The sequence below is a fragment of the Dama dama genome, chromosome 32 (genome assembly GCF_033118175.1).
Source record: "Dama dama isolate Ldn47 chromosome 32, ASM3311817v1, whole genome shotgun sequence".
In the NCBI taxonomy this organism is placed as follows: domain Eukaryota; kingdom Metazoa; phylum Chordata; class Mammalia; order Artiodactyla; family Cervidae; genus Dama; species Dama dama.
Window position 1 is genome coordinate 15,816,827 of NC_083712.1, and position 72,089 is coordinate 15,888,915.

A 72,089-nucleotide genomic window follows, 5' to 3' on the forward strand; every position below is an offset into this window, starting at 1 on the left:
AACTGTTCAGAAGGATGGCCTACTGACCTTAGCTGCTCTAATTTCCCATTTTGTAACCCAGGTGTTAATTCATTATCTTGCAAAATTCTCATAGTCTTGGCCTTTTTATTACCCTCAGTGATAGGCTGTACTTCTATGGCATTTTCATTAAACTGCTTGTCATTTTGGGGATCCTTCGCTTGGACTGTCTTCTGTCATAGGCTATGGATACCCTCCTGCTGCATATTACTCCCTGCAAGACCCTGGTGTTTCAGGGCTTTCCTCCATGGAAAACTCTTTGCTTGAGTTTCATTATAACCCAGACAATGCTCTTGAGCACAAGTCACACAGACTCCAGGCTGCCTCTGCTCCTCCCACGTGACAGATGTCTGGTTCTCTTGTTTACCTTGACCGAAATGACTCACCTATCATTTACCTTGACCAGTTCTCCAGTGAAGGCTCAGTTCACTACCAAAGAATTTCAGCATCACATTTCTCTTGCTTTTCAACTTCCTTTCCAGGAATCAGGACAAGAGTCTGCTCCCCCTTCCAAACTCTATGGACACAGACAACTTCAGGGGTGTCCAGGAGTGTTACCTCTCTCTAGGGCTCAGGAGAAGCACGCACTTCCCAAACTGTCCATTGGACAGTTCCCGTACAGTGCTGGGACTCACAGCACGCAGCAACTCTGTCCTCAGGCATCTCTCTCAGCCTCCTTTCTAAGTTGCTGATAAGCTTAGCTACTTCAAAAACCTGCCCCTTGTTAGGATCTACATTTACTTAGCTGATGGATATTTATTGTCAGTTGGAAACTGAGTCAAAACTTCCAAGTTACTAATTCTGATTACTGGAAGCATTAAAATAATACTTGCTCATGACCCCAAATTTCATAATATTTGGGAAAATAAGTAAAACTCTGTTGATACCACTTTACTTCTGAGTGTTCCTAGTAACTAAAGATGTAAACAGTGTACAAGTAACTCTGAGATGGTTAGAAGCTTATTCATGTCTTCAATGATGTTTTGCCCAAATAATGGCAATGTGAGACCTTAATTAAAACAATGAGGAGGACACAAATCTATATTTTTTAACATTATGCTGCAGATGAAACAAAGGAGGGGTTGTTTTATGATTTCTAATGATTATTTATACATCTTGATATATGTATATAAAAATACATAGAGTGTCATTGTTAACTTGGTTTTTGTGGTGATTTTCAATTTTGACATAGAATATAAAGTAACTGGTGATGACAAAGAAATCCACCAAGGCTATTTTGAACAGAAATTTTTTGGCAGTATTGAGCTATCTAGCAATATTGCTCAGACAATACCCAGCTTGTTCTGTTCATATTTATCCTGCTGATCTGGAAGATAAAGCTGATACTTCACTGCAGGGGCTGCACCGGCGGGAATGAGACATTGTGTTTGTAGGACCTCTGATCTTCTTTGCTGAGAAAAGTAATTCATAAAGATGGAAAAGGGCATCACAAGAAAACATCCACCCCAGAGTCTGCAGGGAGAGTGAGGATTGCTAGGAGGATGGGACATAAGCCTTGAATAACTTGAGTAACTGAACCAAAAGGAAAAATCTCTTCTTCCTACATTATTCTTGAGAATGTGAAACTGCAAAAATATGTCTGATAAATCTTCACATGGCTTAAGGGACAGTTATATTAGTTTATTTTTTTTTAAATAGGCTTTTTTTTTTCTTACTGCATGCATCTTATAATGACCATTGTTTTTACTTGGAAGCATTTTACTGCTGACAATTTTGCATTAAGCACTTGGAGACAATGCTTGAGAGTGGGCTCTTGTGATCTTATATTTCAGTTTGTTTTTTTCTTAATTCCATAAAATATGATTATGATACAGGGACAATATTTTGGATTTTCCTGTAGATTCAACAGTTTTTTTGTTTACCTTTCTTTCTTGCATCTCAGCCCCTTTTTCAAATTGATTTCCTTCTCTCTGAGGGTAGGATTTTAGGGGCTCCTTCAGTACAACTATGTTTGTGGTGATAAAAAAAAAATCAATTTTGTACATTTGAAAGCACATTTGTTTGTTTTTTCAGCCTTGAATAATTGCTTTGCTGGATAAAAAATCCTCCTGGATTTTAATTTGCATGAACCAAGGTTTAATTGGAGATACTGTCTCATAGAGAGGATTTGTTTTTTGTTTTACTGGAAGATGAAATTTTATCAACCCCAAGACACTCTGACCTCCTCTGAGAGAACTGGTCTTTGTGGGACCTCAGGGTTGACTCCTCCATGGATCTGAATGTCAGTATAATTGATCTCTTCTACTTGAGGGAGAGAATTGCTATGGTTTTCCCAAAGAGTAGTTCTTAAAGGAGTATTTTCAAATTCTGTTTGATCTGGTTTTTGAGATACATTTAGAAGTATTTATGGTATCTTGTGAAAGATTTTCTAAATGGCAAAACATTCAAACATGACCAGCTTACTAAAAGTCATTCATAATTTCAATATTTGAAGACTGTCAAAACTTTTTTTTCTCTCTGACTCCTTTGTGTTGATACAGCATTTAGATGGAAAGCTTATTAAATGTAGACTGAGATATATTCATTTTGTCCTCAAAGCTTAATGAATTCGTGAATCAAAATATATAACTAATATTACTCTCCTGATTGTTGCTTGCTATTATCTTGACTGCATTTCCCTGGTGACTCAGTGGTAAAGAATCTGCCTACAGTGCAGAAGCCATGCGGTCAATTCCTGGGTCAGGAAGATAGCCTGGAGGATGAAATGGAAACCCACTCCAGTGTTCTAGCCTGGGAAATTCCATGGATAGAGGAGTGTGGCAGGCTATGGTCCATGGGATCGTGAAAGAGTCAGATACGACTGCATGACTAAACAACAACAATATCTTGAATGACTAAGCTGATGTAATAATGCATAACTTTCTGATTGTCTGTGGGGGAAGCAAAGGTAAAATTGATATCTAACACAGAAATGAGAGGTTTATTATTTGCCAATAGAATTTATCAGTTTCCCACTCAATGTTTAATTCTTAAATCACAAATGCATAATCACTATTTTGTTCTGACTTAAATATTTCCCTTCAGTTGTTTATATGCAAATGCACTCTGACAGGTGGTTACATAATGCACCTTTCATTATATTTGGTTTGTCTAAAGTCAAGTCAGCTTATAGTTAGGATATACAGCGTCACCCTGTGGCTCAGATAGTAAAGAATCCTCCTGCAATGTGGGAGACCTGGGTTCAATCCCTGGGTTGGAAAGATTCCCTGGAGAAGGGAAGGGCTACCCACTCACAGTATTCTAGCCTGGAGAATCCCATGGACAGAGGAGCCTGGCAGGCTACAGTCCTTGGGGTCATAAAGAGCTGGACACGACTGAGTGATTTTCATTTTCATATAGCATCACAACATTGGATTTCATGGGTGGCCTGTCTGGGCCTGATCTTCTGTACGGAGCTCCAGGCTGTCTGCCTTGGGTGTTGGCCTTGCTGGAGACAGTATTTGTGAGATATCTATGGAGCATCTTCTGTAAACAGTTCTTGCTTAGATGACATGAAATTATGAAGCAGCAAGCCAAATTTGATAAGAGGTGATTCTTTTGGCAAGATTTCCATTGATGCTGGTAGCTTTGTAAAGAGATATTCACATTTGTCCAAGAAAAGTATCATAATATGTGTAAAACTATGAATATTTAAAGCTAATATTTCTAAGAGTGTTTTAAAAATCTGATTCAGAAAGTAAACTTATAAATAATGCATATTAATAGTCATATCTATATATCTAGGCACCTATATCTTTTATATGTCTTTATGAAGTTTATTATGGCTGTCTAGGTCAGAAATTTAAAAAATATAAATATCATAAAAGACTTAGCACCATCTTACATCTTAGAAAGGGAAATAACTTCTCTCACAGAAAATCCTATCAAAATGATTCAGTTCTGTTCTGCAGCATTTTTCAAAAACATATTATTGAAAAACAGTATTAAAACATATCATACAAAATCATTAAATGCAAACAACACAGTCTCTTTAAAATGTTAAAATATTAGTAACCTACTTGATATAGGTAAGGGAGCTAAATATTAGATTTCAAGCTGACATGGTTATTTGGAAAATGCTGAAATAATTTTGTCTTGAGAAATGTATATTTACAGGATCACCAGCATAGAGAATTTCTTCAGTTTTCAGTCATTTGTAATAATTTTCAGTGTTTTGCAATAATTAATTGACATGAAACATCACTTTATAAATCATTGTCTATAGTCAAGTAGGACATTTCAAAGTCTTTTGAAGAAGTATTTGCCAGCCACATTCTGGCTTTTTATTTTTTCTCACTTTTAAATCTATCCCTTAAAAATTCATCAGCTATCAGTAATGATTATTGAGAATTTAAAGTACTGTGAATTGGGTGGAAAACAAAAACTTTAGTTTTTCTACATATCCCACACACTGAGAATTTATGAAACAATTATACTCTAATTAAAAAAAAAGACAACAAAAAAAGGCAAGCTAGTGATGGTTAAGCCATGCCTTCTCAGTAATTAACTTTTTTTCCCAAGACTTTTCAGCATCCTTGAGAAAATGCAATGTAAGGATTCTATAGTCAACACTGTTTGGTTTCTCTTTATGTAGAGGGGTAGGAAGAGAGATGATATAAAAATATGAAAAGTTAAATCCTGGTATTCAGCCTTTGGGATATTAGGATAGGTATTAAAGCTTTCATTTGGTGGCTTAAAAATCTGCTTCTGCTTGGTATTCTCAATATACGTATACACACACACGCACACACATCCATTAATTCTTTAATGACCTGAGTCACATTTTTAAATAGTTTGCATTTTCAAATAAAACCAAACCCTAGAGGTCATCACAGCACACCTTGCTAATCTCCCTCGGTTATACAGCAGCTAGCTATTTTACACATGGTAGTGTATATATATTAATGTTACCCTCCCAATTCATCCCACCCTCCCCTTCCCCTCCTCTGTACACATGTCCATTCTCTATGTCTGTGTCTCTATTTATGCTTTGCACATAGGTTCATCTGTACCTTTTTTCTGGATTCCACATATACATGTTAATATACCACATTTGCTTTTTTCTTTCTGATTTCACTTTGTATGACATTCTCTAGGCCCATCCACATTTCTAAAAATGGCCTAATTTCATTCTTTCTCATGGCTGAGTAATAATTCCTTGTGTGTATGTACCACATCTTTATCCATTCATCTGTCAGCGGACATTTAGGCTGCTTCCATGTCCTGGCTATTGTAAATAGTGCTTCTGTGAACATTGGGGTGCACGTGTCTTTTTGTGGGGAAGTTTAGGAAGTTATCTGATGCATGATAGGATCTGATGCCAATCTGGGAAGGTGATAGCAAAGTTCCTACTAAATGATGTCCAGGATTGTCTTCATCCTCTTTCATTTTTGGTTTCATTATAATTGGCAGTTGCAAGAAGTTTGGGATTCTACAGATTTACCAAATCAGTTTAAGTGTTTTCCTAACCTCTGTAAATTAGGAATTCCCTGGTGGCTCAGACAATAAAATGTCTGCCTACAATGTGGGAGACCTGGGTTTGACCCCTGGGTTGGGAAGATCCCCTAGAGAAAGAAATGGCAACCCACTTCAGTATTCTTATCTGGAAAATCTAATGGACGGAGGAGCCCAATAGGCTACACTCCATGGGGTTGCTAAGAGTAAGACACGACTGAGTGACTTCACTAACTCCTGCAAATAGCCCATTTTAAGCTAGTTTTCAGAACTCTGAAAATATCAACCATGAAGTTTTACTAAGACAAGCCATCATATTGAATAATGTACAAATGTGACTTTTGATATATATATAGATATATATATGCATATAAGCATGGGGCTAAATGCAGTCTTGCATTTAAAAATGATGCAGAATTCTCTAACACAAGTGGAACTACACAGAGTCTGCCTATAGCTATAGTGGGAGGCGTGGTTCGATTGCATATGAGTAGGAAACCCGGTTTTCTCATGCTTTATTATTCATCAAGGCAGGCAGGAAAAGCCTTTTGGGATATTATGTATTTCTAGTGGAGAAAATATAACACAGTGCTGAATTTTGTCTTGCAGGAGAGGAAGCAGTGAGGTTAGTTCGAATGATTTATTGGGAGCGCCAGAAGTGAGGTGGGCAAAGCAGTGTATATATTACAAAGTCTAGACAAGTTTTTCAATTCTCTAAGGTTTTTTAAAATAAATACCAGATGATCATACAATATACGTGTGAGATACTGATTATTATCATTAGCATTATTATATAACATGTTTGGACTCCTCCTCTATGCTAGACATTATAGTATTTAATAAATGCTTTAAAATATTACATGATTTAATCCTCACTTCAAATCTGTAGATTTGGTGTGAATGTCAGTAGCTGACATTCGAAGAGAATGAAGTGGAAGTAGATAAAATAACTTATGATTCCATGGAATCTATTTCATATGAAAGGAGACAAATTCTTTTAAAAAGAAATGAATAATAAAGGGAACTTTGAATTGAAAGGAGTAAAAACAAAAGTCATCAAGACTTAAGATAGATTAAAAATGTATTAACTGTGTATGAAAATTTAAATGTTATCTATTTTTTCTTCCTGAGTCTGTTAAGGTGTGCCAGGACAGGAGTGACCTAATATGTGTGTCTGTATGTATAATGTGTGTGTGTGCTTCTAAATATATCCTGCTTCACTATTTGCCCATCACTGTCCTGTGTGCTTAGTCGTTCAGTTGTGTCCGACTTGGCGACCCCATGGTCTGTAGCCCACCAGGCCCCTCTGTCCATGGGGATTCTCCAGCAAGAATACTGGAGTGGGTTGTCATGCCCTCCTCCAGGAGATCTTCCCAACCCAGGGATTGAACTCAGGTCTCCCGCCTTGTAGGAGGATTCTTTTACTGTCGGAGCCACCAGCGAAGCCCATCACTCAGCATACTTAGAAATGGTGCAGAAACACACCCTGCCATATTTTATTACAGAATAGCAAAGGTTTAAACTGCATCTCCAAAGCTGACACGCCACTGCATCATTAAGGGAGCCGCCAAGATCATTTAAAGTATACAGTATGTGCATTTATAGTGGAGGGCATATCAAATGTAAAGCCTTCAGAGTTTAATATATTTAATTTGGCACAGTTGGTCCTATTCTTTGTGAACCGTTAATCTTTTCAACCAATACAGCAAAATGTCAGTGTCTTCATTTGCTGAGTATAATAGGCTTATATCCTGAAACAATCAAGTCATAATAGCTTGTCTGTTGCTTGGTGGAGCTATACAAATTCAGCCTGAACCCATGGTTGCATTCCCTGCTCTTTCTCAAGGTTTTCTTACACATGCCCTTCCTGTCTCGTTGGGAAAATTAGCCACATTCATAATTGGTTTTTTTTATAAAATCAACTATATAACTTAGACTAATTTTCCATTGCAGTATAATTCACTTTAATTTTTTTCAGTATTGATATAATTAACAACTAAAGACATTTGTATTAATAATATAGAGAAAACATTATCCTTGTTTTAAATACTACTTTAATTTTTTTTTTTTTTGTAGAAAAAACTAAGATCTGGAAAAGTCTCATATTTGCAGTGTAAAGAAACGTGAACAAAGTCATATTTAATAGAGATTCCTACTTTCTACCAATGGTCATATTCAACTTCATTCTTGCCTGGCAAGGGAAAATTCATTCTATTCAACTCCTTTCTCTTCGGATTGATTTCACTGCTAAAATGTAGAAGTCATCATATTATTAAAAAATAAAACCCCAAACATTAACAGTTCAGTGAATAGATGGTTTCATTTCCCCAGATTCTATAATTGGGTAATCAATTTCATGATGTCATATATTCTATTTAGAACTCTTGGTGTTTTAGTTTGTTTTATTAAAACGTTTGAGTTACAATGATTCAGATAGGGAAGTGCCACTCAAAATCATTTTGCAAGTGTTGTTCACTCTTGTTGAAAAACTTCAGGGATTATGCTGCTTTATCGCATTTTACTTGTAACATTCCTGGTCTTTTATGCACAAGATTGAAAGGATTAGATCCAATTTGTGGCAGTTACCACTTGTTATCTCCAAATGAATATTTGTATACTAAATAAAGCATGATTTTACAGGTAAGTTATCAAGTCCATTTTAGGAAGAATTTCATAAAATTAACACATCTGAAGTTGAACCTGTTTTACAGGAAATATAATCTCTAGTTCATGTATTTCTAAACTAAGAGTGCATTTACAGTATACCTCCCTCCCTATGGGCCCAGTTTATCGCTTGAAAGTTTTTCTAATCAAGAGTATTGGCACCGCACATTGAACTGACCTCCTCAAGATTTTCTAGTTGTTATTTATTATCTGAAACACTAATGCTGGCATATCTACTATTTTTTAGATAATGTGTTCAGATTTTATTTCAGTTTTGTTGATTGTTTAGGGTTTTGTTTTCCCACTTGCAAGTTAATATAGCATTGGGGATCACACTTATTTTAACCAGAGGCACCGGTAGGTCATACGCTCACACTGCGTTTACACTGCCTATTAACCCTGGAAGGCAGGACCACTGTGGTTCACCCCCGCCTCTGGGAACCCTCAGTGTAAGAGCTTAATCCATTAGACTATACAGTTAACAACCCAGGCCCTGGTGGTTCAGACGGGGACAAATCTGCCTGTAATGCTGGAGATCTGGCTTCAGTCCCTGGGTTGGGAAATTCCCCTGGAGAAGGGAATGGCCGCCAACTCCAGTAATCTTGCCTAGAGAATACCAAGGACAGAGGAGCCTGGCTGGCTACAGCTCATGGGGTCGCAAAGAGTCAGACGTGACAGACTGACAAGCGCACACATTAACTACACATAACTCAATGACGTTTTTAGTTCTGGCCGTGATAAAGTGATTTGGCCTTACCAATTCAAATCATCAAGCCTAATTAAAATCGTAGTAAACTTCCATTTTATCTGTGATACAGTTTCAGAGACTTTTTGGGAGAAAAATAATGCATTTAGTATACCCTATAAAGGAGATAGAGATTTTTTTCTGAGTAGCATAAAACTAGCCTAGAATATTCTATATATTAATTTCTAAGCACATACTGTTTTGTATACTTTGTATTTCATACTAAGTAGGAGGTGACACAAATCAACGATTTTGTGGTGGAGAAAAAGCTGTTTAAATCTGCCAGCTACTTATTCTGTGAACTTTTTTCTAAGCCAAAATACTTTCAGTGAAATTGGTGCTATACATCCATAAAAGGAATGCTTTAAAAAAAAAAAAAAGGAATGCTTTATAACTGAACAGTTCTGTGTGTGTGTGTGTGTGTGTGTGTGTGCACGCTCCAATTGTGTCCAACTCTCTGTGACCTCATGGACTGTAGCCTGCCAGGATCCTCTGTCCATGGAATTCACCAGGGAAGAACACTGGAGTGGTTAGCCATCCCCTTCCCAGGGCATCTTCTTGACCCAGGGATTGAACTCGGGTTCCCTGCATCCTAGGCAGGTTTTTTACTGTGTGAGCAACCAGGGAAACCTGAACAATTCCATACATATGTATGTATCTGTATATATACATAGAGAGAGAGACAGACAGATATAAGTTCTTTGATGCTTTTGAACACCCCTAAGTTTCTAAGGGATTCATATGGCACGTCCATAAAACAGAGCATCTTGGGACAAAAATGGTGGATGGTGTAACTTGGTAAGGATTTTGCCTATTTGAGGTTCATGTTTCCAGCTAGAAGCATTGGAATAGTATTATTTATGATATTATTCATCCTTATTTCCTCTATGGTGGCTCTAAATTTTACATTTGAAACATGAGTGACTTTCACATTGCATATAACATAATAGATGCTCAATAAATATCTTTCTTTGTTATTACTAATAAGGACGTAACTGGTAATGATTTGGCAGTCAAATTATTCCTCTACTACTTATTAGCTATTTATCCTTTTCAAGTCAGTTAATTTCTCTGAGTCTCAGGTTCTTATTCTGTAAAGTTGAGATAAAATTTTCTTCACAGTTATTAGGACAATGTGTGTGCTTAGTCACTCAGTTGTGTCCGACTCTTTGCCACCCCAGGGACTACAGCCCACCAGGCTCCTCTGCCCATGGGGCTTTCCAGGCAATAATATTGGAATGCATTGCCATTTCCTCCTCCAGGGGATCTTCCCCAGCCAGGGATTGAACCTGCGTCTCCTGCATTGCAGGCAGATTCTTGACACAGTTGAACCACCTGGGAAGCCCATATAAAGACAATATTTGTAGGGTAAAACATCTCAAGTAAAAGTCACTCAGGTGTGTCTGACTCTTTGCAACACCATGGGGAAAGTTAAAAAAAAAAAAAAAATGTTGCTCTTGTTTTCTTACCAACAGAGGATGCAGTCTTCAGTGAGTAGAGGTTAATCGGGTAATCAGGAGGGTTGTTCAGAAAGAGAAATAAGAAATGAGTTAAAAAGTCATCAAAATTTTGTTATACAAATGTTATGAATTTATGCTAGGAGGTAATAATATATTTTAGAACTGATGGAGCTATAGGATTTATTCAACATGTAAGAAGAGGAGCTGGAGGGTATATGAAAGGAATGGGGTTCTGAGGGTGCTGGGTTGAGATGGGCAGACATCTCAGATTGTATGTGAAACAGGTTAGTGGTAGGGAATCACTCACCTCTTATGAATCACCATCTAGGATGGCTCTCATAGTGTTGGGAAAAGCCACCAGTGAGTGAAGGAGCAATGCCCCTGTTAGGGCAGAGGGTTAAGTCAGGGACCCAATGTGCAGATGGTAATGGGTGGTGTGGTTTGTTGGCCAAATCCCTCCTAAAGGCCTGAGGCACCCCCCTCAGCTGCCAGGAGTGCTGGTGGTGGATGATGAGCACTTAAGTCCATGCACTGGAATCTTGAAGGATGGAGTAGCCACAGTAGACATACTTCATCTTCTGGATACAGCCTCAACCCACGTCTCTTAGGTGTAGTTGGTATAAAGCTCCCTACCTTGTCCTCAAGACGAGTCAGTTCTGGAGGGACATCCCAGGCCCAGCACTCACTGTGGAGGTGCTGGGTCTTCCTTCTGTCCTCCCTGCAGTCAGCAGCCCTCTGCTCATCCTCCTCCTTCTACTCCACAGCACATTCTTTTTTCCTCTTTTAGATTTTTTTCTTTGATGGTAAATGATACATAACATAATATTTTCCATCTTAACCTTTTTACACATTCAGTCCAGTAGAATCAAACACATTCACATTATGACGCAAACATCTCCATCTCCAAGATTTTTTCATCATCCTGAACTGAAACTCTGCCCGTTAAACACTACCCACCCAACTCCCTCTCACTCCAACCCTAGTAAGCATGAATCTATTTTCTGTCTCATGGCCACCCTAAGTAACTCATATGTGCAGAATCATGTGGCATTTGTGTTTTGATATTGGGTTTCTTTCACTTAGCATAATGTTTTCATGGTTCATCATGTTGCAGTAAAATCAAGAATTCCCTTCCTTCCTTTTTAAGACTAAATAATACTCCATTGTATGTATATGCAACTTTTTATAAACATACATCTGTTGATGGACACTTGAGTTGTTTTTGACCATTGTGAATAATGCTGTTATAAACATTGGTATACAAAGGTATCTCCCTATTTCTAAATCTTTGGGGTATATACCTGGAAGTGGAATTGTTAGATCATATGATAATTAAACATATGATATGTTTAATATTTTGAGAAACTTCCACAAAATTTTCAGAAATGGCTGTACCAGTTTATATTCCTAATGGTTTAAACCATAATGGTTCTAATGGTTCCCTCATTAACACTTACTTTCCTAATGGGTGTGAAGGGATATCTCATTGTCATTTTGATCTGCATTTCCCTAACAATTGGTGACACTTGGTATCATCCCATGTCCTTATTGGCTGTCTGTATATCTTTTTTTGGAGAAATGTCTATTAAAACCTTTTTTCATTTTTAAATTGAATTGTTGGGTATTTTGTTGTTGATTTGTAGTGGTGGTTTGCATATCCTAGATAAAAAATCCTTATTAAATATGATTTACAAATAATTTATTTTTGGGGTTGCCCACAGACATTCTCTTCATAGTATCCTTCAGACAAAAGTTTTGAATTTTGATGTAGTTTGGTTTGCTAATTTTTCTTTTATTTTACTGTCATGTTCAATATATCATTGCCAAAATCTATGTCATGAAACTGTTATTTTAGTTTCTACATTGAGATTTTTGATACAGTTTGAGTATGTAGTGTTTGTATACAGTATAAGATAAAGTCCAGCTTCATTCTTTTGTATGTGGATATCTGGTTTTCCCACTATTTTTTTTTTTCCCCCACTATTTATTGAAATAATTGTCCTTTCCCCAATTGAATTGTTTTGGCACTCTTGTCAAAAATCATTTGACTGTACATGCAAAAGTTGATATTGGGGCTCATTATTTCTGTTTCATTGGTCTATGTGTCTGTCAATGCATCAGACCACACTGTTTTGGTTATTGTAACTTTGGAGTGAGTTTTGAAATCAAGAGATGTGAGTCCTTCAAATTTGTTTTTCTTTTGGATTGTTTTGGCTCTTCAGAACCCCTTGAAATTCTGTATGAATTTCCAATAGACTTATCCTGAGGTCACAACTTAGTGAACTTTCTGCATACCAATGTTCTTCTTTTAATATCATTATTTAATGACCAACTAAAATACATTAAATTCCATTTTTTTTTTCATCAAATATCTTTCAACACTAAGAGCTAATGTTTTCCTGGGACTACAAAAGTATACGAATTTTTATGACTGAGCGACTGAACTGAACTGAACTGTAAGGACTACAGTCCTTATATTAGGTCAAAAACATCCAGATATCTCACAATATCTTTTCTTTGCTGAACTTTTCTAGTAACACAAATAACCTTTCACTTGATGTCTGACAATGATAGTTTTGATTTTATCTCTTCATATACCTAAACAATTTGATAGTTCCCTAATAATAAGAGTTATTGGGATGCTTATTAAATTTAACTAATTAAGTAATGTAGTCTATGCTTTTCTTTTATATATAAATTTTTGTCTAAAGAATTTATAGGGAAGAATGTAGAAATTATAGTCTTGGCTGATATATACAAAAAGTGATTGGAAATCTTTTGAATCATCTCATATGTCTGAATAGACTGGCAGCAAGAAGTTTACAGCACTAGAGAAAGTAGATAGTATAATTGTTAATAAAGCTCTGTGATATCATGTCTATTAGCTTTTCAGCAAATAAGTAGGAATTAGTAGTCTTTTTTGGGTTCAGAAGCCTATTTAAAAATTTCGATTTTTAATGTGCTATGAGCTTTACACCTTCTCAGATCTCTAGCAGAGCAGCTTTGCAGATATTAATTAATCTGAACTTATTCTTGTAATTTATATTTTTACATGTGCTGTATCCTTCTGATTTATTGCTTTGATCTTATTTTTGGTTCAGCAATCAATTTGGTTGAGGTCCTGATCATTCCAGTTAATTTAGTGAACTACAAGATATAAAATTATTCTAAGTAAAATCTCCTCACATTTTCACAGTGGTAGGGGTCAGGGAGAGTTCTCACATGAAATATTTAAGAAACATCTGACTATAACCTAACCAGCATGTGGGGAAATTACATTATTTCTTAGACTATTTTAACATCAAAGTAGCTCTGAAGTGAAGGCTAGTCATTAACAGCTGAATGACTTAAAATATATCTGGATAGTACACTTAAACACATTTCAGCAGGCTAAAATAATTTAAAATCTGAAGTGTGATCCAGAATCACATATGTCAATTACTATGTTGTCTGTGGTATTAAAAATGCATGCAGCTGGAGGCTTTAATTATATGAGATTTCTCTGATTCAGAAAGGCTTTGCATTTTATTTTTTTGAAAAAGTCACCTTTTCAGCATTCCAAGGGAAAACGTCTATAAAATGCATCATGCCTTTTCCAATTACCTATTACTGAAAGACAGAGCAACACTAGAGAGTCATAGAAGTGAACTGAAAACATGGTTTTATATTAAATCTGATTATTGTTTGCTGACAGCAATTGCCTGGGAAAGAATAAATTTTTGAGTCAGACTTTTCTTCCCCCAATGCCCATGTCATTAAACCAAATGTGATCCAGTATGTGTTGTCTTGCCCCACTATAATAAATCAAGAGTTTTACAACTGAAATTTTCAAGTAACTTTTGGACTTATCTTTCACTGATAAGTAATTTTTATTTTTCTTTCCCATTAATAAAGTCCAACAAAATAAAAATAACAATTGACGTGATATACTTATATATATATACACACACACATGGACAGGGAGGCCTGGCATGCTGCGATTCACGGGGTCGCATGGGGTCGCAGAGTCAGACACGACTGAGCGAATGAACTGAGCTGATACACACACATACATATATAGATCCTGCAAATTTTTCATCATACATTTGTATTTATTACAAGATGTTTTTATTAGAAAATTATTAGCTTATATAAAGCTACACTTGCTCAGTCACTCAGTTGTGTCCAACTCTTTGCGACCCCATGGACTGTAGCCTGCCAGGCTCCTCATTCCATAGAATTTTCCAGGCAATGATATTGGAGTGGGTTGCCATTTCCTATTCCAGGGTAAAGTTATATGAATTGCCTATAAATGTATTTCTAATAGATACAACATCCTGGGAACATCACTAAAATATGAACCTTGACAAATCATTAAATCTCTTAAGACAAAAATATGTCTCAAGAACACAAATTGTTTATATTCCTTAGAGGACAAATGCAATTTAAAAATATTTATCTTATCCTCTAGCCAGGTTAGGTCTCATATGCAGATAAGGAACATGAAATTTGCAAAATGTGTATTTTTGGTAAAATCTTCCATGGAAAATATCTGGTTGCCTTCTAGATAGCAAATTTCTATTTGCTGGGATTTCCTTATTTTTTCCCTTCTAGAATTCCCATGCACAATACAGCTCTTCACACTCCCAAAGAAACAAGCAGCCCAGTGACCCACACCATGCCCATGTGGGTTGGATAGTTCACTAATGTGATGGCTTACTCTTTTACAATGACTTTTTGTATCCCTAAAATGAGCCTGGGTTGACTTTTGTTCAGATTCAAAGAGAGTATTGGAATAAATCTCTTTAAGTGGCAAGAGGAAATCAAATGTATCGCTCATTAAGTAAAAAGTCAGTGTGAGTTTTGGAACTCTTCCTATTATCTACAAAACATGTCTTGTGGGGCCCAGAATAAGGATGTGAAAAAAAATGACCTAATTTTCTAAAGGGTTTTTCAAATAATCATTGTTCGGTACAGCGATACTGAAAAAGATCTACCAAGTAGACGGGGTATTGATATTCTTTAGGTACTAAGGAGAAAAAGGCAAGCTTAAACATTGATGAATTCGGTCTTCGACCAACATTCTTTTTGTTCACTTCAGGTCTTGCTTTTTCTTATAAAAATGCGAAAACATGTAGAGGTTTTTAATTGGATATTTATCTTATTAAGCATTTAATTAGCACCTTCCCCATGTAACGGTATGTGGTTGCTATTCCTTGGGTGACAGATATTCATAGATTGTTTTGGAGTCTGGGGTGCATGACTCCGCTTATTAGGGAACATTGTGATTCTGAGGTCTCCCACACCCTTCACTACCATGCCCTCCTTCAGAAAAGATCCTTCTTTCTCATGGAAAATTTTTTGTTCTCCAGAGAATTTTAAACCAACGTCCTAAGAGCCAAAACTGTGTGATTTTACTCTATTTCTGCACTTTGACTGAAATTGTGACATTAAAGTCACAAGTGGTTCCGCACCGTTTCCTCAGTCAGATGCTGGTACCCAGGAAGGGTGGGGTGTAGCCTTTGACGGAGGTGCCTGCGAAGTTCGCTCTAGCCAGGGCACTCCCATCACTGTGCTACCAGAGGCTGAGAGTGGGCTTCTCATCCACATGTGTGTCATGGATGTATTTCTGTAAAGCACCATGTTCAGACTTTGCAGCATCCTTCAGAATACCAGAGACTGGGATGATGGAATCATTCTGAATTTAAAAAAAAAAAAAAAGTGATGGCACTTGTGCTAATGTTTTGGGTTTGTATTTTTAGGTGATTTATACAAGGAAGTGATTGCTCTCTATTTGAATAGCACCAGCTAATAGCTAATGTTTTTTTCTGTCTACATAGCTGAAGCTAAATAGAGAAATGTCTCAAGGATATTTATGATGTTATTGGTTTGGTTAGAGTCGTGTTCAGATCTATTCTAATATTATTTCTGCTGTACTAGGTTATACCTTTCAAAAATAAAAGTGAAAGTAAAAGGGAGATTATACCTAGGAAAATACTTAAAATGTCAATAATAAAGGAAAAAGTCTGACTTTCCTTCTCTCGTAGTTAATGTTGGGCTGGCCAAAATGTTTGCTCAAGTTTTCCATCACATCTTGTAGAAAACCCAGAACATTTTTAGCCAACCCACTATATAGTTTGATTAAATCACAGATGTGTTGTTTGATTTGGGTATAGTGTCTGGGGTAGAGAATGCCCCAGCTCTGCCCTCCCTCTTGTAACAAGGCAGTGTGTGGTGTGATACTGACAGGCCTGGTAAGACATGAGCATCCATATGTCCGGGGCTCATTGACTGGAGGTTTGATTTGAAGCCAGACACAAAACCTCTCTGAGACCGGTTAACTGACATTTACAAAGGCAATATCATTTTCTTGCCTCAGTCACAGAACTTAGTTAGATAATATGTAAAATATTATATGAACATATGATTTTGAAAAGGAGTTATTTTAGACTATCGGATTACCTAGTCTAATTACTCACCAGCACCAACTCCTCGGCAGAAATATGTCTCTGGAATCTTACCCTACCTTCCCACTCACTGTCTGAGGGATTCTCATTTCTGCCCCTGATGAAAATCCTAAAGCAACTGGATATGAAATCCTTAGAAAAGCAATTTTTTTTCTAATATTGACTTTTATGTAAGTGATACGGCCCTGCTGAAGCGTTTTGGAGGTGAGATGTCAACTAACCAAATCATTGAGAGTCCCTAAAAAACAAATTTATCATCACTTCACAATCATATGTCCATATTATGGTGACAGATGACCCACAAAACTTGAGCTTCTGCCAAAGTGTTAAGTTTCAGTGTATCACACTGTGAAGTTGTGTGATTTAGACCCGATCTGGGGCCTTTGGTGTGAATTCTACCATTTACTGATTTCAATACAAGGAATGTCTCCTTAGAACCATTAAAACTGTCATACATTTTAATGGATTCTACTGAAAACATGAGGCCTTTACAATCAGGTCTAGAAAGAAACATGCTTCGGAAGCCGTATTTCTCCTCCTCGTTTTCCAGACCCCTGTGGTGTGGCAATACCGTCCCTTCAAATTTATAGGGCGCATTTTTGTCTCATGTCATGGTGACACTTGTTTGTGATTGGCCTGTATTTCTCTGGGTCGTGGTTTCCTTACAAATTAATTCGTTATTCATTTACACATGTGGTTTGTTTATATATTTACTTATTTCTTAGAAATATCCAGGTGTAGCTAAGTTTTTCCTGCCAAGCATTTCCACCACCCATTATTTTAAAATCAGGCAGGCATTCACTTGATTCATGTAACTGGTGATAAACCAGCACTTTGGCAGGCTGCTCGAATGAATTTGGCTCTGTCGAGGGGCATGATTCAGCTGTAAGTGCATTCAAGTACACACTCAGCTCTAAATCCTTAGGAGTGTTCTGACGGAGGCCACAGGCCCTACACACAGCTCCATAGATGACATCCTAAATCATTACTTGGGGAGGTATAAATACGTATAATTATTGTGTGACATGACACCCTATTTCAAAGGCTATGAAAAGCAAAGCCCTCAGATCAGAAAATGGGATTCCAATCTTCTGTGAAAGTGAAAGTGGGAGTTAGTTGCTCAGTTGTCTCCGACTCTTTTGCGACCCCATGGACTACATGTAGCCCTCCAGGCTCCTCAGTGCATGGGATTCTCCAGGCAAAGAAGACTGGAGTGGGTTGCCATTCCCTTCTCCAGGGGATCTTCCTGACCCAGGGTTTGAACCTGGGTCTCCCACATTACAGGCAGATTCTTTACTGTCTGCGTCACCTGGGAAGCCCTGCTACCAGGGAAGCCCCTATACATGCCAAGAAATAGTTCTGTCTCTGTTCTTTGACTCCAGAGTAACAAAATATGGCATAGCACATTTTTACATAGGAAAGATGTTTTTCTAATATTCTGGTGCTCTCTGGAAAACTATGTAAATTGTGACAGTGATAATGGATATACTCATATTCACACACAGCATTGCATGAGAATTTCATGTCTTTATACAGAAGGAGTAGGTTCAAATATATGCTGGAAACATCCTGCATATTAAGGTTTGAGTACAAGAAAATATAGCTAAGGGAAGATAAATTCTGGAATATTAAAACAGTGCTGTCTTTAGTCTATGAATTGCTTTGGTTGTAAGAAGTAATTAAAGTTACTATTATTTGGAATCACAGACTAGAAACTACTATCTTTTTTTCTGCTTTATTTTTTGATACTACTTGTCACTAATCAACATTTTCTTACTAATTTTTTCATTGTCTCCTTTTGGAGAACGTTGCTATGCGACTTTGGACATTTTCTGTCCATTTATATGCCCTGTCTGTAATGATGGGATAAGAAGAATGTCTGCCATGTAGGGATAAGTAAATATTAAATCACAAAAAAGAATGATATCATAATTTTTGTTTCTGGAATTTTTCTAAACTATACTGCTGCTTTGTTTTCTGAGGCTATAATAAAATATCCATTTTATGTGCTATTTATTATTTTAATTTTTACATATATATAGGTGTGTGTAAATAACCTTGAAGGGCTATATCTATCTTCTTACATTTTGAAGAAATAATGTAGAATTTAACAAGGCCTCAGAAAGATATATGATGCGTTCTATTCCCCAAAGAGCTAAAACCAGGAGATGAAGTGGGCCATACAAACAGAAAAGGAAACTCGGCTGAGAGTGCAGTGTTTATTCCTGGGAAAGAGGGCTACAGGAGAAATATTACCTAGTCAGTTGGTTCTCCTGTTTTTTAAAAAAAAAAAACAGAATGAAAGGTAATGTGTACAAAAATGATACAGATTCTATAAAAACACTTGTAACAATACTAATATAAATAGTGGATGGAGTGAATTATTAGTTTATCACCAGATTCTGAACTAGTATTGCCATCTCCCTGGACTAAAATTTTAAGGGTATGACAGCTTTGTTCCTACAATTTAAAAGCAAGTATTTTGGATACCCAAAATATACAATGGGCATTTAAAGTGCAACAATAAGAAAGTAAACAAACCAAATGAAAGTGCTCAAAAGACCTGAAGGGCAGATGGTGGGAGCCGGCAAAGTCACTGTTGGACTGTGAATTCAGAGGAGAAGAGAGGGCTGGAATGAGCCGTGTGGTGGTGAAAGTGACTTGGAGAGCCAAGTGAGAACACATGCTTAGTCTAATGCAGATGGGTATATATAAGAATACTTATAGCTATGCGTATAAAAAGCACTTATAGGTATATGTATCGGGGGCTTCCCTGGTGACTAAGGCGGTAAAGTATCTGCCTGCAATGCAGGAGACCCAGATTTGATCCCCGGGTTGGGAAGATCCCCCTGGAGAAGGGAATGGCAACCCACTCCAGTATTCTTGCCTGGAGAATCCTATGGACAGAGGAGCCTGGTGGGCTGCAGCCCATAGCGTTGCAATGAGTCAGACACAATTGAGTTACTAAGCACTCACGCATAGAGCTATGTACACACAGGTTAGCACGAGGGTGCGCACGCGCGCACACACACACACACACACACACACACAGATTTCTTTGCCCTGTTAGTTGAGAGAACCTGATAAAATGACATACAAGTAGCAACAGAAATACCTAGCACCCAGATCTTAGTTTGTTACTCTCCTGTGGAAAGTGAACTCTGGCATCCAGGACAAATGGTTGATTATAGGGCTGGGATAGCACACACACAGGAAGTGTCTGAGCATCTTGTAGTTTCAGAAGATAAGAAAAGTGCTACACACACACACACACACACACACAGAATCTTTCTTTCTCTCTCTGTCTCTCTCTCTCTCCCACACACACACACATGCTTTGTTTCTCTCTCTGGAGTATGTCAGAGAGATGCAGGAGGCAGCCAGGGTCAAAATAAAAGACAAAGTAAGCAGTGTTCGATGACGACCCAACATGTAATACAAATGGCTGTGAGCCCATCTGATGATAAGTGAATGACTGAATAAAGTTAATGAATGGGCAGCAGAGCCGGTGTCTCATGCAGGAGAGTTCTAAGTGTCTGATGTCGATCACCCACCCTTGAAGACCCGGAGCCCACCTCCACACTCATTACGTGTGGGCTGCACAGAGTGACTTTCTGCCAGGGAGGATGTTATAGAAACGAGATTAAAAAATAAAAAAAAAAAAAAAAAAAGAGCAACTTTACAGTGAAGAAATATGACAAACACTCCCTCAGCCAGGAGATAAAGGTCAACATTAACAGTCATAAATCATGTTGCTAGTTTGTGCCCTTGGTATGAGGTGATGAATATGGCATTTGATTTCTGTGATCTTCCTCCCCAAAGCTCATAACCTCACCGCAATCATGACAAAAACAAATTCCAATAGAGGGGCATCTGACAAAATCCTTGACCATTAGTCCTCAAAGCTGTCAAGGTCATCAGAAACAAGGAAAGTCTGAAAATTTGTCATAGCCGAGAGGTGATATCAAGAAAGATGATGTTTAAATTTAAACCCATCCTGGTGGGGATCCCTTAACAGAAAAGGGACATTAAGTAAAAGCTAGTGAAATCTGGATTTTAGTTAATAAAGTCTGGACTTTAGTTAATGAATATGGATCTATATTGATTCACTAATTGCAACAAATGCCTTTACTAATGTAAAACATTTGGATCAGGAGAAACTGGCTGCAGGGTTGTGGAAATCAATTTTTCTGTAAACATAAAAATGTTCTAAAGATGAAGTTTACTTATAAAAAATGGGTAAAAGATAAAGGTTATATGAGGTAATTAGCATGCTGTTGTACAACCTGAGTTGCCCATTTTCTAAAATACTGAGTGACCTAAAAAGATATGCTTCATAATTCTTTACGCTGGGAGACCCAAGGTTCTATTTTGTATTCAAACTTGTGGAATCTAATGTAGAAGCTTTCCTCTAGATTTCCACTCATTAAGCACAGTAGAGTTTTGAGAGAAGAGGAAGTATTGGGTTGGTTGAAGAGTTCATTGGGGATTTCTATAAGATGTTATCTTTGGCCAGTCCAAAAAGTCAATCCTGACTCGGGTAATGCCACCCAACATTTAGGACATGGGGTTGGTCTGGTTGCACTGAAACCTTAAGCATCGGTGAGACAGAACCTGTACTATCTCAGTGCAGTTCTCCTTACACGCTAGTCACTCAAGAGACGTTCTTTTAATTTTCATTGTTTAGGGCAGCGCCCTATACTTGCTTTGGTCTGTTGATTACTAATACAGTGGTTTGACTTGAATCACTGTTTGTTGAGTTCCTTTTTTTTTTTTTTTTTTTGCTAAATTCAGAAAAAACTCCTTTCTCCACGTGATGAAAAATGTAGTATAGTGGTGGATTTTACTTGCTGGGTAATAAAAGAGAAAAGAGTGAATATGATGGTTGAGAGGTTATACCAGTAAGGGAGGCATGACAAAAAAAATGTCTAAATACAATTGTGGTTGTTGTTCATTGATCAGTCACTCAGTCATGTCTGACTCTTAGGGGCCCCAAGGACTGCAGCATGCCAGGCTTCCCTGCCCTTCAGTATCTCCTGGAGTTTGCTCAGATTCATTTCTCTTGAGTCAATGATGCCAACCAACCATCTCATCCTCTGTCACCCAATTCTCCTCCTGCCCTCACTCTTTCGGAGCATCAGGGTCTTTTTCAATGAGTCAGCTCTTCGCATCAGGTAGTCAAACTATTGGAGTTTCAGCATCACTCCTTCCAATATTCAGAGCTAATTTGCTTTAGGATTTACTGGTTTGATATCCTTGCAGTCCAAGGGACTCTCAAGAGTCTTCTCTAGCCCCACAGTTCAAAAGCATCAATTCTTCAGTGCTCAGCCTTCTTTGGAAGAATACTGAGAAGATGCATTATTGGGAAGATGGTAATTGTCATTGAAATTTTATGGGTGAGTAGGACTTGTGAAAAAACAAGACCGGCAGCTGACTGTGGCTCAGATCATGAACTCCTTATTGCCAAATTCAGACTTAAACCGAAGCAGGTAGGGATAACCACTAGACCATTCAGGTATGACCTAAATCAAATTCCTTATGACTGTACAGTGGAAGTGAGAAATAGATTTAAGGGACTAGATCTGATAGACAGAGAGCCTGATGAACTATGGATGGAGATTCGTGACACTATACAGGAGACAGGGATTAAGACCATCCCCATGGAAAAGAAATGCAAAAAGGCAAAATGGTTGTCTGAGGAGGCCTTACAAATAGCTGTGAAATGAAGAGAAGTGAAAAGCAAAGGAGAAAATGAAAGATATTCCCATTTGAATACAGAGTTCCAAAGAATAGCCAGGAGAGATAAGAAAGCCTTCCTCAGCGATCAATGCAAAGAAATAGAGGAAAACAACAGAATGGGAAAGACTAGAGATCTCTTCAAGAAAATTAGAGATACCAAGGGAACATTTCATGCAAAAATGTGTCCAATAAAGGACAGAAATGGTATGGACCTAACAGAAGCAGAAGATATTAAGAAGAGGTGGCAAGAATACACAGAAGAACTGTACAAAAAAGATCTTCATGACCCAGATAACCACGATGGTGTGATCACTCACCTAGAGCCAGACATCCTGGAATGTGAAGTCAAGTGGGCCTCAGAAAGCATCACTACGAACAATGCTAGTGGATGTGATGGAATTCCAGTTGAGCTATTTCAAATCCTGAAAGATGATGCTGTGAAAGTGCTGCACTCAATATGCCAGCAAATTTGGAAAACTCAGCAGTGGCCACAGGACTGGAAAAGGTCAGTTTTCATTCCAATCCCTAAGAAAGGCAATCCCAAAGAATGCTCAAACTACCACACAATTGCACTCATCTCACACGCTAGTAAAGTAATACTCAAAATTCTCTAAGCCAGGCTTCAGCAATACATGAACCATGAACTTCCAGATGTTCAAGCTGGTTTTAGAAAAGGCAGAGGAACCAGAGATGAAATTGCCAACATCTGCTAGATAATCGAGAAAGCAAGAGAGTTCCAGAAAAACATCTACTTCTGCTTTATTGACTATGCCAAAGCCTTTGACTGTGTGGATCACAATAAACTGTAAAAAATTCTGAAAGAGATAGGAATATCAGACCACCTGACCTGCCTCTTGAGAAATCTGTATGCAGGTCAGGAAGCAACAGTTAGAACTGGACATGGAACAACAGACTGGTTCCAAATAGGAAAAGGAGTACGTCAAGGCTGTATATTGTCACCCTGCTTATTTAACTTATATGCAGAGTATATCATGAGAAACACTGGGCTGGAAGAAGCACAAGCTGGAGTTAAGATTGCCAGGAGAAATATCAATAATCTCAGATATGCAGATGACACTGCCCTTATGGCAGAAAGTGAAGATGAACTAAAAGCCTCTTGATGAAAGTGAAAGAGGAGAGTGAAAAAGTTGGCTTAAAGCTCAACATTCAGAAAACTAAGATTATGGCATCTGGTCCCATCACTTCATGGGAAATAGATGGGGAAACAGTGGAAACAGTGTCAGACTTTATTTTTCTGGGCTGCAAAATCACTGCAGATGGTGATTTCAGCTATGAAATTAAAAGATGCTTACTCCTTGCAAAGAAAGTTATGACCAACCTAGACAGCATATTAAAAAGCAGAGATATTACTTTGCCAACAAAGGTCCATTTGGTCAAGGCTATGGTTTTTCCAGTGGTCATGTATGGATGTGAGAGTTGGACTGGGAAGAAAGCTCAGCGCTGAAGAATTGATGCTTTTGAACTGTGGTGTTGGAGAAGACTCTTGAGAGTCCCTTGGACTGGAAGGAGATCCAACCAGCCCATCCAAGGAGATCAGTTGTGGGTGTTCATTGGAAGGACTGATGCTTAAGCTGAAACTCCAATACTTTGGCCACCTCATATGATGCTGGGATGGATTGGGGGCAGGAGGAGAAGGGGATGACAGAGGATGAGATGGTTGGATGGCATCACCGACTCGATGGGCATGAGTTTGAGTAAACTCCGGGAGTTGGTGATGGACAGGGAGGCCTGGCATGCTGCGACTTATGGGGTCGCAAAGAGTCGGACAGACTGAGCAACTGAACTGAACTGACTGAGGACTTGTGAAAGTGGAGAAAGGAGATGTTGCATTTTTAATGGCAACAAGAGCATGTGTTAATGATGACAGCTATGAAAATGCACACTGCTTTGGGAGCAGTCCTGGTTAAGTGTGAAATAATAGAAAACAGAGTTTAAGAAGAGAAAAAAATGAGAAGAAAGTTTAGAAATGAGGAGACTATCTCCAGCTTTTATTTCTCAGTTAATCCATTGCACATGCAGAGTAAATCCATTTAAAATATTCTGATGACTCTAGCTTTAGGAGGACATCTCTGACTTTCTCTGGCTCAAAACTTTAAGCAACTGACTCATCTTCTCTATTATTTTCTTCTAAAATAAGAATAGATAGCCATCTGATTGAAATTTCATGAGCTAATATAAACACGAAATTCATGGTGCTTTAAAGGATTGTGTGTTGTCGCTTCACAGAATGAAGTAATATTTGATACTTTAATCTAGAGGTCATGAAAATAGAAAAATCACTCCTTCTTGAGTGGTCAGAGCTTTCCAGTATTGTAAAAGTTAATTATAATTCGTGTGAATTATACTTTATAATTACTAGGACGAGTGCAGTTTTAATATGAATTTAAAATAGAGTAAGATTAAGGGCACATAATTTAGTGCAAAGTGACATCTTGACAACATATAAAAATTACTAGAAATAAATGGTTATTCATATTAAGAAATATAATAAGGACTGGTTGATTCTTTAAAGATTTAGATGATTTGCATTAGAGTTACTAGCATGTGGGAACAGTGTTCTTTGTAACTGGTGATTCTGTGTGGGTGTGTCACTGACTCACACTGATTATCTAAGGCAAGTTACTTTATTTTCTTCTTCTAAGGACAGACTCTGTCATCACTGACTTGGTGGTTGGTTGTAAATCTAATATGGTATCAAGCAAAAAGAACACATCTCTGGGTTTCACCAGATTCCCAGTCTTAATGTAGTAATGAATGCTAGCCCTTGCAATTGTTTTTTTTTTTTTTTTTCTAATGTTCTGACTTTCTTTGGGATTCAAAGCCAAGAATACTGATTAAATCTTAGATTTGACCTTAAAAAAAAATGAAAAGAAAAAAAATAAGGAAAATTGTATTACAAAAATCTTTGACTGGAAACCATATTGCTGTTTGTTCTAGAAATGAATCTAGTGGATGGAAAGTTATGATCTTTAAGAAAATGTTTTTAGTCCAACTATATTCTGTTATTCCTCTTGTTCATGAAATAACATTCATGAAATACTTATACCCCAAGGTAAAGGAGAATCATGTTTACCTACTTTTTGTGTTACTTTCCATCACATGAAATTGAAATGACCCTGACTTTGACTCTTCTCAAAAATGATTTAAAGGAATAAAATAGACCATAATTAAAGAAAAAAGCAAGTTAAAGTCCCTGTGCTTGGCAAGATACAATTGTTGATCAATTTAAATGAGTAAGAAAGTAAAATCCAACTTATTTAATGTGTCCAAGAAAATAATATATTTCACGTTTATGCTATTTTCAAGGTGATCCTGGTTAATTAAAAAACAACTATAGCAACACAAACCTAAAGACTCTAAGCTTCACTTAATCCTTCAGAGTTGTAAAAATTGTGATTAAATAGCCAAACAGATTTTCAGTGTCTTGTGGCCGTGGCTCTATTCTTGATACAGGTGTTACTGAAGTATTTGAAATAATAGAAATTCTTAAATGCACTTACAGATGGTCAGAACCACTTATAAGGTGTGTGAATATATTCTGAACATGCAACAGACTCACAGGTAGGCAATAATAAAACATGTACTTATGCAAACAAAGCCAAACAAAGACTTCCCCAAGGAAGATAAGGAATAGGAAAGACTGAGCAAACTAAGAATGATCACTGCAGCACTCACCAGTGATCTTACCTTTGCAGATTTCTGTCGTGTGTCCAGATTTCCTCCTCTTATGAGAGTGTCATCAAGATTCAATTAGGCCCCACCCTCATGGCACCATTTTAACTTAATCCCCCCTTAAAAGGCCTCACCTTTAGATTAAGTCACATTCTGTCGTATTAAGACTGAAAGCTTCAACACATGAGTTTTGGAAAGACACAATCCAGCCCATAACAGTATCTATATAATGCTTTTAAGACATTCTATTTATTTGGTTCTCAGTGGGGTGTCCATCTAAGTGTTTTCATTTTGTCTTTTTTTGGGGTATGTTGGGATTCTTAAATTTTTAAATACCCTTCATTTGGCAACATTTGAGAGCATTAGGGTGGGACCTTTATTTTGGGGGGCTCCAAAATCACTGCAGATGGTGACTGAGGCCATGAAATTAAAAGCCACTTGCTCCTTGGAAGAAAACCTATGACCAACCTAGACAGCATATTAAAAAGCAGAGACTTTTCCAACAGAGGTTCATCTAGTCAAAGCTATGGTTTTTCTAGTAGTCATGTATGGACGTGAGAGTTGGACTATAAAGAAAGCTGACTGCTGAAGAATTGATGCTTTTGAGCTGTTGTGTTGGAGAAGACTCTTGAGAGTCCCTTGGACTGCAAGGAGATCCAACCGGTCCATCCTAAAGAAAATCAGTCCTGAACACTCTTTGGAAGGACTGATGCTGAAGCTGAGACTGCAATACTTTGGCCACCTGATGCAAAGAACTGACTCATTGGAAAAGACCCTGATGCTGGGAAAGATTGAAGGCAGGAGGAGAAGGGGACGGCAGAGGATGAGATAGTTGGATGGCATCACTGACTCAATAGACATGAGTTTGAGCAAGCTCCAGAAGTTGGTGACGGAAAGGGAAGCCTGGAGTGCTGCAGTCCATGGGGTTCAAAGAGTTGGACATGACTGAGCAACTGAAATGAACTGAACTGCACTGATAACATCAAAGTTTGATTTTTATCCCCAATTTTGTCTTCTCCTTCCATTATTTAAATTACATATAGGATTTTTATGTGTTCTGTTAATCTTCCAAGCTTTTATCCACATTTCTACTCTTTATTTTCCTTCTGTGCTTCAGATTGACTTATTCATGATAGAGCTTCCATTTTATAGTCTGTGTTTTGCTATCTAATCTGTTGCTAATCCATCCTTTGAGGACTTAATTTGTTTATAATACATATTTGCTCTCAAAAGTCATTTAATTCTTTCCCATACATTAAAATTCTACAGGAAAATTTTCATCCTTTCACCAATTGACTTCATCCATATTTTTCTTATTTTTGTGACAAATTCATCAGAGTTGTTTGGTTTCTTTCCTGTCTGGGTCACCTGTTTGTTCACTTCTGCTGTCTGCAGTTTCTTTTATTAAAATTTATTATGTAGATGTTGCTTTCTTTTATATATGGTTTGGCCAAAAATTTTGTTTAGGTTTTTCAGAAAAACCCGAACATACTTTTTGGACAACCCAATATGTTTTCTATGTATGTATGTATGTTCAGCATACATAACTTCGGAACCTTAGAAGTTTCAGATTATGTTGTCTTTCCTCCTATACCTTCTCCTGTTAACATACAGAGTCAGAGATGTATCACCATAGCCCAGCTTGGGGCCAAGCTGTGTCCAGGCTGGGTTTCACTGTCTGTTGTCCCTGTGGTTGACTCCTGTTTCCAGAATGTTCCTCAAGAACTTTCAATAGACAGCCTGGTTGGACTTTGGATCCTTAGTTCTGAAAGACTACTGGCAATGCGTTTTAGGTTTTCAGAGTATTTTATGTTTTCTGTTTAGCCTATTTTTCTTGATATTCTTTGCTCATACCTGTACAGTTTGTCCCCTATATAAATTGAGTTTATCTGGTGCATATTGGTTTGAAATCTCACTGATGGCTTAAAAAATGTGATTCTGTAACTTTATCTTGCCTCGTTAGTAGTTGACAGAGCAACAGTCTACCCCTGATCATCTGCACTTCACAGAAGCAGATCTCATGTATTTCCTTATCTTCAACATTTTGAGTACAAATACACCTACATGCATGAGCAGATAATTTACAGATCCAGAAGATGATACAAATTTAAGGGTCAATTAAACTGAATTTAAAACACTCCACTTGTATCACATGAATTTCAGGTAATAAACCCTCTAGAATTGAGGGTTAATTTATCAAGATGAGTGTTATGCACATTTCTATATATGTGTATCTATACATGTTTACCTATGTATACATATATATGACAACAAAATACATGTAATTTTGAATTATAAAAATATATCTATACATATATATATATATGTACAGGTATATAGCTGTGTATAAATAAACCTAAAACTATACATTCAGTTACATGTTTTTTGGGCTCCTCGACCATGCTTGAATCAAGGTAAGACATTAAATCTTTGTAGAAACTGAGCTATAGGTATGGAGTTTTAAGTAATTTAATTAATTCGATAATGATTACCTGTCATCTTAGGGCAAACATCCCAACAAAGATTTAATGTATGCTCCCAATTGCTTGGTAGCTAGGAAAAAGTAAAATTGTTAAGACTGGGTTTTTTAAGGATAGAAATATGATTTTTAAATAGTGCTATATAAGTTACCTGTGTTGTACAGAAAATTACCACACCACAGATGCAGTGATTTTAAAAGCCACACATTTATCATCTCACTTGATTCTGCTGGTTGATTCTAAGTCTGCTTAGATCTTTCCCCTACTCAGAGTCTCTAAAGGCTGCCGTCAAGGGATCAGCCAGGCTATGGTCTCATATGGTGTCTTGACTGAAGAAGAATACATCCTTTCTCCTCTGCAAACTTGGTCAGATTTTGGCAGAATTCCTTTCCTCATGGCTGTGAGAGTGACCAAACTCTTGATTTTTGCTGTCTTTCATCTGGAAGCTTTGGTCAGTTCCTAAAAGGCATCCACAGTTCCCTCCTTTGAGGTCCTCTCTGTGTGGATATAAGCAGTTCACAGCTTCCTTCCTCTAGGGCAACGGAAAAGCAAAAGAGTGAACCTGACATCAAGACAGCGTCTCATATAAAGTAACAAATCACAGCAGGGACAGCCTATCACCTTTGCCACATTTTCTTGGTTAAAGTCAGTCATGTCTTCCCCACCCCCCAGGGGTGGGAATGAAACATCATCCAGGCTGCCATGGTAGGACCACTAGGACCACCTTAGAGATTGTCTGCCAAGGTACTTGGCCACTGATGTGACATGTCTAAATATGTGGTTTCAACAGTGCAACAGGATTCCCTTAAAAATCTAAAAACAAAACTAGCCTGTAACCTAGCAATCCCATTACTGGGCATATACCTTGAGAAAACTGTAATTCAAAAAGACGCATGTACCCCAAAGTTCAGAGAAGCACTATTTACAACAGCCAGGACATGGAAGTAACCTGAAAGTCCATCAGCATGAATGCACAAAGATGTAATGTATACATACAGTGGAGTATTACTCAGCCATAAGAAGAAATGAAATTGGGTCATTTGTAGTGATGTGGATGAACCTGTAGTCTATCATGTGCAGTGAAGTAAGTCAGAAAGAGAAAAACAGATATTGCACATTATGCAAATATATGGAATCTAGAAAAATAGTACAGATAAGCCTATTTGCAGGGCAGGAATAGAGACGCAGACTTAGAGAGTGAACATGTGGACACAGGGGAATGGGAGGGTGGGATGAATGGGGAGAGTCCCATGTATGAAACAAATAGCTAGCGGGAGGCTATTGTGTAACACGGGGGCTCAGCTCGGTGCTGTGTGATGACCTAGACGGGTGGGATGGAGGTGGTTCGATGGAGGCTCGAGAGAGAGGGGAACGTGTGTATACTTGTGTGTGATTCACACTATTATACAGCAGAAACTAACAATATTGCAAAGAAAGCAATTATGTGCCAATAAAAAAATATGTTTATGTAAAATTCTCAGCAAAGATAAATATGTGGTTTCAAAAATGAATTTGGGTCATTAAGAAAAAAAGAGAAAATCAGTTGCTGATAAGCAGTTTAATTGTGTGTGTGTGTGTGTGTACTCAGTCATCCAGTTGTGTCTGACTCTTTGAAACTTCATAAACTGTAGTCCACCAAGCTCCTCTGTCCATGGGACTCTCCAGGCAGGAATACAGGAGTGGGCTGCCATTTCCTCCTCTAGGGGATCTTCCCGACTCAGGGAATCAAACCAGTGTTTCTTGCATCTCCTGCCTCTCATGCACTAAGAGGATTCTTTACCATTGCACCGCCTGGGAAAGCCACAGTTTAATTGTATATATGTCCAAATTTTTACAAAAAATATATATATGTGTGTCTGTGTGTGTGTAACTGTTTCAGAGAAAACAGAATTCGGAATTCTATTTCTCCAAGGAACTTCAGTTGTTAACTTGAACATGTGTTCCTTACATATTTATTTCTTTGCTAAGAAAAAGAAAACATACTTTTTATGTAAAGCCTGATAATTTACGCAGGGTCACATTTGTTCTCAAATGCTGGGTAAAACTGGCATTTATAGTACTTCTTAAAGTTTGTTGAGAAGAAATCTCAATTCTGAGAGAATATTTGGGTTCAACAGCTATAATACCTTTCAATCCACTATTTAAAATATTTTTAGCCTCAGGGCTTGTGTTTCATTTGACAGCTATCTCATTTTCCTCTTTCTTTTTACTGCAATGGCTGATTCTTCTCAACCCTGAGGACATTTATACTTTATCATGAGAAGCTGAGTGGAACATTCTGGCTCCTGCTCCGTTGGCACACTTGCCCTCATTTTGACCTGGTCGTAGAGTTGGAAATCTGAATATGATTTCCTTCATGATGTTAGAAAGTTTTAAAAGTATAAAATTACTTGAATGTGTTGATTATTTGGCATAACTCATGGAATATATCTGAAAGATGAATTTTCTGAACTTTCATATATAATATTTTATATCTAATAATAAATATACCATAAATAATTTACATCAATCCTTTAAATTAGTGGAGTCACTGATCATTTTATCTTGAATTTCTAAGGTGAATATACTTATTGAATACTTAGAGTAAAGCAGAGTACAGTGTACAAAAATTAAGAGAAAGCTTTTTCCCTGTCCATATTTGGGCTTTTAATTTTTTATAATGAACTTAATATTTATTTCAAAGAGGATGAAAGTTTATTTCCTCATATATGATTACTATGGATAAACACCAAATTACCTATGTAAAATTGGTAATAAATATCCAAAATACATCCAAGTCTTGCCGATTTACACAACCAGGCTAAATTGAAATGGCTAGTTTCCTCTTTAAATAAATATTTGTTTCACAGCCTGAATTTCTGACCTTAATTAGAATTTTGATCAGATTACTCAGGTTATTATGAAACACAGCTTTAATACCTACATTGAATATTGAAATAATTGTTAATTAACTGACAAATAGCTTTTAATAGCTTAAGTATCTATCTACTTTCTGAAATTTGGGGGAATATATTCAGAGAAAAATAGGAAAAGGTAAGAGGAAATAATTATTAAAATTCTCTGTCCTGAATCCCTAAACCCTGTCTCAGAATGCCTCACCAAAGTGAGGGCTCCTTTTTGTCTGTTTCCATCAGATCCCAAACTCAGGCCTTTCAAGTTGTGTGATCCTTGCCTAGAGTAATAATCCAGCTCCCCCCAACCTTTTGAGCCAACACTTAAGAGTTCTCCCCTACAACTTCTGAAATTCTCAGTGTTTTTTATACTATAAATGAGACACGTGTGAGTACTTGCTTTGCTGGACTTCCCTGGGGGCTCAGTGGTCAAGAATTCACTTGCCAATGCAGGAGACACTGCTGTGATCCCTGGGTGTGGAAGATCCCCTGGAGAAGGAAATGGCAACCCACTCCAGTGTTCTTGCCTGGAAAACCCCACGGACAGAGGAGTCTGGTGGGCTACAGTGATGGGGTCACAAAATAGCCTTAGCGACTGAACAGCAATGACAACTTGCTTTGCTGAACAAAGCAAGTTGTTCCAACAATATTTGCTCTGCTGTAACTGTAAGTGTATATAATCAGCTTTGATGTGTGCTTAGCTGCTCAATCATGTCTGATTCTGTGCAACCCCATGGACTGTAGCCCACCAAGCTCCTCTGTCCATGGGGATTCTCCAGGCAAGAATACTGGAGTGGGTTGCCATGCCCTCCTCCAGGGGATCTTCCCAGCCCAGGGATTGAACCCCTGTCTCCCGCATTGCAGGCAGATTCTTTACCATCTGAGCCACCAGGGAATCAGCATTGATAAAACACGTGAAAACCACTATAGAAGGTAGAACTTGAGAGCACATCAAGTCAGACTGATCTGGTTTCAAAACCTGTTTCTTAGAAGCTGTGTAACTTTGGATACATTATAATATTATTATATATATTATGATAAATATATATTATATTTACAAGACTAATGTCAGGATTAAATGAAAGGATGTATGAAAAACACATAACACATAACACTCTTCCAAAGTATTCACTGATTTCTATTTTATTAGTACTGATATCACTTCTGTTACTACTGTAATTAAGTTAAATCTCTCACCCCCTCCTCTAATTATCACTATAAAGCAATCCACGTGGTGAACTTTCAGGGAACTTCCCATGCCAGAGGGTTGCTAGTTTTAGAGAAATGGTTGTATGTGCAGTAAGAACCGTCAGGCAGGCTTTCCTTTGGGTCATGGTGGAGTAGGAGTCAACTGGCCTGACCCTTGTGCGGCTCATGTAACAAACTCTGTAAATAACATATGAAGCTGACACTGAAGGCATTGGAGAGGGAACAGAAAGAGCAGATTCTGGTTAGATAATCATCCTCAGAGGAGAGAGTAATGGGGTGATTCCCCCATTTTTGCTAATTTTAAACTGGAGGTAGGCACAGCTGCGTGGAACAGTGAGGCTGTTGGTAGAAAACTCAAACCTTAAGGCTTGAGAATCCAGGGAATTGAGTGAAGACAACAATGACTGCAGGAGAGAGAAGGCAGAATCTAGGACCAGAAAGAGCCAGGAAGACGGGAATCCAATCATGTCTTTCTGTTTATCTGGGTGATCCCTGACCATGCATTTATAGACCAGAATAAAAGCACTTAGCTAAAGAGTAAAGACCAAAATGAAGATCATGAGTGGCTCCCCCAGAAAACAGTGCACAGTTTGCATCAAAACAAATAAGATTTTGCTAAAAGAAATGTTTGCTTAAACAGAACACTTTTAGGAACAACAAATAAACTCAAAGTCACCACAGTCATACACAAATAATGTCTAGGACACATTCCAAAATATCTGATAGAATCTATACCTTGATAACCATTTTTAAGAATAAAGACAATTAATTGAGAACTAACCTAAGATAAATGATGATATTCACAGAGAATTTGAAAACTACTTGTATAGATATATATGTCTATTTGTTGCTCTTGTTTAGTCACTGAGTCATGTCCAACTGTCTTGTGACCGCATGGACTGTAGCCCTCCAGGCTCCTCTGTCCGTGGCATTTCCCAGGCAAGAATACTGGAGTGGGTTGCCATTTCTTTCTTCAGGGCATCTTCCGTTCCAGGGATTGAAATCATGTCTTCTGCATTGGCAGGTGGATTCTTTACCACTGTGCCACGTGGGAAGCCCCTTATATGTTTATATGATATACTTGTAAAACATAAAATATGTGTGTGTGTTTTAATCGCTCACTCCTGTCCGACTCTTTGTGACCCCTATGGACTGTAGCCCACCAGTCTCCTCTTTACTTTGAAAGGTTAAAAATATAGGAAACATACTAGACAGGATAAAAACAATAAAAGTAACAAGGAAATCAAAATTATAAAAATATACAAATCTGAAATTTGAAAAAAGTATCTGATATCCAGGGGAAAAGTCATGAGAAAGGAGACAGTGACCTTGGAGATATACCAATTAAAGTTATTTCCTAGAAAAAAAAATTTAAAAAGAAAACAGTCTTGGGGACCTGTTAGATCATATCAAATAGATCAAAGTTGATTCCCAGAAGAAGAGTATTATGGGTTGAATTATCTCCCTCAAGTTGACATGTTGACATCCTAACTCCAAGTATTTCAGAATATGACTCTTTTTTGAAAATATGATCACTGCAGGTGATTTCCTTCCCATTCAGGTCCCCGCTGTGCATTAAATAGAGTTCCCTGTGGTATATGTTATATTATCATTAATTATCTATTTATACACAGTATCAATAGTGTGTATCTGTCCAGTGTGTGCGTGCTAAGTTGGTTCAGTCATGACCAACTCTTTGTGACCCTGGACTACAGCCCACCAGGCTCCTCTGTCCATGGGATTCTCCAGGCAAGAACACTGTAGTGGGTCGCCATGCCCCTTTTCAGGAGATCTTCCCGACCCAGGGATTGAACCTGCATCTCTTATGTCTTCTTCATTGGCAGGCTGGTTCTTTACCACTAGTGCCACCCGGGAAGCCCGTATCTGTCCAGAGAAAACCATAATTCAAAAAGACACAAGCACCCCAGTGTTCATCACAGCACTATTCACAGTAGTCAGGACATGGAAGCAATCTAGATGTCCACTGAAGAGGGATGGATAAAGGAGATGGGTAGATAAAGGCAATGAAATACTACTCAGCCTGCTAATACCTTGATCTAAATTTCCTTCAAAACTATGAGAATCAAAATTTCTGTTATTCCTGTCCCCTCAGTTTGTGGTCCCTTGCTTTGGCTGCCCAGCAAATGAATGCAGAAAGAAAGCAGAAAGAACATTTGAAAAAATAATGGCTTAATTTTTTTCAAATGATAAGAGATTTCTACTGTGGTGAAAAGATCTACTGTGGTGAAAAGGCTGAGGATAAGTTAACCTTTATGATCTAACATTTTCCACATTTAATGTAAAGTGGCATAATATAGACTTGAAATAGACTGTGGAGTCCCTTGAAAAATTACTAAAAATGTAATGAAAACAAGAACATATGAAACTATTTCAATAAAAAAGTCAGGAAATGTCAGAGTCATAATAAACAGAGTTGGCAAAGAGAAACAAATAATGCAGTATTATACTAACATGATACAATACTACTAATTACTTTAAACTGTAATAGACTCCCTCCAAATAAAAGGCATTAACTTGCTATGCCAAAGAAGACATGTCTTATGAACAATGACAGCCATAGTTTGAAAACAAATGGCTGGAAAATATATACTATGCGAACTGTAGAGTAACAGGCCTTTTATTATCTATCAGTATTTGATAAAATAGATTTAAATTTTAAAAAATTATTATTATTGAAAAAGGGTGACATTTCCTAATGATGAAAATGTCAATTCACCTTGAATTCATAACTGTCAGTGTGTATGTGATAAATCATGTAGCTTTGAAATATGTACAGAAATATTCACATAATTAAAGGACAAATTACATGAGTCCACAATGATAGCTGGGGCATTTTAACAACTATTTCAGCAACTAATATAATAACTAGATTAAAAATCAGTAAAAATATAGAAGATGTGAACGACACAATCATTTTGATCTAGTTGATATTTATAGATACTACACTCAAGAGGAATACAAATTTCATGTATTAATGCATATATATGGAGTCTAAAAAATGGTACAGATGAACTTATTTGTAGGGCAGGGAGAGAGAGACATGTGGAGAATGTGGGGAACGCGAGGGTGGGGAGAATTCAGAGAGTAGCACTGAAATATATACACTACCAAGTGCAAAACAACTCATGGAGACCTGCTATACATCTCAGCTCGGTGATGACCTGCCGGGTGGCAGGCAGGGGGAGGGAGGCTCAGCAGGGAAGGGGTGTGTGTGTGCGTGCGTGCGCGCACGTGCGTGCGTGCGTGCATGTGCATACTGTTGTTGTTGTTCAGTGGCTCAGTCATGTCTGACTCTCTGGGACCCCATGGACTGCAGCATGTCAGATGTCCCTGTCCTCCCCCATCTGCCGTAGTTTGCTCAAACTCATGTGCATTGAGTTGGTGATTGCATCAAACCTTCTCGTTCTCTGTCATTCCCTTCTCTCACCTTCAGTCATTCTCAGCATCAGGGTCTTTTCCAATGAGTCAGCTCTTTGCATCAGGTGGCCAGAGTATTGGAGCCTCAGCATTGGTCCTTCTAATGAATATTCAGGGTTGATTTCTTTTAGGATTGACTGGTTTGATCTCCTTGCAGTCCAAGGGACTCTCAAGAGTCTTCAACACCACAGTTCAAAAGCATCGATTCTTTGATGCTCACCCTTATTTATGGTCCAATTCTCACATCCATACGTGACTACTGGGAAAGCTATAGCTTTGATTAGATGGACCTTTGTCAGCAAACTAATGTCTCTGCTTTTTAATAAGCTGTCCAGGTTTGTCATAGCATTTCTTCAAAGGAGCAAGCATCTTTTAATTTCATGGCTGTAGTCACAGTCCACAGTGGTTTTGGAGTCCTAGAAAATAAAGTCTGTGACTGTTCTACTGTTTCTCCTTGAAGTGGAGAAACATTTGCCATGAAGTGATGGGACTAGATGCCATGATCTTAGCTTTTTAAATGATCTAAGCTTTTTAAAACTTAAATGAGTTTTAAGCCAGGTTTTTCACTCTTTTACTTTCATCAAGAGGCTCTTTAGTTCCCCTTCACTTTCTTCCAAAAGAGTTGTGTCATCTGTATATCTGAGGTTATTGATATTTCTCCAGGCAATCTTGATTCCAGCTTGTGCTCCATCCAGCCTGGCATTTGGCATTATGTGCTCTGCATATAAATTAAATAAGCAGGATGACAGAAAATAGCCTTGTTTTATTTCTTTCTCAATTTGGAACCAGTCCATTGTTCCATGTCTGATTCTAAATGTTGCTTTCTGAGCTGCATACGGGTTTCTCAGGAGGCAGGTAAGGTGGTCTGATTTCCCTGTCTCTTTAAGAATTTTCCACAGTTTGTTGAGATCCACACAGTCAAAGGCTTTAGCATAGTCAAGCAGAAGTAGATGTTTTTCTGGAACTCTCTTGCTTTTTATATATATTTATCAATAGCTGATTCACATTGTTATACAGCAGAAATGAACACATAACATAACCTTGTGAAGCAGTTATACCCCAATTTAAAAAAATCTGAACACCTTCTTTTCAAGTGTACATGATATATTCACCAGGACAGATCAATGCTGGGATATAAATTATCAATAAATTAAAATCTGTTGAAATTCCGCCAACACAATTACATTGAAAAGCAGTAAGACAAGCATTTAAAAAACTCCCAAGCACATGAAACTAAACAAAGATATCCAAATAACCCAAAAGACTAGAAAAGGAATCATAGAAAATGACAATATATTTTGAACTAAATGGAAATCTAAGAACAACTTTAAAAATGCTGGGGGCACAGCCAACACAGTTCTTAAAGGTAATTTATTACTTTAAATGATTAAATTAGGAAAGATGAAAGATCATAATTCAGTGATCTAAGTGTCTTTCTTCATAAACACAGGAAAAAAGTTAACTATTCAAACAGTAAGAAGAAACAGTATAAGAGCAGAAATCAATGAAATAAAAATAATTAAAGAGAAAAATCAGTAAAATCAAATACTGATTCTTGGAGAGGTTTATTAAAATGGATAAAACTCTGCTGAAACTGGTTACAAGCAAGTAGAGAACATATGGATGAACATTATCTATAATGAATAAAGAAATGTTACTATAGGTCCTGAGGGAAATAAAGTAATAAGGGTCTATTGTGAGCAACCTAATTCCAAGATCAACATTATCCTTAAAGAGTCCAAATTTCCATAAGCTACATAAGAAAGAAAATATTAATAGAAATAACCTTTCTCAGTGAAAGGAATTAAATTCATAATTAACATCTTCCCTGCAAAAAATAGCTTAGCTAAGTGATGACTTCAACGAATTCCATGAACCTTTAAAGGATTTTTGTTTTAAATATCTAGAAGTTGTTGTCAAGTCAATAATAAAACAACCCCAACATGGGTAGACATTTTTAATAATTACTTTATAAAAGGAGACATCTGAATGGTCAATAAGCATATAAAAAGATAATCAAAAGTCATCAGGGAAATTTGAATTAAAGCTCCAGTAACACTTTGACTGAAACATAAAACATACATTGATGAGAATGTGGAGCAACTGGAACTGTCCATACTTTGGTGGGAATGTAAAATTGCAGTCATTTTGGAAATCAAATTAGCATCAGAGATAAAGTTAAATGTAAAATTATATATGACAGATTGTCCTACAGAGTGAAGTCTGAAGCAGAACAAATATATATTAATGCATGTCTGTGAATCTAAAAACTGGTACAGATGAACCTAGTTCCAGGGCAGGAAAAGAGATGCAGATGCAGAAAATGGATGTGTGGCACGTGGAGAAAGGAGAGGGTGAGATGAATTGAGAGAGTAGCGCAGACACAGATACACTTGTTGTTCAGTCACTAAGTCATGTCCAGCTCTTTGCGACCCCATGGACTACAACACACCATGCTTCCTTGTCCTTCACTATCTCCCAGAGCTTACTCAAACTCATGTCTATTAAGCCATCCAACCATCTCATCCTCTGTTGTCCCTTTCTCCTCTTCCTTTCAATCTTTCCCAGCATCAGGGTCTTTTCCAGTGAGTTGGGTCTTTATATCAGGTGACCAAAGTATTAGAGCTTCAGCTTCAGCATCAGTCCTTCCAGTGAACATTCAAGGTTGATTTCATTTAGGATGGACTGGTTGGATCTCCCTGCAGTCCAAGGGACTCTCAAGAGTCTTCTCCAAGACCACAGTTCAAAAGAATCCATTCTTCAGTGCTCGACTTTCTTTATGGTCCATTTCTCACATCCATACATGACTACTGGGAAAACCATCACTTTGACTATACAGACTTTTGTTGGCACAATAGTGTCTCTGCTTTTTAATGTGCTGGGTGGGTTTGTCACAACTTTTCTTCCAAGCAGCAAGTGTCTTTTAATTTCATGGCTGTAGTCCCTGTCCACAATGAATTTGGAGCCCAGGAAAATAAAGTCTGTCACTCTTTCTATTTTTTCCCAATCTATTTGCCATGAAGTAATGGGACCAGATGCCATAATCTTAGTTGTTGATTTTTAAATGTAAATTTAAAGCCAACTCTCCTCTTTCATCTTCATCAAGAGGCTCTGTAATTCCTCTTTGCTTTCTGCCATAAGGGTGGTGTCATCTGCAAATCTGAGGTGATTGATATTTCTCCCAGCAATCTTGATTCCAGCTTGTGCTTCCTCCAGCCCAGCGTTTCTCATGATGTTCTCTGCATGTAAGTTAAATAAGCAGGGTGACAATATACAGCCTTGACGCACTCCTTTTACACTATCATGTGAAATAGATAAATAGCAGAGGAGGCTCAGCTTGGTGCTCTGTGATGGCCTCGAGGGATGGGAGAAAGGCTGGAAGAGGGATTCAAGAGGGAGGGGATATATGTATATGGTGTATATGTATGGGGATATATATATATGGTTGATTCATTTCATGTAGACCATAAACTAACAACATTGTAAAGCAGTTATACTCCAATAAAAATAAAGGAAAAAATACCACATAGGACCCAATAATCTCAGTTCTAGAACTTTGTCCAAGTGGAATGAAATATGCCGGGCCTGCCGGCTAGATGAACAGGTCGAGGACGCAATCACCACAGCACCTGAGAAATAAAAGACTAAGAAAGATGGGGTTGAGAGGGACGGAGTCAGCTTGTGACTGATTCCGACGACTTTATTGAGGGGTAACATACATATATATACTAACAGGATTCACCAAATTTTAGATCAAAGACTTGCATACGTGCAGAACTGCAGACACTAGTTTTAGCTCAGGAGTTTTATCTTAACTCCAGCAGAGCATGGCACCAGGGTCTTACAATCAGGTAAAGACTACCTAGACATAAGCCATTCACAGGAGCCCGATAATCTTATCAGAGTCAGGAAGATGGGCAAATGGTGGCTGCAGCGATTTCCTTGAGGGAGGTGAGAAAGGCCAATTTGCACTTTAACAAATCAGGGGTGGCGGGACAGAGAGGGACCTTTTGATCTCTCTCAGGGCCGAGAAGGGGCCTGAGCAGTCAGGCCGGCTCCCCGCATCTCCCCCTTTTCTTTTGACTAATGGCCATTATATCTCCCTCAAAGGAAATGGCCGCGTTTGCAAACGGGAAAACATCAGCAATCTTTTATTTATCATCTCAGATATGCATTGACAAATGCAAGGGCCAAAACACAGCAATAACAATATGCATATAATGATAAAAATTATAGATTTCCACCAACCACTATGAAACCAGGCAGATATCTGACTCCAAATGCTGGAGTCAGGAAAATCCATAGCGGCTACTTGTTGTTTCATATCTTCTAAAGCATCAGAAACATTTGAGGAATAATCAGGAATATATACACAACACTCCATTTTTGTTAAGGCACATGTTCCTCCTTGAGAGGCTGTTAGAATATCCAGAGCCATACGATTTTGTAGAACGGCTTTTCTCATCTGTTTTTGTTCTTCATTAAGAGCCTCTAAAGCTCTTCTAGTATCTGTCAAAGCTTGTTTTGTAAAATTGTTCAAAGCCTCTACCCTGAGCATAATATCAGTGGCTCCTAAAGAGGGCACAAAAATTGAGGCTAAATAATCATACCAATGAAAAACAGAGCGTGACCACCGGGCTTTAACATAAGGTAAATTAACAGGTTGACTAATTTTTTGCTTATGAATTCTCCCAGGGGCAAACACAAACCCTAGGGTACATCTCCCCACCCATCCTACAGGGAGCCAGGGCCAAAGGTTGTATCCACAAATCCATCGAGTGTTATTTGGGGCTACCCATCTTATACCAGGGCTATTTTCCCAATCTGTCCCTGGCCAAATAACAGACTTGTTGACAATAAACGTTACATCCATTACAGTCTTACATTTGTGGGTAGGCAATAGTCCCATATGTTTCATGTGATATCCTGGAAATTCTCGGCCTCCAAATGTTGGTACATGAGTCTTTTGCTCCCAGCAAATGTCAGCAGGGGTCAGTAGCTGTCCTTTTTCAGGGGTCATCCAGAAATATTCATCCCAAACTTGGTAGTAGTCACCCTCAAATCGATTAAAATCATTAGGAGAAGAAACAGATCTATTTTCGTAATATAAGTACGCATTAACACTCATGCATCTGCTGATTTGTCGGGAGAAGATTCTTCTGCTGTAAAGTCAGCCGACCTAATTGCTGATTCAGTAATCTCCTCCGTCTGGCGTACCAGCCTTTCCGGGAGCCAGCGCGGTGCTTCGGCATCCTGTGGAAAAACACACACCTGACCCCTCCCCCAAATTAACACGGGATCTGGGCCATGCCAGTTATTATCCAGCGGGTCTTTCCACAAGACCATCGGCTTTCTGCTGGAAATCTGAGGGTCCCAAAATCTCTGCGCGGCTGAATGTCCTTCTTTATCTAAAATTAAAAAATTTAAAATATATAAAGCGTGATTAAGGTAATTTCTGGGTAGAAGGGGGTAGAGCTCCCCCCTCTGTATTTTTTGAAGCTGTAGTTTCAAAGTTTGATTAGCACGTTCCACGATGCCTTGACCCTGTGGATTATAAGGAATGCCTGTTTTTAGGGTGATAGAAAAAGAGGAACAAAAATTTTTGAAAGCAGAGGAAACATAGCCGGGGCCATTATCAGTTTTTATAATCTTTGGCGTGCCTAAAATGGAAAAAGCATAAAGACAATGCGAGATAGAATGTTTTGCGGCTTCACCAGTCTGTAAGGATGCCACAATATATCCTGAAAAGGTGTCAATAGATACATGAACCTACTTTAAACGACCAAAGGAAGGGACATGAGTGACATCCATTTGCCAAAGATGATTCGGTAGAAGCCCGCGAGGATTAACGCCAAGATGTGGAACTGGGAGAAACTTAGGGCAAACAGAACAAGATTTAACAATTTGTCGTGCAGTCTCTCGAGGAATTTGAAACTGCAAACGAAGAGTATTACTATTTTGGTGATGTAGCGCATGTGATTGCTGTGCTGCTTCCACCTGTGAAAGAAAAACTCTAGTGTGAGAATCAGCCATCTGATTTCCCATAGACAGAGGTCCAGGAAGCCCAGTGTGGGCACGTAAATGTCCAAAGAAGCAGGGTAAGGTGCGCTGTTGCAGCAGAGACTGAATTGAACGCAATAAATTTTGAATGTTAGAATTCACAGTAGAAATAAAGGGAACAGTTTCTATATATTGCAAAGCATGAGCAATGTATTTGCTATCAGTAAACAAATTAAAAGACTGTGAGGAATATCGTGAACATACTTTATGGACGGCTGAAAGTTCTACTTCTTGAGCCGATGTATAGTTCGTCTGCCAGGAGAAAGGGGTATCATTAACCACAAAGGCAGCAGTTCCGTTGGAGGATCCCTCAGTAAAGATCGTAAGAGCATCTTGAATAGGAACATTAGAAACATTTTTTGGAAAAATAAATGAATGCTGGCTGGCAAAATGCAAAAGTTTATCAGAAGGTAAATGATTAATAATTTGACCTGTAAAGGAGGAAAAGGCCAAAGCCCATGAGTCATTAAACTGAAAAAGCCATTCCTGCTGTTCTTTGGTATAGGGCACATAAATGTAAGCAGGATCGGCTCCCAACATTTCTCTGGAAAGACGCCTTCCTTTGGCAATGAGGAGGCTAATGAAATCAAAAAAAGGAGTAAGAACTTTTGAAGGCGATACAGGTAAATGGATCCACTGTAAGGGAGCATTTTGATATAACACTGCCGTCGGGGTATGTTTAGAGGGAAACACATATAGTCCCCACGGTTGAGAAAAATCACAGTAGGTAGCAAAATGTTGAGAGAGGGCCTCTTCAACCAATGCCAGAGCAGCTCGCCCTTCATCATTTAATATTTTAGGGGAGGAAGGGTCAGTTGTTGATTGAGGTCTCTAAATTGTTTTTCCTGCTTTAGCATGTCAAAAGTAACCTGCAGCCCATTGCGGCGGTTACGGTCTTCAATGATGTTACAGACCTCGCCGTATTTTGAGCGCCACAAGAGATAATCACCTCCTGAGAGACAGGCTCGCGCAACTGCCTTCCAACCATTAGGAGGCAAGTATTGAGATGAAAGACTTTCAATTATGGCTAGCGTAAACGGCGTAGTAGGCCCGTATTGGGCGCAATCTTGTTTCAGTTGTTTAAGAGGCAGAGGCTCATGATACTTCCGATGATTAGCATCTAGAAAAACAGGGAAAATCATAGAATATCCCTCAAGATTTTCACCCTGTTCTCGGGCTGTTTTCACAGCCATTTGTAGTGGTGAAAGTACTGGCCTTTTTAGGCTAGATGGAACATATACTGGCGCTGTTGGAATCAAAGGCGCTTCTGCGAGAGGAGGGGGAGGGAGTGGGACGGGCGGCGGCAGCGGGTCAGGGTCTAAACCGGCTATAACAGATGGCGTTTTAGAATGCAACGGCTTAGCTGTATTTATGGGCGATAAGTCTAGTTGTTCCATTCTCTGAGATATGGATGTTAGCATCTCTCTAAGTTCAGAAAAAGGGGAGCCTTGGTCTTTATTCTTTTGTTGAGTTACTATAAAGGCATCCCATCCTTCTTTGTCATGCTCAAAAGCCTGCTCTTTTAAATCATCTTCCTCATCAGGAGAAAGTTCCGAATCTGAGTCTTGTTCCAGAGCAGTAGTCTCATTATCATTTTTTCTGGAACCTGAAACAATTGGGGAGTCATATATGTGCTCCGCTACCCGTTGGGGGGCACCTGAACACTTGGGTGTTATAAGTTTCAAGGCTGTTTCAAATTTCCTACTCTCGTGTTCTGGGTTTAAACAATCTCTTATTAGAGTCCATAGAGAATAAGCATCAAGAGGAACTTTGTCTGGTCCACAGAGGGTATAAACTGTTTGAATTTCTTCTCCCACCTTTACCCAAGTTTCAAGGCTAATAGTTCCTTCCTCTGGGAACCAAGGACAAGTTTCCTCCACAAAGACAAGAAATCTTTCTAGTTTCTGTTTAGACACAGAAATTCCTCTAGCTTTTAGCATAGTTTTTAACATAGAAACAAAGAACTGCCTACTATTACTTTGCCCCATAATTTTTACTCTCAACTATATACCCTCTCCACCCACAGTTTTCCAACGATACCTGAATAGGTGAGGCTTTCTCCTGGGATCCCTTTCAATATTTTTGGGTGGCTGTGCTCTGGGATCCGCCCACGTCCCTCGTTCTGGCGCCACTTGCCGGGCCTGCCGGCTAGATGAACAGGTCGAGGATGCAATCACCACAGCACCTGAGAAATAAAAGACTAAGAAAGATGGGGTTGAGAGGGACGGAGTCAGCTTGTGACTGATTCCGACGACTTTATTGAGGGGTAACATACATATATATATACTAACAGGATTCACCAAATTTTAGATCAAAGACTTGCATACGTGCAGAACTGCAGACACTAGTTTTAGCTCAGGAGTTTTATCTTAACTCCAGCAGAGCATGGCACCAGGGTCTTACAATCAGGTAAAGACTACCTAGACATAAGCCATTCACAGGAGCCCGATAATCTTATCAGAGTCAGGAAGATGGGCAAATGGTGGCTGCAGCGATTTCCTTGAGGGAGGTGAGAAAGGCCAATTTGCACTTTAACAAATCAGGGGTGGCGGGACAGAGAGGGACCTTTTGATCTCTCTCAGGGCCGAGAAGGGGCCTGAGCAGTCAGGCCGGCTCCCCGCAGAAATACATATGCACATAATCACCTATACACAAATCTCGATAGTATCTTTGATGGTAATAGCCCCCCAATAGAAATAATCCAAATAATCTAAATGTTCATCCATTGATTCTAACAAAATTTTGGTACATCTGTGCTGTTGAATGCATGCCACAGTGAGAAGGAGCAAACAGTTGACCCACATAACCATTTATCATTGCAAAATATGCTAAGTGAAAAGATTAGACAAGATGGCATGTTGCAGGAAATATGATATTTTAGAAAAACCTAGTAATACTGACTGAAAGTAAACAATAAGTGTGGTACTTGTAAGGAGTCACCTATGATAATATACATACTTGACTTTAGCTAATATCAATAAGTAATTCATAAAGGAAATGCACATATAGCCAACTTAAAGTAATTGGTTTTAACATAGGTACTGATTTAGTTAATTCAGGACACTGAAGAATCTTTTTTCTCCTGAATTTCATATCACCCCAAACCTAAGGAATTCCACCATGTGGTTATGAATAACTTTTTCATGACATGGCTTCCTTGGTGGCTCAGACAGTAAAGAATCTGTTTGCAGTGTGGGAGACCTGGTTTTGATCCCTGGATTGGGAAGATCCCCTGTGATGGGAATGGCAAGTCACTCCAGTATTCTTGCCTGGAAAATTCCACGGGACAGAGGAACCTGGCAGGCTATAGTCGATGAGGTCTCAAAGAGTTGGACGTGACTGAGTGACTAACATTTTCACTTTCACTTTTTTCATAACATGGGTTATGTCTCTAAAGTTACCAAATACATTAAGAACCAAGAATGTACTTATAACAGAATTTGAAAAAAAAAAAAGTTCAAGAGTGAAAGGTATTATATAAATAATTGAGAATGTCATGTTGCATTTGAACATAATCTTGATTCCTATGAATGAACTTGTTCACAAGCAAACATTTAACCTGTCAAATATGCCTTTAACATTTGCTTGAAGCAGTTTTTGACAAATATATAATGAAATAAGCATTATGCATATTTACAATGATGTTAAACATGAGACCTGTAAGACTGAAGACAATTTTTTAAGTGACTTTCTAAAATACTCAGGTCTTTGTATTTTTAGTCATAAGAGAAAGAAAGGCAAAATGATTCTACGTGGTAGGAATCTGAACTCCACATTAGACAATAGAACAGTTCTTGACTATATTAAAAAAAAAAAGATTCCAAAAAGTTTATATTTCATGGCAACAATCATACCGTTTTAAATCAATGGGAATTTTAGAATGCAGCAAAGGGATTGAATTGAGCCCAGAGTAATTAATTAAAATGACAAATGTGTGTAAATAATGAATATAGACCATTGTAATTAGAGACTCACCAGGTGTAGTAAATACGCTGTACTTTCAGTTTTCAAAATTGCTTATAGCCTCATAGTGAGATGATTTTCCAGGCCTTGTCTGAAATCCCAAGTCTCTGCAGACAATGGGTGATCTAGTTAGAGTTTCCCTTGCAACAGTGAGTATGCATATAAAAACGTGCAGAGGTGATAAAATAAATGTTTAGACTAGTTCAGAAAATGAGGAATCTCTATATGAGGTAAAGAGGTGAGTAGCCTAATTAACTTGGGGCTGGAAGGAAAGATAACTCATATTTTGTCTTTAGAACAAGGTTAGCTAAAATATTTGTACCTCTTTAATTGAGCGTTTTCAAAATGTTGCCAAAAAATCTACACAAATCTCTCTTTTAAAAACTTGAGATTTGTCCAAATGTGATTAATTTGATAACTTATCCTCCCCAGTTTACAAAATGGAAATTCACAGCTGTTACTAATTACAAGCCTACCCTTCATAAAATAATCCAATAAAACCATCCAAATTTACTAGAAGGTTAAGTTCAGATGCAGTGAGCTGAATTAACAAAGGACACTGTTTTGTTTTGTTTTTTACTTAATCCTTAAAAAATAATTGCATTAATACACTTAAATGATTTGGAAAATATTTTTAAAGTAATTGATAGAAAGGTTTAGAGAACAAAGAAGCAGGTGACTAAAATATTGAGTCATTCATATTGAATATAAATGAAAACAAAATACCTAAAATTCTGATAACCAATGGATTCCTTTTCTTGAAGCTTTGCTGCATGCTCAGTCGTGTCTGACTCTTTCTGACCCCACAGACTATGGCTTGCCAGGCTCCTTTGTCCATAGATTTTCCAGGCAAGAATTCTGAAGTGGATTGCCATTTCCTCCTCCACGGCATCTTCCCGACTCAGGGTTTGAACCCATGTCTCCTGCATCGCGGGCAGGTTGTTTACCACTGAGCCACCTGGGAAGCCTCTTGGAGCGTTGCTGCTGCAGCAGCTGCTGCTGCTACGTCACTTCAGTCATGTCTGACTCTGTGCGACCCCATAGATGGCAGCCCACCAGGCTCCCCCGTCCCTGGGATTCTCCAGGCAAGAATACGGGAGTGGGTTGCCATTTCCTTCTCCAATGCATGAAAGTGAAAAGTGAATGTGAAGTCGTTCAGTCGTGTCCAACTCTTAGAGACCCCATGGACTGCAGCCCACCAGGCTCCTCCATCCATGGGATTTTCCAGGCAAGAGTACTGGATTGGGGTGCTTGGAGCATTACAGGGTCTCAATGAATCATCACCTTCAGCTTCTATTGGCTGGCTTAAGCAACTCCACTTAGAATGTGCATAGTTAATTTTATTCAGCCTCCAAATAAGTACCCTTTTACTGTTTTCTTCAAATTCAGAATTTTTGTATTTTGATTATATAAAGATGAGGTCGAGTTTTGTAAACTAAAATATTTCCTTATTAAAACTATATTAATACTTCTGTAAACTATGCAAAAAAATAACAAGAAAACATCTGCATTCATAGAACTGCATGTCAGCATGGCAGATCCCCACTGAGGGCATTTCCAGGACCACCTCATTCATTGTTTAGGCACATCCATCTACTCACACAGGATGGCTAGTCCTCCAGTTCTCTTTTTTTAGTGAAGTATAATTGAGTTACAATCTTTTGTTAATTTTGGCTGTATAGCAAAGTGATTCAATTATGTGTGTGTGTTCCATTATATTCTTTTCCATTATGGTTTATCATAGGATAGTGAATGTAGTTCCCTATGTTATACAGTAGGACCTTCTTATCTATTTATAGCTTATATTTGCTAAATTTATTTATAGCAAATATTTTTATATTTATATAGCAAATATATTTATATAGCAAATATAGCTTATATTTGCTAACCCCAGCCTCCCCTGCCCTCCCTCCTTCAAGCCCACCCCCTTGGCCACCACACGTGTGTTCTCCATGTCTGTGTGTCTGCTTCTGTTTCATAAATAGGTTTATTTGTGTCATATTTAGATTTCACATGTAAGGGATACCATATGATATTTGTGTCTGACTCACTCTGCTTAGCATAGTTCCATCCGTGTTCCTGCAAATGGCATTACTTTGTTCCTTTCATGGCTGAGTAATATTCCGTCACATATATGGACCACATCTTCATCCATTCACCTGTCAGTGGGCATTCAGGCTGTTTCCATGTATTGACTGTTGTGAATAGCACTGCTGTGAACATGGGGTGCATGTACCATTTTGAATGACAGTTTTGTTTGGATATGTATCCAGGCATGGGATTGCTGCATCATATGGTAGCTCTACTTTTAGTATTCTAAGGAACCAACAGTGTAGGGAGTCCTCCACTTCTAGAGGGCTCCCTTCTGCTATGAATGTGTGTGTCCAGTGGTCTGCTTCTTAGAGTTGGCATCGACCTTCCTCACCTACTGTTGGTTTGCAAACTGGTTCCATACTCAGAGGGCAAGGGGAAATCCAAGAAAGAGGCTGACCACTCTAGGTGGGTAGGTGGCAGGTTTAATAAGTTACCACTTACATATGGTAGCATACATAACTTATGCCACCAAATAAGGAGGGAACTTACATATGAGAGACCCCCAAGATAAGGAGATCTCTGCACTCACCCACAAGAATATGAAGTGTTTACACATAGAGAGGCCTTAACTGTGTTCAGTCATGTCTACCACCCAGATGGTCTCCAGGACACACTGCTGTCTTAAGGACGCGGCCTTGGAAATGTCTCCTGGTGCGGGACCAGTGGGCAGAGCTAACACTCCAAGGACAGGGGAGAAGGTGAGGAGCCTCTGATTGCACAGGTCCAGCGAGTGGGTCCCTCAGTGGTCACATCCTCTCCAGGACTTCCTCCAGCAGCCACCGGCACTGGAGGAGGACTGTGAACATGCAGACCATCAGTTCAGCCCGCTCTTCTAGGGAGATTTTATTGTATGCTTTAAACAGAAATTCTCCAACTGTTAATGGACTTGTTTGGTTTCATATTGCCAGTAGTACTGCAGCCGAGACTCTAACAAAGGAACGTCTATTCCCAAAGCCTACACTGCTTCCTCGGGAGGACATTGTCCTTAGACACTCCCACTTTTCTAGATGGTTCTTCAGGATGTGTCTCAGAGCACTGTGACTGCACAGCTGCCAAAGGTGCCCTTCACATGGGCAAAAGTGTGCCTGCTTTTGGGAGTTGCCTGGTGCAACTATTTGTGTATCTAGAAATTTCCGGTCCTTCACCTTATTTTTTATTTGATTCTGGGAATCAAAATTTTAAAAAAGTAGAAAAATCCACTTTTCTACAGTAGATTATTTTAGTATCCAGAATTTAGCAATTTGAGTACATTTTTTTCTAGACTGACATAATACATATAACATGATATAATAATATATATAGTAGTGAATGGGCTTCTCTGATGGCTCAATGGGCAAAGAATCCACCTGCAATGCAGGAGACATGGGAGAAGTAGGTTTGATCCCTGGTTTGGGAAGATCCCATGGAGGAGGAAATAGCAACCCACTCCAGTATTCTTGTCTGAAAACTCCCATGGACAGAGGAACCTGGCAGGCTATAGTCCATAGCATTGCAAAGAGTCAGACATGACTAAGCGACTAAGCACGCACACAAAAATACAGAATACCCATAACATTCAGGTGCATTTTCTTCCATATACGAATTTATAAAGTTTGTTGATACTATTGTCTATCATTGTGCCTTGCATTATAAAAAACAAAAATATTTGGTGGATGAATACATACGTTTCTATAGAGTGAAATTCTTGGCACAGTTTTACTCATTCACTTTTTATGTATGTGTGCATGCATGTCTTTCTGTATGCTAGGTGTGCATTTCTTTGTGTAATCAAGTGACCACATGGCCGTGGTATATTTCATTGTTTTTTGGCAAAATTCCAGGTACAGATAACTGATAAATAAGATTTTTGATGATGGTATGTTTCAAACTGAGAAATTAGAATTCCAGAGAATATATTGTACAGTGAATCATAATTCATTTTAAAGAAAACTCGAACAAACTTAGGGCAAAGCATAGGCTGGGTGGAAAAAAATCCTCTGAATATGACATTGAATGCAGTGCTAAGATCTTTGTAACCATGAAACTTGTTCCACAGTGGTATCTGCTTCTTGAGAAGAATTGACCCCATTCCCCAGAAACATGGCTTCCTTCAGAGCTCAGTTGGTAAAGAATCCACCTGCAATGCAGAAGACCTGGGTTCGATCCCTGGGTTGGGAAGATCCCCTGGAGAAGAGAAAGGCTACCTACTCCAGTATTCTGGCCTGGAAAATTCCATGGACCATATAGTTCAATTCCTGGGTCGGGAATATCCACTGGCGAAGGGATAGGCTACCCACTCCAGTATTCTTGGACTTCCCTTCTGGCTCAGCTGGTAAAAGAATCAGCCTGCAGTACAGGAGGCCTGGGTTTGATCCCTGGGTTGGGAAGATCTCTGGAGAAGGGAAAGGCTACCTACTCCAGTATTCTGACCTGGAAAATTCCATGGACTGTATAGTCCATGGGGTCGCAAAGAGTCAGACATGACTGAGCGACTTTCACTTCACATTGCTTCCTCAGAAACATAGTGCTAGAGGATAGAGGTCACACTTGTGATATCTCTGTAAAGATTCTCGCTGTAGCAGTGGTTTGTTGGATTAAAGATACTCAATGCATCTTAGAACTCCTATTCAAAAATTTATCATTTCTCTTTTGACCTCTTTCATTAGTAGTTAGTTTTGTTCTTTTCCTTGAGAATAATTCACAATTGTCCCAACAATGGATCTTTCAATTTTTCTGCAATTAGTCTCTCACCACTATTCTAGAAGCCTGCTGGAATATTGCTGGATTTTCTAGGGATGAGATGTCCTGTCATTGTTAAGCATTCATAGATAGAATTTCTGTCAGTTTGATAATAAGGAGATGGATTTATACATTGTAACCCTGTGGTGTAATTTTATTGTTATAACTCATTCTTGCAGTTAAACTAGGATTCCAGATATATGGTAGAAATGTACACTTGGTTATTGAATGTTTGGGGAAGAAACAAGATCATTAAATTCTTGGTAGCTTGCACAAGAGTCAAAAGGCAAAGTCTAGAAAGCTATGTGTTTGCATTTCTTTTAACTAGTCTCATTTTAAATCCTGATTTAAGAGAATATCAGACTTTCTTTTGTTTCTTCAATAGTAATAGAAAGCAAACAGCAGGCTGCAAAGGTGGGAAAAAGTTGATATTTGCTTAAACAGTCATGGTAGCTAGGGGTTTTAATAATAAATCAACTGTTAACTAGACATGTTTTGTTTCTCCCTTATTCAAATATCAAAGTTTAACTGAATGTGATTATAATTAGGATTTAGTCATGATACTCAGATTTAAAACTTTCTATTCCATAGAATTAACAAAAGGTAATATAACTATTTGTAGATACAAAATCATGTTTTTACTTAATTTATATATTTAGCTAATCTTACTCTGTTTCTGTAAACTCAAATTTAGGGGAAAAGCAAATGAGCTACTGTACATTCAGCAGTATGGATGTGATTTTTCAGTGCTATGTGAATATATCACTGATGTAAAATACCAAAATCAAGTTTCATTAGCATGTGATATTTTACAATAGCAGAATTATGTGCTATCCATCAAAGGTAAGTGTTTCTCTTAAGTAATATTTGCCTTTGCTATGGCTATAAGTGAGTATTTGGGAGGAACAGACTAACCTTGATTTGCATTTAATTAAACCAAAATAGGGAATAAGTGTTTGTTGAATTTAACTCAATTCCAGTTAATTACCAACGGCATGCACTTGGCTAATTTTTTTGACTAAAATTAGTATTTTACAATAGATAGAAGTGTCTCTATGTATATTCACCTCAGTTCTGCCACTTTGAGTCCCATTAGCTTCCTTTACCAAGACAGAAGACTGCTTTGGGGGGAATATCTAAGCACATTTACTTTTTAATCACTTCATGCCTGCCTAAAGAAGTTTTAGCATTCATTGTAATCATTCATGCTTTCAGGAAGCAGAGAACTGCTGGCCAGTTGTCTACAGTGGCTGTAGGCCACTTCTTAGACGTCCACAGGGAAGAGTCTGGAAAAAGTCAATCTTTGCAGCTACCACCAAGCGTGACTGTAGACCCCTGGAGAGCAGGGCTCAGGTATAAGACAGCCTCCAGGGCTGCTTTTCATGGAAGAGACAGGTGAACGAGCCTGGATGAGAACCCTCTTTGTTCTCTTACCAACTGGGAGACTTCTTACCAAGAAAGCATGATGTAGAAAGGAATGGGCTCTTAAGACTGAGACCTCTTACCAAGTGGGAGGTAACTTTAAGCACAGTATTCTGAACCAGCTCCCAAGAAAGGAAAGAATCCAGGGGAAATTTTTTTTTTTTTTAAAACTGTGTTCCCAAGAATGATGTCACAGCAAACCAGGAAACAATTCAAATATCCCTATCATCAAGGTAAATAATCTGCCACTCCCTGAAACATTTCTGCCTAATTGTTCTTGTCTATGAGGGGCTTTGCTGGTAGCTCGGATGGTAAAGAATCCATCTGCCACACTGTTTACAATAGCCAGGACATGGAAGCAACCTAGATGTCCATCAACAGACGAATGGGTAATAAACCTGTGGTACATATACACAATGGAATATTACTCAGCTATGAAAAAAGAATGCATCTGAATCAGTTCTAATGAGGTGGATGAAACTTGGGCCTATTATACAGAGTGAACTAAGTCAGAAAGAAAAACACCAATACAGCATATTAATGCATATATATGGAATTTAGAAAGATGTTAACAATGAACCTATATGCGAGACAGCAAAAGAGACACAGATGTAAAGAACAGACTTTTGGACTGTGGGAGAAGGCGAGGGAGGGATGATTTGAGAGAATAGCATTGAAACACATATATTATCATATGTGAAACGAATCGCCTGTCTAGGTTTGATGCATGAGAGAGGGTGCTCAGGGCTGGTGCACTGGGATGACCCTGAGGGATGGGGTGGGGAGGGAGGTGGGAAGGGCGGTTCAGGGTGGGGAACACATGTAAACTCATGGCTGACTCATGTCAGTGTATGGCAAAACCACTACAGTATTGTAAAGTAATTAGCCTCCAATTAAAATAAATAAATAAATTAAAAAAAGAATCCATCTCCCAATTCAGGAGACCCATGTTCAATCCCTGGGCCAGGAAGATCCCCTCTGGAGGGCATGGCAACCCCCTCCAGAGTTCTTGCTGGAGAATCCCATGGACAGAGGAGCCTGCCAGGCCACAGTCATGGGGTCTCAAAGACTCGGACATGAGTGAGCAACTAACACTTTTCACTTTCTTTCACTTTTCATGAACTCCTCCTAAGGTTTGCAGATGGTAACCAAGGGCCCATGATTTTCACATAACAGTTTCTCCTAGTCATAAGGGTGTATTTCAGCAGAGAACATGTTCTATTTGAGCTTATGGTCCCACCCTCTTTTTCTTACCTTAGAGTCCATTCCTTACACATCATGTTTTCTTACTTCAGATAGTTCAAAATCATCTCCTAGTTTTTCCAAACTCAGTAGGTCACGAGCTTGTCAAGGATAGGGAACATGACTTGTTTTAATCACTCCCAAGCCTGCCATAATTACTGTCATATTAAAAAATTCAAGCTCTCAAGTACGTGGTGACACATTAAGTCAGAACCCCTTGCTGTAATTTTTAAGAAAGTAAGAAAAGGGAAAAGTCTAGCTCAGTGATTGAACGAGACTGAATTTAAAGGAGGAAAAAAGGTCACAGACCGGGGGGGTGGGGGGGCAGACATCCTAAAAACCAGGTATTTCTTAGCTCTTCAAGGGGCGAGACCGCTTGATCCTTCAACATGTTTTCACCCTCATCACGTGGAGGGAAAGGGCAGGACAGAAGGAACGGGAACTGTGTGTGGACACTCTCGGCTTGCTAATCCTTTCACCTCTGTCATTATCTGCAGGCCAGGCGCTCAGGTCCACGGCCGCAGGAGGGGCTGCCCGGCCCTCGCCGTCGCGGCCACACGTGCCTTAACCAGTCCTTCAGGCCAGGTACCACGGTGTGTGTTTTCAGAAGTCCACTAGAAGCAGCTTGTCTCGTCAATGATGAAATAACGATGATTAGGTTTTCATTCGTAACCGTGAAGTTTTTTACAAGTTGGGGATCAGTAGTTTGTTTCAGTAGAATGGCAGAGGAGAGGTGAGCAGTTTTATTCTGTAGGCTTTTTATTTGATTATGTAAAAATCAGATCAGGTACTGTACTTTAGTTAAAAATTGCTTTAATTGCAACAGAACAGCCTTTGTAGCTGTCAGGTAAAATCTGTAAATAGGAGGTGGAGTTGAAGCCATCTTGACCCAGCAGTTCCTACTGCGGCTCTAAAGGGCGTTGAGGGGGAGAGTGTTCTGGGAGGAAACTGTTGACCATGACGGAGACGTGGCATCGGCAACAAGCCCGAGCTGATACATGACGCAGGGTCGGTCGCGTAGGGTTTCCGCAGAGAGCGCTCCCATTTCAGGGGTTTGCCCTGGCGCCACGTGGGCGGCTAGCTTGGACACACACCCACGTCCACAGTGCGCGCGGTGGGGCCGCTGTCGGCTGGTGCGCGGCCTGACACGTTTACAGCATCCTGTTGATGAATCTCCAAGCCTCTGACTCAGTGGCTCTACACCATGAAGCTGTCTTGAAATTTGTGCACTGACCCCCAAATTGATCCAATTATGTACACAGTTCTTTTTAGAAGAGGTGGCTTATTAACAGGGAAGAAGATTGCTATGTTATGGTTGTAAGAATAGCCTTAGGCGTTTAGATTTTCTTTTATAAAATAGGGAAGATTCAGCCATCAGTGGGGTATTTTAGGATCCCAAGGACATCAGAATGGATTATCAGTCATCAGGTTTTTTTTTTTAACAGTAAAATGTCTTCAAAGTTTTTGTCTCAGCGTCTAGAAAAGAATTCATTTTCTTATTTCAAACCAGTTAAATATTCTGGGTGAAACGAGTCGCTGATTTGCCTATGACCTTTTAGAAAAGTTGTTGTTTTGTTAAAATACTGTACTTTTATTATTAATCTGAATTTGCATTGACTGTTTTTAGTGTATTTATAAATGGTGAACTCAGTTTCTGAAATTAAACTTTTTATTTGCAATTAAAAAAAAAAAAAAAAGATGTCATCGTCCCAACTTTTTTGTCCCTACCCTACTGTCTTTGCTGAGAACTCATCTCCAATTATGTAAATACCTTGGAGGCCTGGTCTGACTTATCATTTTGTGTAACTTCCTCGTTTTCTTTTAACACTGAATCATTCAGTACCTTAACCTCATCTTCATTTTAGACTTCTTTCTTCATATTTAATTTGAGCTGCCTGGGAGCCCTTTCAGTTCTTTATTGTATCAATAAAATGTGTCCTTTGTTTTAAGTCAGCATCTTATAAAACCAGAAACAGTCTTATCTAAAACATAGTGCCATTATGTATTTTAAAAAAATCTACCTGGTGTTCACCTATTTTATGTGTGTGTGCGATTATTTATTTTTATAAAAACATGTATTTCTAGGTATGTTCAACATTTTATCAACAAAATTCTTCAGCACCCCTGATGTTATTGACCTTTTAAATCTATTCTAGATCAGATGGCTTCTCCTTGAATGTCTATGTATTTATACATATACACACACACATATATTACACACATATATATTCCCTTCTTGTGTATGCTCCCTGGTTTGTGTATGTGTATGTATGTATCTTTGTTTTACTTTATATAATGTTCTTCTGAAATATACTCCCAGAAAAGTGCCAAAACCATAAAATTCATGCAATTGAATTTTATTGAAACCATTGAATTCATGCAATTCAATGAATGTTGATACATTAAGCATATCATGTGACCTCCACTCAGATTAAGAAATAGAATATTAACATACCTCAAATTTCCCAATTAACTTTCCAAACATTTACCTCTCTTTCCTCTCCAAAGGTTATCCCTAGCCTGATATCTAACACCATAGGTTAGTTTGGTCACTTTTTATAATATTTCATATAAAATTATATGATGTTTTCTTTTATATGGTTTTGTGTGTGGCTTCTTCACTCAACACAGTAACCTGCTGTTGGATGTGACTACAGACTATTCTTGTTTTTTCATGTTTGCCTATTACTGTACACTGTTCTATTGTAACAATAAAATGGTTTTAGTTACCATTCTAATGTTAATGGACATTTGGAGCTTTTCCAAGTCTGGCCATTTTGAACAGTAGAGAATATTTCATCCGTGTCTTCATATGTGTGTGTTTCTCTAACACATGAAATTGCTGAATCCTGGTTTGGGCTTTAGGTCAACTCAGATCATGGCATCAAGATTTCTAAAGAGACATTATTAATTTAAACTGATTCCTGCATATACTCAACAAAACTTGTTATTATCGGTACCTTTCATTTTAGTTATTGGAGTTTGTGTGTCTCAGTGTTTCGTTTTGCTTTTGACTTAGGTTTCACTGATAATGAGTGATATTGACCAAGTTATTTGAATAGACTTTTAGTATATCAATGTCCGAAGAACTGTCCTCTTTTTCTGGCTTTTTTCCCTTACTCTTTTCTTATTTGCCCCCACTGCCAATTTTCATTGTGGGTGTTCTCACTCACTAATCTCTTCTTTCTCACTATCTTTTCCTATCTTTCCTTGTGTTTCTTTTTTATTCTATCAACCTTGTCCTGTCTACACATTCAGCCCTCTGAGCCTATGTATTCAAAAATGATGCCACATTTTCTCATGATTTCTAGAGTACCATTCTCTAACGTTTACAGCAATATCTTTGGACCAGAGAGCTAGTTTGAAATCTTGAGTTACCTTATAATACTTTATTATAATGTAATTCATATTAAAATAAATATTCAATTTCTAGGTATTTTAATAATTTGTTTTTAACTATTTGTAACTTCTAACTATATTACATTAAAATTTTGTTTTAGTTGTATATCACATCATAGTAACATTTTTCCTTCAGCAGTGTACAGTCATAAGATTGCAAGATACGAATGTGATATTTAATACAAATATAGAACAAGTCATCTAAATAAAATGTATAAAATCTATGGTAACAAGTAGTAACAAATGATAGCAGAACTCAGATAATTTGAGGTGTCTGACAAAAGTGATTTTTTTTTTTAATCTTAGTGAATAGCACAGAATAAAAGCATATCAACCATAACTAAACACGTAGGTACACAAAGCATATGTTCGAACAAGCAGAGGAAATCAATGGCAAAGGAAAGTTGCAGAATTATGACTTATTCCTACTTTAGAAATGATTAAGAGGTATCATAAAAATAATAGCCATGTGAAGAGAAATAAACCAGATGGCCTGAGAGAGGCCTCTCTTAAATCGACAAATTCTAAGATTCCGTGAGAAACTATCCATCACAAATTCAGGCTCAGCTGGCTTTAATGCAACTCTCCTCAAGAAATTGAAAGTAATGAAGAAGAGTGTATAACCAAATGACAGAGATGGAGAGAATTCTCTAGTGAGGTTTGCTTCACAAATAATAAGGCAAAGGAAAGGATAGTTCTGGTGATAAAGGAATTTTAGAAGAATGGATAGAATCTACATATAAGAACAAAATTTTAGGCTTTACTTTTGATCCCTCAAATATTAACTGGTGATTTTCTATGTGTGCAGTAGCATGGGTGCTGGCATAGCAATTTTGCTTTTTTTTTAACCCCTGTTGTTTGAGGGAGGACATAGCTATAATTAAATAAAGGTTTCCCTTGAAATACGTTTCTTTGGAACATTAAGCTGTTTCAGAATTTAAGAAAAAAATTACATGCTCCCATTTTGTACAGCATATTTAATTTTATCTTAAAATACATTCTACACTTTTATGTGTACATCTTGGGAAAGTTTTCCTTCTCCTACTGAATTTGAGATCAGTATTTCTTATCTTTTCAAATGATAACGATCTTGCTTTTTAAGGCCAGTGGGTGAGCAGCTCTACAGAGTATGTAAATAATGGTTTTGATTTTAAGTCGGTCACCGAATTTTTTGTTGCCACAGTTTTCTTCTCCACAAAAGTTACCATGATGCAGATTCATGATGTGAGTTTTCATCTTTCTGATGGGAGGAAAAGATCAGAAGAGAGTGGAATCTAGTGTTTATTGGTGGATAGAATATAGCAGGATAATCATTCCTCTCCGTTGATTTTTCCCTGGAGCGTGGTGGTAAGTGACTAAGGGCCATTTGACACCATGAAGAGATAGGGAACATATTTGAGTGTTTATGGTTTTGCAAAGGACTTGGCTTGAGCACCAAACAGGAAGGGAGTTAGGTGCTGGACTCCTCCACAGATGGCAGAAATCTAGCCCTGGGATCGCCTGCAGAATGTGACAGCCTTCAACAGGCTACATCCCCCTTCAGAATGTTCTTGCTGTTCAGTTGTTCTGTCATGTCCGACTCTTTGTGACCCCATGGACTGCAGCATGCCAGGCTTCCCTGTCCTTCACTATCTCCCTGAGTTTGCTCAAAATCAGGGTCACTGAGTTGGTGATGCTATCTAAACATCTCACCCTCTGTTGCCCCCTTCTCCTCTTGTCCTCAATATTTCCTAGTATTGGGGTCTTTTCCAGTGAATTGGCTCTTTGAGTCAGGTGGACAAAGTATTGGAGCTTCAGCTTCAGCATCAGTCCTTCCTTCCAATGAATATTCATGGTTGATTTCCTTTAGGATTGACTGGTTTGATTTCTTTGCTGTCCAAGGGACTCTCAAGAGTCTTCTGTAGCACCACAATTTGAAAGCATCAATTCTCTGGCACCCTGCCTTCTTTATGGTCCAACTTTTGCATCCGTACATAACTACTTCAGAATGGGGCCCAGGAAATTTTGCTGAGCTCAGGAAGCAAGCAAAGGTGCTCCTTTGTAAAGGATTTCTCTTGTAAATTAAAACACGGGCTTTCCCCCCATCATTAGGAATCCAAGTTAATACTAATTGGTGTGGGAATTTTTGAGCCAAAATATCTTAAAGGCTTGTCATAGGCAGGTAATATTACTTAGAGACATAAACACAGAAAGCAGTGTGTGAGCACTGCCTTACATGTAGATTACATGCAACCCTTACAGGCAGATTACATCCCTTACATGCAGAAAGGGGATATTTGGGTCAGTAAGAACCTGATTTGCAGGGTTACACAGCCCTCATGACCTTGCTCTTGTTCAACTCTTCCTGCAGTGGCTTCTCCATTTAGATTTAATTTCTAATTTTGAGTCTTTCTATAATCCTATCTATAAATTTTGACATTGCCTATTCATTACATTATTTTTTCTTACCTTCTCTAGGTAATTTTAGGAATATTACTCAGTGAGCTTATTTAATGCTTCTCTTCTCTCTCCATCTATATTAAACATTTTCCTCCATCTGTGCAGCTGATAATTAACAGAATTAATTGCCACAGATCAGTCATCCAGGAACAAATGCTATGCCAGTATTATTAAAATTTGGGAAAATCCTTAATTTCAGTTGTTAAGTTGGCTGTAGACCAGGGCTCAGTAATATGTGAGTTTTATAATGTGATATTTCTTTCCCTGAAGAAAGCCTAGAGAAAAGGATTCATTTAAAATTGCAGGTAAAGCTGAGTAAAAAGACTGAAAGACAGAAGCAGGGTAAATTTTAAAGATGACAGATCTTTAAAATAGACTTTCTTGAACTTTATTTTGAGGCCTCAGTCCCCCAATTAACCACTCTGACTTCTAAATGTTCCATTTTTTTCCCTCTAATTTTTTATAGAATTTCTCACAAGTCTATCAGTTCATTATATTTTACAAGTCATAAATACCCCCTTAAGAGCCATTGATAATGTGTGTTGACTTGTTTTGGGCTGTTCATCAAGCAGAGTGCCAGAGTGGGGAATATATTGAGACTTTAAATAGAAATCAAATTTTTTTTTTTTTAACAAAGAGGTTGAGGGGACTTCTCTGGCAGTCCAGTGGTTAAGACTTCCCCTTCCAATGCAGGGAGTGCGGGTTTGATCCCTGGTTAGGGAACTAAAACTCCTACATGCCTCGAGGTCAAAAAACCCGAAAATATTAAACAGAGGTGGTACTGTAACAAATTCAGTGGGGGCTTTAAAAATGGTCCGCATTTGAAAAAAAGTCTTTAAAAACAAAGGTATTGAGATTTTGACAAAGACAATCCCATGCAAATAAGAAAGCAGAATCATGACATTTGGCCTGTGAGTGCCTTGTGGGTTATGCGGGGTTGTATGACCAGCAACCAGACAGGGCCATGTCTTCACAAACTGGGAGGACAGATATTACCCTCCTGAGGACTGTAAAGAGCCTGGGGTAAAGTGCGCCCTGATCCCTTTTTTGACGTGTTACTTGTCTGGTAACCTATGAATTTCCTGGGTGGCTCAGATGGTGAAGAATCTGCCTGTAATGCAGGAGACCTGGGTTCAATCCCCAGGTCAGGAAGATCCCTTGAAGAAGGAAATGGCAACCCACTCCAGTGTTCTTGCCTGGAGAATCCCATGGACAGAGGAGCCTGGTGGGCTACACAGTCCATGGGGTCGCAAAGGTTTGGACATGACTGAGCTACTAACATTTTCACTTTCACTGGTCTCGTAGCTTCTAGTCATTAGCACCCAGAGTCCACTGGGTTGACTGGAAACTTGTGGGGACACTCTGTCCATTCTCTGTGAAAGCTTCCTTTCTATGTCTTCAAGAGAACTAAGAAAATCCAGGACAGAACAAAGCCCTGTATGTAAAAATATAAATAAATAAATAAAGCTTTGTACATAGATATAAACAGAAGAAAAAGCACTAAGAACAAGAGGAATGAACATGTCGATAGCAAACAGCAGTATACTTTCCAGTGGTACAGTTGCAAATTCTGGGATTCAACATTTTACATAAAGATCTAGGTTTAATGACCATATACAGACATATAATCTGACTACAAATTCTAGGATAAAAGGTAATTTTAACAACTCTGCACAGTAAAACCATTCAGAACTTTGTTCTTCAGTCACTAAGTTGTGTCCAACTCTTTGCGACCCCATAGACTACTGCATGCCAGACTTCCCTGTCCTTCACCATCTCCCAGATTTGCTCAAGCACGTGTCCATTGAGTTGGTGATGTCTTCCAACCCTCTGTCACCCCCTTCTCCTTTTGCCCTCAATCTTTCCCAGCACAAGGGTTTTTTCCCCAGTGAGTCAGCTCTTCACATCAAGTGGCCAAAGTATTGGAGATTCAGCCTTAGCATTAGTCCTTCCAATGAATCTTCAGACTGATTTCCTTTAGTAATGACTGGCTGGACTTTCCTGTAGTCCAAGGAACTCTCAAGAGTCTTCTCAAACACCACAGTTCAAAAGCATCAATTCTTTGGTGCTCAGCTTTCTTTATAGTCCAACTCTCACATCCATATATGACTACTGGAAAAACCATAGCCTTGACTAGATGGACCTTTGTTGCCAAAGTAATGTTTCTGCTTTTTAATATGCTGTCTAGTTTTGTCATAGCTTTTCTTCCAAGGAGCAAGCATCTTTTAATTTCATGGCTGCAGGCACCATGCAGTGATTTTTGGAGAAAATAATGTATGTCACTGTTTCTGTTGATTCCCTGTTATTTGCCATGAAGTGATGGGACTGGATGCTATGATTTTAGTTTTTTGAATGTTGAGTTTTAAGCCAGCTTTTTCACTCTCCTCTTTCACCTTCATCAAGAGGCTATTTAGTTCCTCTTCACTTTCTGCCATTAAATTGCTGTCATCTGCATATCTGAGGTCGTTGATATTTCTCCCGGCAATCTTGATTCCAGCTTGTGCATCAACCAGCCCGGCATTTCACATGATGTACTCTGCATATAAGTTAAATAAGCAGGGTGATGGTACTTGATGTACTCCTTTCCCAGTTTTGAGCCAGTCTGTTCCATGTCCGTTTCTAACTGTTCCTTCTTGACCTGAATACAGGTTTCTTAGAAGGCAGGTAAAGTGGTCTGGTATTCCTCTCTCTCAAAATTTTCCACAGTTTATTGTGATCCACACAGTCAGAGACTTTAGTGTAATCAATGAAGCAGAAATGTAAGTTTTTCTGGACTTCCATTGCTTTTTCTATGACTAGCAAATGGTGGCAATTTGATCTCTGGTTCCTCTGCATTTTCTAAATCCAGCTTGAACATCTGGAAGCTCTCGGTTCACAGACTGTTGAAGGCTAGCTTGACGGATTTTGAGCATTACTTTGCTAGCCTGTGAAATAAATGCAATTGTGTGATAGTGTGAACATTGTTTGGCATTGCCCTTCTTTGGTATCGGCATGAAAACTGACCTTTTCCAGTCCTGTGGCCTCTGCTGAGTTTTCCAAATTTGCTGGCATATTAAGTGCAGCCCTTTAATAGCATCATCTTTTAGGATTTGAAATGGCTCAGTTTAAACTGGAATTTCATCATCTCCACTAATTTTGTTCTTACTGATGCTTTCTTAATGATGCTTCCTAAGGCATACTTTAGTTCACAGGATATCTAGCTCTAGGTGAGTGATCACACCATGGTGTATATCCAGGTCATTAAGGTCTTTTTTGTACAGTTCTTCTGTGTATTCTTGCCAACTCTTCTTAATATCTTCTGCTTCTGTTAGGTCAATACAATTTCTAACCTTTATTGTGCTCATTTCTTTCCATGATATGTTTGTTCCCTTGGTATCTCCAAATTTTTGAAGAGATCTCTATTCTTTCCCATTCTGTTGTTTTCTTCTATTTCTTTGCATTGATCATTTAGGAAAGCTTTCTTATCTCTCCTTGCTATTCTTTGGAACTCTGCATTCAATGGGTATATTTTTCCTTTTCTCCTTTGTCTTTTGCTTATTTTCTTTTCTAAGCTATTTGTAAGCCCTCCTCAGACAACCATTTTGCCTTTTTGCATTTCTTTTTCTTAGGCATGGTTTTGATCCCCGCCTCCTGTACAATGTTACGAACCTCTGTTCATAGTTCTTCAGGCACTCTGTCCACCAGATTTAATCCTTTTAATCTATTTGTCACTTCCACTGTATAATCATAAGGCTTTTGATTTAGGTCATACCTGAATGGCCTAGTGGTTTTCCCTACTTTCTTCAGTTTAAGTCTGAATTTGGCAATAAGGAGCTTGGATCACTTTTCAGATAATCTCACCAGACAGGAGATCTAAAGAAAAAAATATTGTTTTGGTGAAATAAATCTAGTGAACACACCTGTTGGTCTGAGAGCCTCTTGATTCTGTCAACTCAATGTCTTTAAAGCAAACCTCCAGAAATGATCCTGAGACTAGCATTCAATATCTGAAATACAAAGATTATTATGAAGTTATTTATTTCAGGAAAGTAAGACACAGTATCTTTGCCCAGAGCAGGCTGGCAATTTCATGGAGTTTTGGATATCACACACAAAAGAATTGGTGGTCTTTCAGAAAGTAATATGTGTTGACATTATCTGTAGAAGTGTGGTTACATAGGTGAGATATTGATGAATGGCACTCATAAATGTGTTTATGGAACAAGCCTGTTCTTTACTGCTGACTTCTGGAGCAAAGTCAACACTACTTGACTTACAAAAATGGTTTATTTCACTAGTTGTCCATGATCAACTGAACAGTTTTCAGTTTTTGGTCGCTAGTTATTATCACCACAGAGCAACTAATCTTTTCCTACTTAGGTGGCAAATTTTCCACCAATAGCATATATTACAGAGAAGGCAATGGCAACCCACTCCAGTGTTCTTTCCTAGAGAATCCTGTGGACAGAGGAGCCTGGTGGGCTGCCGTCTATGGGGTCGCACAGAGTCGGACATGACTGAAGTGACTTAGCAGCAGCAGCATATACTAAGCAAGCATAAATCCAAAGTGAAAGTGAAGGTGAAGTTGCTCAGTCTTGTCCGACTCTTTGTGACCCCGTGGACTATAGCCCACCAGGCTCCCCTGTCCACAGGATTCTCCAGGCAAGAGAACTGGAGTGGGTTGCCATTTCCTTCTCCAAGAAATCCAAAAGAGTGATACAAGACTTCAGTAATGGTGATGAAAGTTCATCTTGATAAATGTTAAAAAAAAAATGTTGAGTTTGATTTTATTTATAAGCATCTGTGTAGATAAATTTGTCAGTCTGATCAAACTTTTAAATAGATAACATGAGATCTGGTATTTTAACAGGGAGTTCATAATTATTCAAAACCAACAAAGATTATTTTGCTATTAATAATTCTTATGAAATAACTATATTTCTTCTTTAATCTTGGAATATTGACTTCATTGTAGGTATTAAAAAGAAACATTATTATTTTAAGTAATCAAACAGTACTACAAAGAAAGGAAAGCACTAGAAAACTCCACAAATACTAAATCATCATTAGCATTAAAACCATTCCCTACACTAATCCATAAATCCCACAAATGTTAGTTTTAGTTTTGTACTTAATTGCATTCAGTGTTTACCACCAACTCCTGTAACACCACTTCCATTCCTGAGTTATTTTGAGTCACCTCTTTTTGGGCTCATTTTTTTGTGTTTCTTGCAATTCACATGTTTGTCAGCATATTGTTTATATGTGACCACCACCCTTGAGTGTAATATCCTTGGACTTAATTTTTCTCTCAGAATATTATACATGTTTTTAAATATTTCTTGTCATCGACTAATTTAAGAGTATTAGGTCACTGTTGATTTTCCTCTGCCATGTCACATTTTCTCCTACAAGGGTGACTAGAAACTCTTTTTGGAGTTTGGTAAACAAGCCAGGAATTGATGTGGACTGAATCTGCTTAATTTTCATTCCCTTGAAAGATGTTTTCAGTTCAGTTCAGTTCAGTTCAGCCACTTAGTCGTGTCCAACTCTTTGCGACCCCATGAATCGCAGCACACCAGGCCTCCCTGTCCATCACCAACTCCCAGAGTTTACTCAAACTCATGTCCATAGAGTCGATGATGCCATCAGGCCATCTCATCCTCTGTCGTCCCCTTCTCCTCCTGCCCCCAATCCCTCCCAGCATCAGGGTCTTTTCCAATGAGTCAACTCTTTGCATCAGGTGGCCAAAGTACTGGTTTCAGTCTCAGCCTCAGTCCTTCCAATGAATACCCAGGACTGATCTCCTTCAGGATGGACTGGTTGGATCTCCTTACTACCTTATAAAAGCTTGACTCCTAAGCAGTGCAGTCTTCAGAATCCCTGTCACCCACTCAACAAATATATCTGTATTAGAGTTTTGGAAAATGAACATAAAAGCAAGAGAAATTCTCTTGATACTAATTCTTGCCTTGTTTCAAGGCTCTGTAATAACCACATGTGAAGTATGTACTCTCTGTCTGATATAAAATCTCATGACCTACCCCTGCTAATTTGTCATTAGTCCCTACGAGTTGTAGAGGGTTGCAGTATTCAGGATATGTGTCATTCCTGTAATAAAAAGACACTAAAATGTGTGTATTTCTTTCTCAGATAAGGTCGAAACGCGAGTGATACTTGCTTACAGGTGGTCCTGTTGGGTGTTTTTAGAGCGAGATCCTCAGATCTTTCTTATTTCTCTACAAACTCATGAAACACACCTTCCATGTGATAGAATCTCAGTCAGTTCTGTATTTTGGATCCTGCTTCAAAGTAGTAGAATTGGGAGGAAAAGAATTTTTTAAGTAAATGATAAGCAAATATGCACATATTGCTTCTGATCATTTCAGTCGTTGATAAGTTACTCACATCTCACAGCCAGTCTGAGAGAGGCTGTGAGATGCATTGCCTAATTGGGTAGCTGTGTGCTCAGTGAAACTGCATCACAGAAAATTGGAACTACAGATCTGAAAGCGAGAACAGGGTAGCCAAGGGGCTGTTGGTACATGAGCATTCTCATTTGGGTGTGACCTGCCCTGGTTTAACTGGAAAACATAAATGAGAACTTAACAGACTGTTTTGGGGCTTTCCCTGGTGGCTCTGTCAGTAATGAATCTGCCTGCAGTGCAGGAGACCCAGGTTTGATCCCTGGGTTGGGAAGATCCCCTGGAGAAGGGAATGGCAACCTACTGTAGTATTCTTGCTTGGAAATTCCTATGTACAGAGGATCCTGACAGGCTACAGTCCATGTGGTCACAAGAGTTGGACACAACTTAACGACTGAACCACCACCACAGACTGTGTTGAGCTTCACTCTACATTGTTTAGAACAGATTTTATGAAGGAAAATGCTGACTCAGAAAAACATCTCAGGATGAGAGCACAAGAATCCAGGCCAGAGAACGCAGTGACTGGGATGCTGGTGGTGGAGATCCAGTTTCCCAGGTGGTGCAGTGGTTAAAAAAAAAAAAAAAAAAAAAAAAATCCACCTGCCGATGCAGGAGATGTAAGATACACAAGTTCAGTTCCTGGGTCGGGAAGATTCCCTGGAGAAGGAAATGGCAACCTCCTCCAGTATTCTTGCCTGGGAAATCCAATGGACAGAGGAGCCTGGTGGGCTACAGTCCATGGGGTCTCAGAGGGTCAGACACAACTTAGCACTGCAGACACACAGTGGAGACCTGAGGAGTGGCCGGTGCTGGACATTATCTGAAGGTACATGTGAGACAGGGTTTTCTGGTTTAATGCATGTCACAATTGAAGTTATTCCTGGTATTTTTTCCAAAGCTATTGAAGGAATATAGTTAAAATTGACTGAGATGGGAAGAACTGGAGTAGGAGAATATTTAGAGAGGTAATTGAAATGAAGTGAAAGTCATTCAGTCCTGTCTGACACTTTGCAACCCCATGGCCTATAGTCCATGGAATTCTCCAGGACTATTCTCCTGGAATACTCCAGAATTCTCCAGAAGCCTTACAGAATAAGGCTAAAGGAAAGTTTAGCCTTTCCCTTCTCCAGGGGATCTTCCCAACCCAGGGATTGAACCCAGGTCTCCCACATTGCAGGTGGATTCTTTACCAGCTGAGCCACAGGGAAGCCCAAGGATACTGGAATGGGTAGCCTCTCCCTTCTCCAGGGGATCTTCCCAACCTAGGACTCGAACCAGGGTCTCCTGCATTACAAGGGGATTCTTTACCAACTAAGCTATCAGGGTTGGAAAGGGAGATAATTAGGAATATACAATTCACTTGGTTCCACTGGATAGAATATTTATATAAACAATTTGCATGTACTCCTATGCAACTTGAAGGGTGAGGGCCTCCATATTGTCATTTTAGAAAGCCTCCTAAGCTTCTGTTTTCTACACTAAAATGATGTAAGCAAAAGTACTTTAAATTAACAATTAAATAAAAACAGTAACTGCATTTAGGAGTCACATAATAATTTTCAAGTAAGTGTCCACTCCCTGTAACCTATAAGCCAGGCTTTACTACTCAGTTATCTCAGGATGCTAGCTTTTCCTCTCACGTCACATTGCTGACCCTGACTGCTTGGACATCAGGATGGTTTTTGATTCTTGATCTGTGGGGCTATCCACTGGTACAGCTGTAATATCGCCATTTGTAATTCCTTTATTTATATTGTGTCTTTTCAGATCAGACTTGATTAAGGCTGTTAAAATGATGCCAACAAACATCCAAACACAGAGGAAAATCTTCCCTGTTCTAGGACCACATGCTGAGGTAAGCTTTCCTTGAGCCAATGTGAGTAAGATTCCAAGTATCTGTGCGGCAGCAATGAGAAGGCCAGATGAAGTCCCTTCAGATACATTCTGTCTTTTGTTGGAGAGAGGTAATTAGGTGGGTTCTGTTCTGAATATATGAAATATGAGCAGAGCATCCCTATGAAGTCTGGGACTGTCTAGCCCGAATGGCTGGGTTAAAATTTAGGCTCTGCCATTTGCCGGGTGATGCTCTGGGAAAGTTTATTACTCTCTTGCTTTAGTTTCCTCATATTTAGAAAGGTAAAAGTCATAGAGTCTACCCAACAGTGTTATTGGGAGACTATGTGTGTGTAAAAACACGCAGTAGTTGGTAGAACCCCTGGTATGTAATGAAGATTCTGTAGGAGTATTATTGCATACAAGGGGAAATGCGGAATGGACAGCTGCATGTATAAATCTGAATTGAGGAAATGCTTCAACCAGAATTACTGTTTAGAGAGTTCTGTAGTCTGGATGTTTGTGCTCTCCCCCAAATTCATGTTGAAACCCCCAAAGGTGATGGTATTAGGTGGTGCTTAGGTCCTGAGGGGAGATGTGTCATGAACGGAATTAATTCTCTTATAAAAGAATCTGCCCCATGTGAGAATAGGGCAGAAAGGCACCGACTGTGACCCTAAAAAGGACCATCATCCAACCATACCGACACTCGAGTGTCGGACTTCCAGCCACCAAAACTGTGAGAAATAAATTTTGATTGACAATGTCTAGGCAGCCTGAGGAGCAAAAGAGGAGATAGGACTTAGTCGCCAAGAAAAGTGGAAGACAGGTCAGTGAGCAAATGCATCACTCCTCGAAGCAGTTGTAACGTTCTCTTCCAGGCGGTCTTTGTATGTACAGCGACGCATTAGCTAAGCTATGTTCCTTCCCGGTGCCCATCATGGTTTAAGTGGATAGCTGGATTTTTAAACACAGAGGGGGTTTTTATCAGAGAAAGCAGGGAGGCAGGGAGAGAGAGAAAAGTGGTGAACGGGGCAGAAATCATGGGGAGTTGGAATCTTATGTCACATTCACTGGTGTCCGACTCTTTGTTGAAAAGGCGTTACAATATTTCAGGTAATTATTTATCTATTATTGTTAATTCTGCTTGGAGCCAAGCATATGTGTGTGTGTGTGTGTGTGTGTGTTAGCTGCTCAGTCATGTCCAACTCTTTGCAACCCCATGGACTGTAGCCCGCCAGGCTCCTCTGTCCATGGGATTCTCCAGGAAAGCATAGAAATTGATAAAAGAATGCATGTTGGTATCATATTGCTAGGAAAAATCAGGTTTTTTTTGTTGTTGTTATGCAGTATAATTGAAAGTATGACATAGTCTCTAGACAATATGCATCAAATAAAATCAAGAAATACATTATCTAATTTTGATTTTAAAATTTGTTCAAAAAACAATAGATACTTGAAAACTGATATGTGAGTGGGTTTTATATATGATAAAATACTACATGTGATGTTTGAGGATGTGAATCTATTTTTTTTCCCTAACAAACATATGACTTTAGGGATTTATTTAACTTTGAATTCCTCATATTATCAGTGAAGAGACTGGGACCAGGTGATCATTAAGTGACAGATCGTTCAAGTTTCTGACAGCATCTAGTTTTAGAAAGGCCTGTCTTTGGGATGAGAGAATGAAATCTTTTTAAGTCCTAACAACCCAGGGAAAAAAAGTTGTTCTGTGAACATAATTAATTTTTTTTTCCTAAAAATGTTGAAAGCCTAAGAGAGAGCAGAAAAAGGTAAATGACTTAGCCTGACAATCAGTAAAAGCATTCTCTTATACTTGAAGGCAGGCTACAGAAAAAACATCAGTCCTTGCCAGAATTATCTCCTGTCCACTCAGCAGAAGTCAGGCCGGTGGGGGATGGCCCTGGGATAGGGATACAGTATCATTCCTTCCCCCAATGTTTCTTTGTGACTTAAACTCACTCTGATGGTAATTTACTGCAGTTTTTCAACACACAGGAATATTGTTACTTAGAAGTAAAACATTTTAAAAATTGGAAAGGCACCATTTGAATTCAAACTATTTTAGTGACTTCAGATTTCATAGCCATAAACGTTTGACAGATTTCAGTCTTAAGGACAGAAACAGTTTGGGGTTATATCTACCAACTGCCAGGAATGATATTAAAAACCTAGTAGGCTCTCAAAACAAAAACAAAAAACCAGTGACTGTTTCCAAATCTGTTATCATTACCTTGCTTTTTTCTTTTTTTTGTCAGTCAGCATTCCTGTTTCTGAAATTTTTATCTTTCTTTTGATACTATTTTTTATTTTATGTATAAAATACAATTCATGTCTTGCAAAGCAGACTATATTGTCCAGTCTTCAAGGAACTTTGGAAACTGTAGTAAGAAGCAAAGCAAGGTGTCAGACGTTTCAGTAATTGAATTTCTTTGAGAACTGACTTGGTTTGTCAGCTTGGACTTTACTGTCAAAAGAAAAGAAAATAACCAGTGAATTCATCTGCGATAACACTGGTGTAGTCTGATAATGCTAAGGTGAGAACACTAAGTGTTTTCTATGAAGTTCTCTGCACTCAGATACCCCCAGCTAGTGACTGTGAGTTCATGTGAGCTTTGAGTCCCTGCTATCTGATGCTGAGGTCTGAGATTAACTAATGACCTGTCAGATGGCCATACAGAAGCCTTTCTTCCGGTATTAGAATGCACACCCTCACTGCTTAAAATGCCCAGTATACTCTTTGTCAATTATTTCATAAGTGCAATTCATCTTTTACTGCTTCCGTGCATGGATTGCTTGTAAAATGTTTAGTGGTTAATTAGCCTGGAAGGAAGTCCAACTTATGAAAATCCAGGTAGAAAAAAAAAAGTGTCAAAAAATTAATGGCTTATTCTCCCGTTATTGTTTGATAGAACAATGTTAATTGGATCCCATCAGAAATTTACCTTTGACTACCATGCAGCCTTCTCTATAATTGGCTCCAGAGGTTTTACCATGGAAAATCCTTTCTTTGGATTTCCTTTCTTTGGCCTGTGCTTTTTGCCAAAGGACTTAAATGTATTAAGTCCTCCTAACAACTGTGGACTGTGCTAACACTAAAAGGAAACATGGGTCCTGAGATATTTCTTTCCCGAAATATCAAACATGAAAAACATTTAACTATAAATGAAACCAACACTTGTTACTCTGTATGAGTAGACTGACCTTGAGTTTACATGAATTGGTTAGAGAAAAATTTATAGAAAACCCATAAAAGAACAGGTATAGAAATATGATAAAGCTATTTTTATAGTCATGAAGATAGCAAATTAAAGGATTTCAATACAAAATACCACAGTTGCATATAAATTATTCAGTTTTACTGTACGGTCTGATAAAAGTACTAAAAAATCCTTAAATTAACAAAAATGGTTACATATGTTTTTCACTTTATCCTGAAAGGGAAATATATATATATATTTACCACAGATATTGGCAGAATCAGTTTATACAATTTTCTTTAGCTTAAATATGAAATTCTTTCATTATGGTCTGTAGTACACATAGGCAGTCATTCACTCACTCAGTCAGGTTCAACTCTTTGTGACCCCATGGGGTGCAGTATGTCATGTTTATCACCAACTTCCGGAGTTTACTCAAACTCAAGTCTGTTAAGTCAGTGATGCCATCCAACCATCTCATCCTCTGTCGTCCCCTTCTCCTCCTGCCCTCAGTCCCTCCCAGCATCAGGATCTTTTCCAATGAGTCAACGCTTCGCATCAGGTGACCAAAGTATTGGAGCTTCAACTTCAGCATCAGTCCTTCCAATGAACACCCTGGACTGATCGCCTTTAGGATGGACTGGTTGGATCTCCTTGCAGTCCAAAGGACTCTCAAGAGTCTTCTCCAAACCACAGTTCAAAAGCATCACTTCTTTAGTGCTCAGCTTTCTTTATAGTCCAACACTCACATCCATACATGACTACTGGAAAAACCATAGCCTTGACTAGACAGACCTTTGTTGACAAAGTAATGTCTCTGCTTTGTAATATGCTGTCTAGTTTCATCATAACTTTTCTTCCAAGGAGCAAGTGTCTTTTAATTTCATGGCTGCAGTCATCTGCAGTGATTTTGGAGCCCCCAAAAATAAAGTCTCTCACTGTTTCCACTGTTGCCCCATCTATTTTGAGACAGTCATTACCCCTTCTGATATAAGATGCATTATAATGAAACACATAGAACTAAATTCAGCTTATGTAAATGGTTTTAAAT